Genomic DNA, 72,089 nt, shown 5'->3' with positions numbered 1-72,089 from the left:
GTCTCAGAAACACACACACCTCTAATCTCACCCCCCCCTTTCTTCTCCACCTCAACTATAACACGCAGAAAAAATGACACCCTGCGCAAATATTAAACATCTTCCAAGGCCTCTTCCATTATGTGCTCTTCTCTGTAACACGGTTCTACCCCCCCTCCCGCTCCCTGCACTCTCTCTCCCTCTCCATATCTCTCTCCCATCTTGTCTTGTCCTTGTCTCCTCAGAAGCCCTGGCAGCCGGATCATCTCTGTCTCTTAGTGTCAATTAAAAGTGAAATATCTGCATTTGTCAACATATCATTTGTGCCGGGCCCGTGATGCACTGCTGATTTGTCGGCCCGTTCCTGACACCGGGGAGGGAACGCCAAGGCGGCAGTCTCCCTCATTAGACCTGGAGCTGGCACCATGATGGCTGACACCGCCGGGAGGCTTCGCTCCCCGCCGACATGATACTAACCCAGGAACAGGCCTCGTCTGTCAGTCCTGTCACTTGCCAGCCAGCCATCCAGGCAGGGAGAGCGAGGGGCAGATGGGTGGAGGAGGAGGTGCATGGTGGGGGGTAGGAGCTGCACCCTACTCAGAGGGCCAGGGAGAGAGTGACAATAATGAAGTTTATTTGTTAGCAAAATGTCAATATGTCAGACTATTGAGGGGATATGCATGACACACCTGGATGACATATTAGCATGCTGACAGCATATTAGTTTATCTAATTATTACTTAGTTTTAAACAATATTTGTAGCTTTTTTCCTCAAATTACAACAAAACATTTATGGTTATAAAAAGGCCAGTCTGGCTGCAGCAGAATTAAACTAAAATCCAGGCAAACAGAGAGTGTGCAATTCAAAAAGAAGAGGTAGAAATACAGGAACTGCATGTTAAGGCTTGGGCGGACTTAATGAATTCATCTCATTTGTTCAAGTAAAACAAACCATTATAATCTGCTTCTACATATCTGTAAGCCTTTATAGAGCTGTAGTTTCAACAGGCTTTCAACAGGCCTGATCACTGCCAGACCAGTTGAATCAGGAAATCCTTGAATTAGAAACCGTCTGAAAAAGTGAGGTAGGCTGAACATCATGGTTCCATCTAAAGAAATACAAATAAAAAATAAACAAATAGAGCAAAGTTACTGATAACTGTCAGCCTGGAACGGGTTACAAATCTGTTTGTAAGGCTTTGGGACTCCAGAAGACCATGGTGAGAGCCATCATCCACAAATGGAGAAAACTTGTAACAGTGGTGAATCTTCTTAGGAGTAGTCGGCCAAGTGGTCGCATTGACGACTCATCCAGGAGGTCACAAAAGAACCCAGAACAACATCTAAAGGCCTGCAGGCCTCACTGACTCAGTTAAGGTCAGAGTTCATGATTCAACCATAAGAAAGAAACTGGGCAAAAATGGCAGCATGGGAGACAAAAAAGAACAAAAAGGCTCGTCTCACATTTGACTAGAAACATCCTGGTGATCCCTAAGACTTAGAGTTATTTCTGACTGTATTGCAGGCTGCTTGTAGCTCTCTGTGCTTTCATGGAGACCAGGTCTAAGATATAAAGTCAGATGGATGAATTCTGAAGATATACTAACATTAGTAAAACAGTGGAAACGTCAACTTTAAAAAAATGAATGATAATCTGAATAAGAGTTCATATAGGTAACATTGTTTCAGCAGTGCAGTAGCACAGAACCCTTCTAACAGGATAACTCTGCAATGAACAACCCCAAAAAACCACAGACCTTTTCTGAGCTCCAAAGAGGTGAAGTATGACATTGTGTCTGGGTTATTTTCTTACTCGGTCTGGGGCACTCTCGATATCTCACTCCATTTATTTGTAGACATAAATCTTTAATGACAGAGTTCAGATATATAGCTTTATTTCCAAAAGTGCTCAGTGGGAGCCTTTAAGAGGAGACAGTACATTTGTTTATTTTCAGCAGAGGGTTCATGCATGTTTGCTGCTCGACTGAACATATGGGCCAGCAGAATGGTGGTCTTCATTTTGACTTCAAACAAACAAAAGTTTTTTTAAGCCCATAAGAACCCACTGTGACACGGGTGTCACGCAACATTTAATGTTTTGTAATTTTCTTTGTAACTCTTCATCTTTGATTTTTAACTCTAACTCTGTCCCTGTGTGAAACCTAATGAGCATCCTGGTGGGTCATGTGACAGGCCATGTGATTTTATGTTTCCAAGATGTCCGTGTGCCAGGTTGACACATTTGATAGAACTAGAACATTTTCAGAAGCTTCTTTATCGATGCTGAAGGCAAGATTCAAGATTCATTTAAAAGTTTTATCAAAACATAAGACATTCTTTCATACATTTAAGTTGTTGGAAACACATTTATCTAAAAACTGATACATAACAAATTAGATAAATACTGTGGTATCATATTAATGCCCAGCATGACATATATGTAACTTTTCAGATCTCTGACACTTGGGGTGGTATTTTGGAAAAAAAAATGCCAGAAATGTGTTCTCTGTGGCCCGTTTGGTCTGTTTCATGCCACATATTTTTCAAATTACACTGTTGCCACTTTACACCAAATTTACCAAATTTTAACCCCTTTTCCTCACTTTTTAACACCAATTTTTCCAATTGTAGCACATTTTTGCCACATAAAACCCATTTGTGTCAATTTTATACCCTTTTCCACCACCTTTTTCTGCCTGTTTGACACATTGTTGCCTCATTATTGCCACTATTAACCCCTTTTTGCCCATTTTTCCCAGTTAACCCATATTCATCAGTTTATATCAAGTTTTCATCCCACTCCAACTAATTTCCCCCAATTTTTTGCACTTTAAAGATTTTTAAGCCACTTTTTAATCCCCTTTAACCACTTGTTGTTCCCATTTTTGTTGTTGTTCCAATTTTTAGTAATTTTTTGCCACTTTTAACCCATTTATGTGCTTTAAAAAACAATTTTAAAACACCTTTCCACCATTTTTAGCCATTATTAACTAATATAAGCAATTTTGACCCATTTCAATTATGTTTTTAACAAAAGTTATTTTAATTTCAAGGCTATTTACTACACAAATGAAAAGAGAGATATTTGTTTCTTTGATTAGTGTGGTTATTATTTAAGTCAAATTTAAAATATGGTTATCACAGCTTAACTTCACAATGGACCATGGTTTTTCTGACCTCCATGGGCCTCATGTTTGGCTGGGTCGCAGAAACCTTCCCCTTTATCCCTCCTTATGGGCGGCACTGTCTGCACATGACTATTCTTGAATGTGGATGGTTGTGTTGAACCACCGTCAGGTACAGTGGGGGGGTCCCTGGTCTCTGGCACCTTTATTTTAGGGGTCTAAGGCTGGAAAGGTTGAGAACCACTGACCTAGAGGATATGATGCTAGAATCCTTAATATGAACTCAAAGGGATTTAGCTACAACCTCAACCCCGTCTATGGATGTTTATCTACTCAGAAAGCACATGGCCAATTCAGATAGATGGATTATTGTCATTGCATTGTAAAAGCACAATGAAATTACATTGGTCAGTCTCCTCTGTAGCTGCAAACAGTCGTCCAAGCGTTGGTTAGATATCTGCAGCCCCACGTCGTCCATCCCACCGGCGAGGGGGCAGGCACCAGTGACAGATGCTCAATATGGCAGGGTTTTGTGGGGCTGCTCTGCAGCCCTGCTTGTTTGCCCTGCTTCCACCTTCCCGCACAACCCCGTCTCTGCCTTCTCCCCAGGTGTCATGCTGCCTCTGCGTCCTCCTCCTTTCAGTCTCCAAATCCCCCCTTCCCCAGATAATCTCCTTCAGGAAAGATGCAAACTCTGCGAGCACACTTCCTTTGCAGTAGTCAAATAAGCAGTCTCTTGCAGAATGTCACTTCAGGTATGAGATTGCTTTGTTTTGCTGCTAGTGATGGAAATGCATCAGTACACGCCGCCGCCATACCACCTTAATAGGCAGCATTCAGTAGTCTCCTGTTAATCAGGCAGTGCTCTGTGGCAGCTATTGGTAGTTGTTGTTAGCTTTCAAGCTAGCCAGGAGTTGCAGTTGAGACTGGTCTTCTTTTTTCATCTTTTTTGTGTTTTTCTTGATGGAAATTTCCCGTTCTTTCTCTCAAAGGTGTCCTGGGCTATTCATCTTCTTTGATGTCATAGGTTTCAAAGTTGTCAACTTAATTGTGAAATAAAACTAAGATATAACTCAAGAGTGTATCTTTCTTGCTGCCAACTGCTAGCAGAAGAAAATGTGACAAAACAAAGAAAGTGATCAAAAGAAATATGTTCAAAGTGCTCCATAGAGTTAACACTATTTTGTTCCCAGGCACACACTTGCTACCAGCTGAAAACCTTTCCACTCGTGGGTCCCAACCCAACAGCTGAGGAACAGAGGATTTCAGAAGATATCATGCCTGACACTTTCAGACGAAGCCCGTCTTCAGAACACTTAAAGTGTTTTAATGTCAGAGTTTACATGCCAGTGTTTCCTCTGCCCACTCACTGTGGGATCAGGGAGGAAGAGGAGGAGGAGGATGCTTGTCCTGCTTGACTTGCCATCATCAGGGAGGAGATGCTCTGACCGAGCCAGCAGCCGGGCTGGGTGGGAGTCACTCAGAGTCACAGAGGAATGCAGCTTTAAAGGGAGGGAGGGGAGGCACAGAGAGGTCAGGAGGGGGGCGTGCATGTGTCATCTTCACATGTGAAAGTGAGAGCTCTCATACCAGTCTGGTTTTACTCAGGAGACATTTTTGCTTTTCTATCACTCTGTTCATTTATTTTTAATGCCCCTATTTTCTGTTTTTATTCATTTTTGGCTCATCCTCGTTTTTCACTGTTTTTTTTTACTTTTACGACCTAAGGTCAAAATCTATTTTCTGTTTCAGAAGCTAAAAGTTGTACTTTGTTTCCTCCTAAGAGTTTCATATGTTTATTCTCCCTTTCCCCCCAAAATAGTTTCTTTGATCCTTAAATCTCCTGTGAGATTTATCAAAGTGATGTTACTGTGTTCAATGAAATTTCAAAATAAAGGAAAACGACCTGATAAGGGCTGGTCGGATCGGTGCGGCGTCACTGCATCGGTCTGTCGTGGTGAAGAAAGAGCTGAGTCAAAAGGCGAAGCTCTCAGTTTACTGGTCGATCTACGTTCCTACCCTCACCTATGGTCATGAGCTGTGGGTTGTGACCGAAAGGAAAAGATCACGGATGGAGGTAGCTGAAATGAGTTTCCTCCACAGGGTGTCTGGGCTCTCCCTTAGAGATAGGGTGAGAAGCTCTGCCATCCGAGAGAGACTCGGAGTAGAGCCACTGCTCCTCCACATTGAGAGGAGCCAGATGAGGTGGCTCGGGCATTTGCCTCCTAGACGCCTCCCTGGTGAGGTGTTCCAGACATGTCCCACTGGGGGGAGGCCCTGGGGAAGACCTAGGACACGCCGGAGAGACTATGTCACTCGGCTGGCCTGGGAACGTCTCGGGATCCCCTGGGAAGAGCTGGACAAAGTGGCTGGAGCGAGGGAAGTCTGGGCTTTCCTGCTTAGGCTGCTGCCCCCACAACCCGACCTCAGATAAGCAGGAGAAGATGGATGGATGGATGGAGGAAAACAACCTCTGTTTATCGATGTAAATCAACACAGAAACAGTTATTCGTCAAATTTAGCACACAACGAGGAACTCGGCTGAAAGCTCACACTGCTCCCATCATTTAAAAATGGTTGTAATATTAAATAAATTTTAAATGGCCCGTGTCTGTTTGTCTATCTTGAGTTGCACACCACACCGTTGCAGCAATTTTCTTTAATACCTCTCAGAAGATTTCTTAGGTGTGCTGGTTTGGAACTGGTGCCGTAAAAAAATCATAGATATGTACAGATTTTCCTATGAAATTTATCTTTTCAGTCAAGAATGAAACTGACATTTTATTTAAGCTAGTCTAATCTAAAATAACCGGATTTACACTGCACAGCGAGTCCACACTGAGTTGAAATATGTGTATGTGACACCGACAAATTTGTTGTCACAACTGTAGAATTTATGTTTGTTTATGTGTAAAGGTCAAATTTTAGGTTATTTTTGTGATTAATGTGACTTTGATGTAGTTACCACTTTCCACCACCAGAGGGAGTACCACCAAAAATGAGCACTGGTCATGATAAAACTGCAAGGTGCTTCACTTCCTCATGCCCTTGTTTTTCCCATCCTTTAAACACAGTGGTTCTCAACCTGGGGGTTAGACCCCCTTGGGTCGCCAGATGCCTTCCAAATAATAAAGAATATTTTACAATTATTTAGTATATTTTACCCATTTTTTAAAAATGTATGCATAAAATTAGATAAATGTCAAATAAAAACACGGTCATTTGGTGAGATTTACGCTCTAATCAAAAAAACACCCGCCACCCTCAGGTATAGTGGAGGTTTCTGGCACCTTTTTTTTTTAGGGGTCATGGACTGAAAAGTTTGAGAACCCCTGCTTTAACAGGTTAGTATTGTGTTGAATTATCCTAAAGTATCTTCTTCTAAAGGACTTTCAAATCGTACTGATAAAGTTTATATAGATAAAAACCTATGTGTTTTGTTCATGGTGAAATTTAGAAGTTGTTGGCCAACTGCAGAGAAGTTGAGAAATGAGTGTAAATGAGGAAACAAAAATGACGGTTTTATGCTGGGACTTTTCTTTGTTTTGCTTTTGTTCCATCTTGATTTTGCTGATGTCCGAACAATCATCCATCCATTTTTCTATACCGCTTATCCAGTTAGGGGTCACGGGGGGCTGGAGCCTATCCCAGCTGTCACTGGGCAAGAGGTGGGGTACACCCTTGACTGGTCACCAGTCAATCGCAGGGCTGACATGTAGAGACAGACAACCAGGCACAGGGCAAAACTGATACATTTAACACCCCCCTGTTCCCATGATAACATGTAAGTTTTAGCCAAATTCTCAGGGATCTTGAGAAATTACTTCATTTACATGGTAAAAATTGCCCCTTTATTGTGAGAAAATTGAGATCAATGATTTGAAATATAGATAAAACATTGAAATTTAACCATTATCACAATCAAACAGAATAAAATCAATGGTGTGGTAGCATGTTCTTTATAGACTTTTGCCAGCATTTTTTTCCAGTCACACATTCAGGACCCACTGAAAACTGCTCCGTGACCCACATTTGGGTCCTGACCAACCAGTTGAGAACCACTCTTTTAACAGGACACACACTAACTAACATCAAACTGAAAAATGATGATCAGTGTGTGGAAATGACTGTCATCCCAGATTTCTGCTGTCCCCATACACCGCGTTCCACATTATTATGCACATGATATTTTTCTCTGATTTTCCTAAATATTAATGCAAATGACAAAACATCTTAACAGGACAAGTTCCATGTTAACATAGGAGCCCTCCTTTGATATCACCTTCACTATTCTTGCATCCATTGAACTTGTGAGTTTTTGGAGAGTTTCTGATTGAATTTTTTTTGCAGGTGTCAGAATAGCCTCCCAGAGCTTCTGTTTTGATCTGAACTGCCTCCCATCCTCATAGATCTTTAGCTTGAGGATGCTCCAAAGGTTCTCAGTAGGGTTGAGGTCAGGGGAGGATGGGGGCCACACCATGGGTTTCTCTCCTCTTATGCTCATAGCAGCCAATGACACAGAGGGATTCTTTGCAGCATGAGATGTTGCATTGTCATGCATGAAGATCATTTTGCTATCAAAGGCATGGTTCTTCTTTTTGTACCATGGAAGAAAGTGGTCAGTCAGAAAGTCTATACACTTTGCCGAGGTCATTTTCACACCTTCAGGGAACCTAAAGGGGCCTATCAGCTCTCTCCTCATGATTCCGGCCCAAACATGACTCCGCCCCCTCCTTGTTGACATCCCGGCCTCATTGGGACATGGTGGCCATCCACTACTCCTCCATCTGGACCATCCAGGGTTGTGTGGCACTCATCAGTCAACAAGACTGTTTGAAAATGAGTCTTCATGTATTTCTGGGCCCACTGCAACCATTTCTGCTTGTGAGCATTGGTTAGGGGTGGCTGAATAGTGGGTTTATACATGACTGCAAGCCTCTGGAGGATCCTACACCTTGAGGTTGGTGGGACTCCAGAGGCACCAGCAGCTTCAAATACCTGTTTGCTGCTCTGTAATGGCATTTTGGCATCTGCTCTCTTGATCTGATGTATTTGTCTGTCAGAAACCTTCCTCATTATGTCTTTATCTGCACAAACCCGTCTGTCCTCTGAATCAGCCACAAATTTCTTCACAGTACGATGATCATACTTAATTTTTCCTGAAATATTGAATGTTTTCATTCCTTGTCCAAGGCATTACACTATTTGACACTTTTCAGCAGCAGAGATCCTTTTTCTTTCCCATATTGCTGAAACCTGTGGCCTGCTTAATAATGTGGAACATGTGGAAAAGTGCATTTTGAGGTTTTTATTTTAAAAAAAAAAACAGTTATCATTATGTAGTTTGTTCAAAAACATTTGAATTATACTCTAACTGTTGATGACTTGAAAATATTATGACTGTCATTTGCATTGATATTTAGAAAATCAGAGAAAAACGTCGTTTGCATAATAATGTGGAACGCAGTGTAGAGTCCTTTTGAAGTCCCAGTAATAACTCACCCCTTGCTGGGTAAATCCTCCAAATCTTGATCAGTATGATGACTAAACCAAACATCACCTCTTCTGCTGTCCACTGCAGTGGTGTGTGCTGAAGGTCTTTAACAGGGGTCATTGAGTACCTTTGTACAAGGGCCAGATTTAGTCTTGACAGAAACTCTGGGGGCCGGCCTTTCAAATACACAAAAATTAAATAAATATTCTGGTCTGATTGAAATATTATTGTAGTATTTGTATCTTTTTTTTTTCAAAACGCAGGACATTTTTAGGCATTACCGGTGAGATATATCCCTATGATCTATCATGCAGAAGGCCACAGGGAGACAGGTCTGACAACAGAGTTGGCTCTGAAAATCACAGAGAATAGGCCCTCCCCTATTATGATTTAATACCAGTATTAAATCATTTTAACACCTTTTTGCTGCTTTAACCCAATTTTAGCCAGTCTTTAATCCATTTAAACCATGTTTCCTGCATGTTTTATACCCTTTGTGCCACTCTTATCCATTTTTGCCCCTTTTAATCCCTTTTCATTAATCTTTTTTCAACATTTTTTTGCAAGTTTAAAAGCAATTTTTGCCACTTGTAACCACTTTTCCCACGTTTTATCCCTTTAAGCCACTCTTTTATCCATTTTTGCCACTTTTTCACCCCATATTCGTTACTTTTTTGCACTTTTGTTGTCATTAGTAACCAACTTTTGATAATTTTTGCCCCTTTTTTCCTCTTTTACCAAATTTTGCCACATTTTAACCTCTTTTCACCACTTTATCTGGTCATTTTTGCAGCACATCTGCCAACCTCAACCCTATTTTTTGATTATGACAGTAAATTTCTGTAAAACAGATCAAATGTTAAGTCATTCTCAAACTATTTGAATATCAATTGCTTCTGGGGTGTATTTAACAGCTGCAGACATTCAAAGCCAAAGGATACTCTTAAAACCGTGGCATCTTCTTTTTCTCCTTTTCTGAATTTATTGATCTTTTTTGGGCCAGACAGGGATCTTTGGGGGGCCTGATATGGCCCCCAGGCCGCCAGTTGATGATCAGTGGTCTATAATATCTAACTTTTAAAAGTAAAAAAAAAAAAAACTTCTAGGTTTCGCACTTCCTTTTAGTTTATTTATCTTTACACAAGGACACGTTGAATACCAGTCACCTCTGAATTGAAATGAAGCACCTTTCCCCCTCTTATATACATAACAGTGGATCTATCCATGTGGATCACGAGTATACACAGCTCACTTCACAGACAGCTCATAAAATACATCCAAAACAGACAAGAATAAAAAGAACAAACGGAGAACAAAAACAGTCAATAAACAGTAAAAAGATGATGTGTAACACTTGAGTTCACTGAGTCCAGCTTTGGCTATGACCCACAAACTGCATCCAGTCTTTGAAACGGTCCAGTGAATGAATAAGTCCGCCTCCTGGTCTTCTGAGTCTTGTACATGGTACAACTTCAGTAAAAAAACATCTCCAGTGTAAATTCACTACAATCCAGTATAGCTGAGCCATGTATGCTTGGTAAAGTCTAAGCTCTGTGTAACACTGTGTCTGTACAACACTGTCATGTTTAAATACAGATTATATGGTGGTAGCTGAGATACACACTTCTGAAAGTGAGGTTTCTGTCATTCTCTATTATCATGGAGGCTTTAATTCATACAAACAAGTGAGAAAAACACAAACAGGGTTCTTATGGTGAATGGGTGCAGAGGAACATGAAGGCACATAGCATAATCTCATCATGTTCATACCTGGACAATCCCTGCAGTCAGTTTAAAGGAGCATTTCGCCATTCCTGAAGGAATGATACCATTCTTTATCCTGTTATAAGCAGAGAGATTGGGCCAAATGTTAAGTGTATCGATTCATTCATATACTTGATCACTCCAAATATGGCAGAGCCAATCAAGATGAAAAGATTTAGGAGCAGCTCTTCCATTAGTCGTGTGATGCTGGGCTGTGAATTCCAAACTAGTGTCTGTTTTACCGCCTCAGAAACATCCATTTCCTGTGTCGGTTTGGCTTGAATCACATCAACAGCCATCTGATCCTGACAGCACACCAAACCAGTAAGACTGAAGTCAAGAATACTAGAGTAAAGCCTGAATGGTCACGGGTTAAATCTGGTGTATACATGGGTGTAGCACGGGGGGGAAGGGTACTAATTATCTGAGCCCACAATAAGGAGGGGCTCTTAAGACTCCTGCAATGAAAAGTGTGTTTTTATTTATTTTTTCTAAGTAGTGTCATTATCCAATCAAAAGCAACTAAATTAATTGGCCAACTGACTGAAATTTCCCTCCCTTAAAAATATCCAAATAGTATAGTCCAGCACTGCAAAATAATGAAAGTAAAACTATAGTAGAATTATGATTCAAAAATACATTAAAATGCAGAAATATTTGTAAAAAATTATGCAACATTTGTTGCATGGCTAGCTGGTTAAGTCCTTAAAGTTGGCTTTAACCTTGTTTTAATGCTGAGACATGCACTGTCATGACCATAAAAACAAGGTTGGTCCCACTCTGTAGCCACTTATCTCCTTCATTTTCAGAAAATAGGGAGTATAGCATTTAGTAAATTAACCTTATAAGGTGCTTGGTTGATGCAGGAGTATCCTCAGTTAGGGTGCTTTCACAATAAAGACTGTGGCCCAGAACTGAGTATACTTGAGTCCAAAGTCCGGTTCCATTTGGTCCGTGAATGCAAGCGTATCATACAAGTTTGCTTGGAGATTTTGTCTCATGTACAATTAATGTGGGCTGAGACAGTACATGCAACCCAGCCTGAGCACTAGGTACTCATCAGAGAGTAAAGGCAAATCTAAATGTCTTCTGTCTTTGCGAAAGAAAGTCATATTCACATGAAAGACAGAAAAGGGGAATTATTAGAATCTTAATAATAAAAACATCCAAAGTTGCAGGATGGACTCCAGCATCCGCACGGAGCGGAAACAAAAATTGTTTCCATGGTTGTCTTATCAGTCACTAGGCGAGACCAGAGACCACAGACATAAGGATAATTTCAAATCATTTTTCATCTTTAATCCTCTGAACACACAAACACCAGTGGTTCTCAACTAGTGGGACAGGACCCAGAAGTGGGTCGAGAAGCCTATTTTAGTGGGTCGTGGATATGTGCCTGAAAAAAAATATGTGGCTCTTATTTTGAAGGATATGTCTCCATCCTCTTTATCCATTATATCTTTTGGTCCATTTCAAGTCAAACGGCCACATTTCTCATTACAAACACTTGGTTAAAGTTGTTGTAAGTGATTTATTTTTAGTGTCGTATGCCCACAAAAACAACACAACCCGTGAGGGTCTTGTTATCGAAGTCATCTGACAGAATAACACACTTCTGCAATGCCTCCTCGCGCTGCACTCTCACTTGAGGAAAACAAGCAAGGGACGATGCTCCAGCCAATGAGGAGGCTAGTACTCAGAGCTAATCAAGGCTCAGGTCAGAGGGAGCGCTCCTATTGGCTGCTGTAGTAGGTGCGCTTCCACCTCCCAGCTTAGTGAGAAGTTGATGCAATGGCGGAGTCACCGGCCGTGTTTGGTCCTAGAATGTAAAATTTATTCATGCTGAGATGAAGTGTTTTCTTGCCTGTGATTCGGCAACTGATTTCAGAGGAAAGTGGAGCAAAATCACGCCACGAGAGCTTTGCCACCGATCAGTGAACATGCACATTTGCGAGGAGGTATGTGAGAAGGGGGGCGGAGCTACGGAGCTCAAACAGGGAGAATTACAGGAAGAGAAGGGGAGTAGAGTTGATTCTACACGCCTCTCATCGAATGTTACATAGTCAAGCTTGAAAGTGAGAAACTTGGGTCACAATTTGTTGTTAGGGAGATACTGATGGGTCCTGACGTTAGACCAGTTGAGAACCACTGTACTAGAAGACTCAGTCAGACCATCAGACCACTGACCCTGCCAACAACTTTGCATGACCACGTAGTGTGGCTGGCCTGTGGAACAATATAGCAGGGGGTCAATCATACCTGGGCATGGCGTGAAACAACTGTGCCCAATGTTGAAACGCCCTTGAAGACCAGCTGCATACAGAGGTGGGAAGCATAACTCCCGGTGTGTCTTATCTTGCAATAATCACCACAGCATGAGAGCTGATCTAGTCCACCATAGATAGTAGATACAAAAACCATGAATGAAATAGAAGTGGTGACACAGAAGGACAATTTAAACCATTTTCCTCTTTTAGAGACTCCAAACAATGCACTCTGGCTTACATACTGTGGTACAAATTTTGTGGTAGTTCATCCCAGTGTCCAATATTTGAAGCTTGTACAGAAATAAAGCCAAGCTTATTGTTAAAACATGTAAATTGTCATTCCACAGTGTTACAATCACACTAAAACTCCACAGGTTTAGATCACAATCCTTCATATGAACCCTCTAAAAAGACCAGTGTCTTACTACTTCCCTTTCACAAATTGTTTGGACTGGACAGAAATTTAAACAGAATTCATCTTAGTGATTTCACATCAGCACCTTCAGTTTCTCATTAGAAAATCCTGTTTAAGTGATTTCAAGACCAGGCAGGTCTTAGATGGAGTTCTGGATATAAGATGATTACTTTACATTTGTTTTACTCACATGTAGCATGACCAATACTTGTGAAAGACCATCCTTCAAATGGGGTTAATGTTTGTCTGGAGCAGCTTCACTGTATCACAGTTTTAACAATGCACACTTTAGACTGATAAAAGTTAAAGAACTTGTTTGTTTGTAGTTGCTTTCTTTCATGCAGGGATCCACCAAAATCAGGAGGTTTTCATGCAAGAGAGAAGGTTATCTGTGTCAATACTCAGCAGGTTTCTGGGAAACAATAAACAATGAATACCAAATCAAACATTACCTTCATTCTGACAAGACTAACAAGTAACCAGAGATGCAAAAGCAGAGCTCAGGTTGAAGACATCAACCAGAAAAGTGTAACTTGCACTCATCGGCCAACACTTGTTATGGAGCAAAATAGAAAACTAATTTGTGAACAGTTATTTGATGGCTTCAGCTGGCTATGTAGACGATTTTTCAACTGATTCTGGGCCTATTTTCCCCCCTCAAGGTCTGAGACGGCTGTTTTACAAAGCCCACCCCATTAGGAATCTCAAATATCAAAAACGATGCTTTATATCTTGCAAAGAAAGAAAATGAATGTTGCATTAGTGCTTTAAACAAGTTGAAATACTTTAAGCCATCTTTGTTTTTCTTTCCGACACTCAAAGATGTTTTTTTTTAAACTCATAAATACAGTTTTTACCACCTCAGCTCATAACACTCTTGCATTTAAATACTGTTCACATTGAAAATATCACGATAAAAAAAGAAGCATACAGTGACTTGACCCAGAAAATCATACAAAAAAACACAGAGAGAAAAGTAAACACTGACAAAGAACAGGAAGAGGGTCGGCTTCTTGAGCCGTACAGTGCACACAGACAATATAATACAGCAGTTATTTACACTACAGCTTTGACAGAGTTGTCACGCTGAGGTCATACATGATTGAGATTATAATTCCCCCTCAGACAGTATGAGTAAAGTCATACTGCTACCACAGGTATGCTGATGAAGAAAAAGTGGAGCTAAATCCATGCCAAAAGTTTAGTTAATAGGAAAAAAATAATAAGAATAATTGAAACAAAAAAAAATTGAAACTGACAGTTTATGGTTTGATCCTGAATTGAAAAAAAAAAAAAAAATACAAATGCTAAACTGAAAGTTTGTTCAGTTTAAATATTCTTTTGATTCAGCTCTGTAACTATTTTAATAAAATAATTTGTTTTCATTTTTTACTCTTAAATATTTTTTCACATTTGAGATGTATTTTTTTTAAGTGGCAGGTTTAATGTTTTTGGATAAAAATCATTTTGTTTCACACTCAAATTTTTTATTTTTTGGTTTCAGACTTTTTTCACTTTTAGATCGTATTGTTTCAGGTTCAAACTTCTGGCCCTGTTCTTGGCGTTGGGGGTGTGGCCTCGACTGAGAAGGGTGTGGAATTGTTAGTGACAGCAAAGCAAAGAAGGCTCAGAGCCTTCCCCAATTATGTGGCCTTCAGGAAACGTAGGTACTTCGAGAGATATGACTCAACTCTTTCTACACACTATATTTATCTAACTAGCTGTAAAAAGGGATGCTGAGGACAAAGTTAGCTTTAACAAGCTGTGGTAGACAATTATTTATCTATTTAAACATCAACGTTTATCACCCATACTTAAAGAAATGTTTCCCACTTCCATATTGGACTGCGAATGCAGCGCAGCATCACAGATTAGAATGGCGTCTACAAATTAACAAAACTTTTGGCATGGATTTAGCTCCATAGAAACGTTCCCTTGTTGAAGTTCATTTAAATTTGCAAATGAGCCTTTGCTGGCCCCCTCTCAATACAACTGTTCCTGGGATACTTCCAGTTAAACTTTAGTTTGGGCCAGGTCTTTTCACTGTGTAACAAGGTCTTTTTTTGGAGAAACTCAGTGTTCATTACAGCCACCACTAACCGACATCACTAACATCTGTCAGTGGTAATAATTTCAACTAAACTTAGCACAAAAAGTAAGGAGATTTGTGTTTGGTAGACTATTTTCAATGCTTCTTACATCTTATATTGTTGGAAAGCCTGTTTATTTCCCTTTTAAATGATGTCACATCTGTAAGGAACATGCCATTGTGGGATGAGCAGCAGAGCTGAGTATGGTGGTTGTACCCATGAAAATGTTCCAAATCTTCTCTGTTAATGCCATGCAGCTTATTCTGCTGTTGACTCTTGTTTTGAGCTTCTGGTACCCCCAGGGGCCTGATTGTCATCACTGGAGTTAATCTCAATGCAGAGAGAGTTTGGATGAGATTCTGCAACCACTGGCAATCCCATACCACCACAGTCTGGGACTGGACTCTATCCTCCAAGATGACAACGTTCACCCCCTCAGAGGGGGGTTTATCAGAGACTACCTCCAGAATCTGGGAGTGGAGAGGATGGAATGGCCTGCCAGCAGTCCTGACCTCATGAACACTTGTGGGATCAGCTTGAGCGTGCTGTTGGTGACCAACACAACCACACTGGCTGGCTTGTGACAAATGCTGGTTGAAGAATGGGATGCCATCCCACAGCAGTGTGTGACCAGCATGAGGAGGAAGTGCCAGGTTGTTTCTTCAGACTTCAATCACCTAATCCACCAAATAACACCAAACAAGAGTCAGTGGCAGCATAAGCTGTTTAGCATTGGCAGGGAAGATTTGGGGCAATCCACATTCTCAGCTCTGCTGCTCATCCCACAAATGCATGTTTTTTACAAATGTGGCACCATTTTAAAGGAAAAAAAACAGGCTTTCAAATGGTATAAGATTTATTGCCAAGAGGCATTGTTACAACAAAGAAATTATCTACCAAAGACAAATGTCCTTACTTTAAGCTAAATTTAGTTTTAAAATACTTGGAGTAATCCACAAACACCCAAGTTTTAAAGAATCAAATCAATTATTAAGGTTTGTCAAATCTGACGAACATTTTATGTACGTTGAAGTCAACAAGCCCTACAACAAGACATTTTGTGCAACCCAGTAACAGTGACTAAAGAGGGAGGGTCCTGACAAAAGGACAAATTTGACAGAATTTCTTCAGTGTATTCCTCCTCTTCCATACATTCCTCCTTTTTTCTTTGCTAAACCATACATGATGAAATACTGCCACTTACATGGCCGCATGGAGGGCGAAAATTTCAGGAATTTTCTGCCCATGTGAAGACATTACTTCACACTTGAGGGATTTTCCTCAGTCGTGTCTTTTTACATGTGGTACACCTCAAGATTAGAGCTTGAAATATTCCTCCATACTCCACTTTTTAGGGGAGCAACAAAGGTCAGAGCATTCTTTGACCACAGCATGAGTAAACCCATGGATGTCTCTCTCAGCCTCTCATCTTCACTGTCCATCTCCCAGGCCTCAATGTCAGTAGTTTTCCCTGGTGGACATTTAGTCATTTAGAAGTCCTCCATCACTTCCTTGTAAGGCAGCAAAGGGTCAGCAGTTTGACCCTGCAGAGCATGTGTTCTCTCCACCCTGTACAGAGCATGTGCTCTCCTCACCCGTCCATGTTTGCAGAGCTGCAGGCCTCAGATCAGCCTCTCCTCTGGCGGCACTTTGAGGACGCTGCCCATCTCCAGCCTGGCCCCGGCTACCTCCTGCGCGCTCGGGCTGTACGTGCCTTCTGACTGTCGCTTCTTCCGTGCTGTCATGATTAGGAAAAACACGACGAGGATAGCCAGCAACACACACAGCGTGGTCAGTGGGATGGTCACCGCCAGCCAGGGGACTCGCTCCCTCTGCTGCCCTTTCTGCAAGAAGACAGGAGAGCATGATAATTAGCAGGAAATGTGGTAAAAATTAAGATTACAATGGTTTAGAATTAGAAAAACAATAACCTGATTGATCAACAGCTGATCTCAATTCAGAGATATTTATCAAAATACAAGATCTAATGTGTTGGAAATGATACAGGAAGTCAGAACCAGATTACATTCTTTTGCCTAAGGTTGAAATCCCTGTTTAAACCAACAGTTTAACATCCGCCAACTTCCAGCATGATTGTGCTTCATTTATCTTGCAGTGTACAGAGGGATTCATAACGGAGTCTACCTAGGGCCTCACTTTGGCCAGGGGCGGCCCTGTTGACGGCCCTTCCCTCCAAGAAAGGAAATAAACAAGCAGAAAATTGGCCTACCTGTGGACCTCCAACAAAGTGTTTGTTATCATTTAGCTGCTAGTTGTGTTTGCTGGTAATACTGTTTATGTGTAGGAAGAGATTGAAATGGCAGTTTTATTGCTGTTTGTTTTTCATATGAAGCATGCAAATGAGTCAGTATGACTCCAACTTTTGTGTGTAAAACTCCTCAAAGGATTCTCCACTGACATTTGGTACAGCCTGTCCTGTCTTCACGGGTACAGTTAAGCCTGATTTATGCTTCTGCATCACGTCATTGACCATTCAAAGTTCTGCGTCGAGGGAACACGTCGCTCTGCAATTCACCGCCATGCAGCTAGGGGGTGTGGCTGTGTGTGTGTGTGTGTGTGTGGTTTCAGAGGGGTCACATCTGAATCCTTGTTTTCTTCCGGTCACAGTAAACAATGGCGACTGAGGTGGAGCGGGAGCTGGAGCTCATCGATGTCGACCAACAAATTCTTTTGTTGCAAATGTTGAAGCTCTGGCGACAGGAAAGACGTCTGCGGAGGTGGTCTGTATGACCACTAAACAAGTCGAGGCTGAGAATGGGTGAAAAGACCAAAAAAAGCAACTGCCGGGAATGACGTTTTGAGCAGACCAATCACAGCCCTTTTGGTCCACGTCGCCACGATCCGTAGTTAGGATTTTTTTGGTGGTGCGTGTCAGGCTACTGCGTAGGGGTCTGCGTCGACGTCGACGCAACGCCGAAGCATAAATCAGGCTTTGGAGTGCTCAGGTCATGCACGACTGTCAGTCCATTTAGTGTGAGCACATGCATGATGGTCGTGTGTTGTAAATGCTCACAGTGTGAGCTGACATTCAGACACAATGGGTATAGATTTGGCTCGAAAATGCACAGTGTAGAACCAGCTCTAGCTGGACTAATATACCGACCTTTAATGGCCCAGTAATGAATATTAGGTAAAGGTATTGTCAAATGATGTGTTCAAAGGTAACTTTAAGGAGAGCAAGTGTGGGTTGTGGTGCAAAACTCCAATAAATAGTTTTTTAGAGGTGTAATGTGTTTTATATGTAATAAAATAATTGCATTAGCTGTGAAGCAGCTGGGTTAGATGCATAACTGTGTAGAGAGAAGGACATGACTGATGCTAAGTTCTGCTCCAGACTTTTCTGGTCTGAGTGATTTATAGTGTCCCTGTGCTGTTAAAAGGGACATATTATGCAAAATCCCTTTCCAGACTTTTCTAACAAAAATATGTGCTTTAGCCTGTCCACAATCCCCTCAAGTACCAGAAAGATCCATTCCCTCCCCCCCTCTCTTTCTCAACCTTTCAGAATATGTGTGCTGGAACAAGCTGTTCTCACATCTTCCCCTCATGATGTCACGTGGGTAGTAAGCCCCGCCCCCAGGTTTGGTTGCCCTTCCCCTCTTGGAAGAAGGTTCCCCCCTCCTCTCCTGATCCTCCTCGAAGCTGGCAGCTGAGAGGAGGATCAGGTGAGCCACATCCATTTCTTGAGAGGGGCGGAGTCAGACAGCTCAGTAACATTTAAAGTCACAGACAGAGAGACAGCTCGTTCTGAGCAGGGCTGAAACAGAGGGGTTTTTAGACATACAAAATCCAGTAAGCAACAAACTTCACAGGCATCACAGGACCTCTGAGACCAATATACACTTGTCTTAAAAGGGTAAAATATTTCCCCTTTAAGGGTAACAAAACTCACAATTTTATTGAGATCTCAGTTTTTCTGGTGCTGTCTGGAGATGGAAACATGTTTGTTGTTTTAAAGAAGAGGAGAATAAAATGTGCTCTCCTGCAGCACCGCAGTGTTTAATGTCCATCTATAGCAGCTCCAGGAAACCAGAATCCAGGTTGTGGATTACATAGCTATAATCCAGATTGAGGTTTAAATGAAGCACTGTGAGAGTGAACAAACTCAGGGTGAAAATAGAACCTCTTCCACTTACGTTTCTCTCACACAGTTTTCCGCTGTAGCCCGGCACACACACACACTGGAAGTGGTTGAGTCTGTCCAGACAGGTGGCTCCGTTCAGACAGGGGCTGGACTCACACTCGTCTATTTCTGTCTCACACCTGAAACACATCAGTGAGGTTTTAACGCAACGCTGACTGACAGAGCCGCACGCACACACTCTCCTGACCTTTCTTCCTGGATGGAGTTCAAACACACTTTCTCCTCAGCAGGTGCTCCTGAAATGCTCTCACCTGTCACCGGTGTATCCTGGCTTACAGGTGCAGTTTCCCCCAGAGTCTCCGCCAATACAAACTCCTCCGTTCAGACATTCTCTGTTAGCATCACAGGCCACTGGAGGATATCTCCACCTATTAATCACACATAAAAACTCATCAGCATCCAATCAATCATAGTCTGATAGACGCTTTATTCCTCTAGGAACAGACATAAAAATTGTCTTTAGCTCCTGTAAAGACAAGGGTTAGTGTTTAAGGACTTTCCTTCCTCTATAAAGTTTCAGTCGACAATGTAAGGTCTTTTCTGTTATCACCACATAGCGCTGCTCATCTGATCAGTCTTGGTTCCACAGAAGCCAGGTTTCGATAGTTTGGGATTTTTCAGTAGTCTTTTTTTTAACTTTGTCTTTGCTTTCAATTTCAGTTTAGTTTGAAATCCTTTCTAAGTTTGTTAGTTTTTGTGTTTTTGCAAGTTATGTTGTCAGTGGTGGCCCATAATGACCAGAAAAAGCAAAATACAGACAATTTTACAGGAAATACTCAATTTCTGTTTGATTTAACTTTATTTAGGGTGTTCATATTTGATATCTGAATGAATTTGAGGACCTGCAGAACCACTGTGTGAAGTGTTGATGATAAAATCAGTCCATTTTACATTCCTTGGGCTTGAATGGCCGGGAAAAGATGTGCTTGTAGTGTTATTTACTGGATCTGTGCAGAGTTCTGCCCAGTTCTTCAGATTAGCCCAGAGTGGCTAATCTGAAGAACTGGGAGAATTCCCAGGGGGCCGGGCTGCTTACAGGGCCAGTAGGGCTGCCATACAGCAGCGTTAAACAGGCTGCACTCACTAGGACAGACACAGGCAGAAGCGCAAATTGTTCAAGCTGCATTTCCCCTCACAAAACACTCTCTCTCTCTGTCTGCACTTGGTCGAGTTGAGGGGACCATCTGGGTATGTCTGACTGGAAACACTACTACTGTTACATTGGGTCAGTGTGTACCTTGTATCTAAGACAGTCAATGTGATAATAATAGGAGAAAGATGGATAATAACTACAGCAAAGTTGGCAAAAAAAAAAGTTAGAATAAAAAGCAGAAAGCTTTAGAAACTCAAGGCAGTCAATATGCAAATTTATTTTATTATTGCAGCTTGATGTAAACGCTCCAGGATTTTTGTAAAGTATTCTAAAATGGGCACTTAAATGTATGCATAATGTGTAGAGCAAAACAATTCTGCAAAAAAATTGTATCAAACTGGTATTTTGATACATTTCAGGTTAAGAAAATATTGCACTGTCTGTGATTTGAAAATTGCAGCAGGCCATATTGCGATTTAATCTAATTTGTGATTAATTGCCCAGTCCTAATTATCATCACTGACAAACACAGCCATGGGAGAGAAGAGGTAGGATTCAGAAACAGACACTTTTGTGTCTGTAACAGTGCCAGTATTAAGCTCAGTGTGATTATCGCTATTATTACAGGATGTGATCAACCAAACCGGATATAATTAGTTCCAGAATATCTGAACCTGAACTCTAAAAGTAACCTTGAATGTTTTTTTGTTTTTTTTTATTGCTGAATGCAACTATAATTTACTTACTCCACAATTCAATAACTTCAGTACAAGTGAACTAAAGTGGGCTGGTCTGAGCCATGAAGCTCCTGGGCTGAAAATGAGTCCTGTAAAGGCTGAAACCGTGCAAAGCTGATGGACTGGCCAGACTCCATGTCTGCCGTCAGGCTGATCCATTTTGCTAAGCTTCAGTCTGAATCATTTGTCTGAGAATTAACAGACCAATCAGTGGCATTTGAGGAGAATAAGGCAGCAGCTATGGGCGATGTTCGGTGTGTCTGCAAGCTGGTAAACAATGGCCACCAGTGTAGCGATTAGTATTGATGCAGCTATAGTGGTAGTTTAACCAGGACAACATCTCTTAAGGTTTTCCTGTGATGACTGAAATTTAGTCACTTTCTCAAAATGTCAACTTCCTTATTTCCTCTGCCCTGGATAAGGAAGCTGGTTCACAAAAAAATAGGTTTGCATGCAGGGAAAATTGAGAAAAATAGAATAGCCAGGGGAGTTATGTGAACTCGGGAAAAGTGTTAAATGTAACACCATGAGGGTTGAATTACCACTGAAAATTTTACTTGAGTAGTTTTAAAATTGTACACCTGAAGAAAAATAAGTTAACACTTTCCAACGTTGAAATCTTAACACTTTACAAAGTGTTGATTCAACACTATACAGTGCTGAATTTACACTTTATAGACTATTGTGCAGGGATTTTTTGAGTCAGTATCATGTGAGAGTAATTCTCCACTGCAGCAAGTGTATCTGCTCAAGGTGTGTTTGAACCAATGTGTTGCTATTCACAAATCCCTGGTAGTTGAACAAAGCTTGAATTTTGGCATGAGATTGCAGGGATAGTGCACAAAAAAATTAATTGCAGCAAGTCTGACTCTCAGTATGCCGTAAAAAAATTCCAGTGTCCTTGTAGGGAGCACAGCAAATGCTTATATTACTATATACAGGACAAATTAGTGAAAACAGATTTGTTAAAAGAGCGACTGTTTGGATCATTAATGCCAGGGGTTCTCAAACTTTTCGGGTCTAGGGACCCCTTACAGGGCTGAAAATTTTCCAGGGACCCCCATATAACCCTCACGCTGATTAAACATATTTTAAGTGCCTAGACGCTGTATTTTAAACTCTTACCTACAAGCTCTTGTTCAGTTGAGTGTGGCTTTTTAAGAAACCCTCTGTGCTTTCTCTGAGGTTAAGGTCAGGTTCACCATTCATGTTTTCCCTTTTGTCGGAAAAAAATATTTTGTTTTGTCCCTAAACTCTGCATTCTTTATTATCAATGGATGCTTTAGCTTGGCGGGCAGGCTTCAAGGCTTCACATTGGGACACACAACACATTTTGGTCTTTAGTCTCTGTTCCCAATAAAACCAAACTTGAGATAGCTGGCATCAAATTTTTTCAGTTTGGCTGGTTTGGGACCTACACACCATATGCATCCTAAGCAAAGTGACTGATGTGTGACAAGTGATAGATTTACGTGATACATTATATTGCCAAAGGTATTCACTCACCCATCCAAATAGTTGAAATCAGGTGTTCCAATCACTTCCATGGCCACAGGTGTATAAAATCAAGCACCTAGGCATGCAGACTGTTTCTACAAACATTTGTGAAAGAATGGGTCGCTCTCAGGAGCTCAGTGAATTCCAGCGTGGTACTGTGATAGGATGCCACCTGTGCAACAAGTCCAGTGGTGAAATTTCCTCGCTCTTAAATATTCCACAGTCAACTGTCAGTGGTATTATAACAAAGTGGAAGTGATTGGGAACGACAGCAACTCAGCCACAAAGTAGTAGGCCACGTAAAATGACAGAGCAGGGTCAGCGGATGCTGAGACGCATAGAGGTGGCAAACTTTCAGCAGAGTCAATCGCTACAGATCTCCAAACTTCATGTGGCCTTCAGATTAACTCAAGAACAGTGTGTGGAGAGCTTCATGGAATGGATTTCCATTCCATGAAGCTGCATCCAAGCCATACATCACCAATTGCAATGCAAAGCATTGGATGCAGTGGTGTAAAGCACGTCACCACTGGACTCTAGAGCAGCGGAGACGCAGTCTCTGGAGTGATAAATCGCGCTTCTCCATCTGGCAATCTGATGGATGAGTTTGGCGGTTGCCAGGAGAATGGTACTTGTCTGACTGCATTATGCCAAGTGTAAAGTTTGGTGGAGGGGGGATTATGGTGTTGGCTTGTTTTTCAAGAGCTGGGCTTGGCCCCTTAATTCCAGTGAAAGGAACTCTGAATGCTTCAGCATACCAAGAGATTTTAGACAATTCCATGCTCCCAACTTTGTGGGAACAGTTTGGGGATGGCCCCTTCCTGTTCCAACATGACTGTGCACCAGTGCACAAAGCAAGGTGCATAAAGACATGGATGAGAGATTTTGGTGTGGATGAACTTGACTGGCCTGCACAGAGTCCTGACCTTAACCCAATAGAACACCTTTGGGACGAAAAAGAGCTGAGACTGAGAGCCAGGCCTTCTCATACAACATCAGTGTGTGACCTCACAAATGCGCTTCTGGAAGAATGGTCAAAAATTCCCATAAACACACTCCTAAACCTTTTTTTGGAAAGCCTGAAAAACAGCTTTTCTCTCTAAACATGTGAAATTCCTCCATGAAAATTAAACATTGGTCTACATTTTAGTAACTACACCTTATGGAGTTCAGTTTTTAATAAAAAGACACCTCAATTCAAAACAGCAGTAGGCAGCAGAGGTGGGTGGAGCACGCTTTGTTGAACTTGGATGTGTTCAGGAGGCCGTGCCATAAGGGAAAATAAATACCATAATTCCTTTAAGGTTTTTGGCTACAGCACAGCTGTATGGCTCTGTGTGCAATCTGACACAGGAGCTATTATAGCAGATGAAATGATCATACCTCAGCATTTAATGTGCTGTAGAGAAGAAAGAAGTCTGTACTCACTGGCAGCGTTTGCCGATGTATCCTGGAGGACATGAACACGTATGAACACCCATCGTTTCCAGGCAGGTTCCTCCGTTCACACAGTTGAACTCCAGACAGTTATCAACCTCTTCCTGGCAGTTCTTGCCCGTGTATCCGGGCTCACACTCACAAAAGTAGTCTGCCAGAAGGTCTTTACATGAACCGTAGACACAGGGGATTGAAGCGCACTCGTTTATCTCTGCCTCACACAGCTTTCCTTCCCATCCTGCACTGCAGCTGCAGTTAAACTCATTGAACTGGTCCTGACACACACCTTGGTTGAGGCAAGGCTGGGAGTCACAGATGGGTTCACCTTTGCACCCAATGGTCGGCTCATGCCCACCTAGTCTGGAGAAACGGCTCATCTGAGGAGGGTTTCGTACTTTAATGAGTGGCAGGTAGACATCGCCCACTCGCACCTCCCCTAAACATCCAGTGTACTTCTCAGCCAGCCAGATCTTAGTTTCATTCAGGAAGTTCAGATTTCCGCTCTCACCGTAGGTGCCACCGACTCTCTGTCCGTCCACGGTGAGGCGCCAGCGGGATTCTAGCTGCGTGGCGTTCACCATGGTCAGCTGGATTCGATGCCACGCTCCATCTGCGATGGTCCTGTCACTCGTGAAGGCCTGCAGCTCTGAGTCCATCCCACTGTCCATTTTGACCAGCAGGGAGGAGTTGAGCAGACCCAAGCAGAAGACTTGAGCTCTGCTCTCAGCTCGTAGGATGATCCCATCCGTGTCACGGGTCCGCATTTCAAGAATGATGCTGGTTACAGGGCTCAGCAAGGAGCTGTTAGCAATATACTGGAGAGCATTGTCCTGAAAACTGGCCTCAGTTAAACCTGCAAGAGGAGGAAATAAAGCAAGTTAGAAAACATACAGAGACCACGGCACATATAACATCATAGGTACATGCTGACTGGTTTTCATTTTCTAAAGTATTCCCTGGTTTTATGTTTTTAATGCCAATACAGTCACCTTTAGGCACTAGCTGTGCCTCTTTAACAGCTTTTCTCCCTTGTTTTGTCACGAGCATGCTTTTAATGGAAACACCGATATACTATTAGGCAAATAAACCTTGTGGAGTAAGAGAGTAATGGTGTGTCATTCATGAACAAGCTGGTTTCACAAGTTTCCTTTCTTCCATTTCTTTTGTTATTAAATCCACACTTCAAAAGCCAACCGGTATCAAATGAAGAGCATTTGGGAGCAAAAAGACCAGCTCTTATTCTTGAGCTGAGCCAAACAATCTAAATAGATTGTTCATCCTGCGAGCGAGACTGGATGGACATCAGTTGTGGAAACACGGGCAAGATCCTGGATACTGTACCAAACCGTTAACCTTGCTAAGCAGATGGATTCGCCCATTTCCATGTTTCTCACTTGTGAATCCATCTTGCAACGCTCTCATCTGAACAGTTTGGTTAGAACCGGTTAGAAAATGTCAGGACTAATCAGCGTCAGGGGGCAGTACTTTTGGGCACGGTGGAGTCGTGACGTAAGCAAGCAGCGACAAGAGGCCGGAGCAATAATGGCGGAAGACATTAGTGTGGATGCTGCTAAAGCACCAGTTTTATCAGAACTTGACGATATTTCTTTATAAATAATAAATAAAAGAAAGAATAAAAGAACAACAAAGAACAGCAGTGAGTTGTTTTCTTTTCAAAAAAGACAAAAGTCTACAGTCGCCATGGTTCACGTTATGCAGACCTCTATGGAGTTTACTCCTCGTTAGGGGCTACGTCACGCATTTTGTTGCTCTGATTGGCTTGTAAAGATGTAAAAGACAGAACGTTTATCCAATCACCCTTCGAGTATTTATTCAAAGACTCTGCCCTTTCCCAAACACTCTCTATGGAAGGTTTACCAGATGGACGTGTGAAACACATCCATCTGGCGTGTCAGGTTACCAAACCATACCAAATTGTGCAGAACCAAACTGGATTGCTTGATGGAAACAGAACATGTATGCGCATTATCTGATGCTGCTCCTTCAGACTTTAGATGGATGAATGCGTCACTACTTTTTTGGACTAAAAAAAAAGCCCAGATTTTTTGTCAATTTGACCATCTAGTTCAGTGGTAAATGGCAAACAACTTTGGCACTGTGATAGCGTTTCTTTATGCAGAAATTAACTCCTGCCCCCCACCTCGGGTCTTTGATTTGACATAATACCACCTGCAGACGACTTGAAGTCATTGTACTGAGCCCTAAAACATACTGTATTATTAGAAATACAAGTATAAGGCTTTAACATTTTCACTTTGAGTGCAGGAGCACGGTGGCTGACCCCATTAGCAGCAGGCTAGGTAACAGGTGTTTTGAATGCTGAAAGCTGAAGGTGCTGTGTTTTGGTTTGATTTTAATCGCAATGCTGATGTTCTTAATCCTTATTGGCTGGCAGCTGAGTGAGCCAATATAATTACACTACAGCACACACACAGTACTTCTCTCAGCCATGGACTGAGTGGATTAGTGAGGAAAAGCTTTCATTCTGATCTACAGGTCATGTATTTTCAATGAAAATGGACTGAAAATGTTTGGTTGTTTGGTGAAACGTATACGCTAGCAGGAGATCTTATATTAAGAATGCATCCAACAAAAAACATTTAAAACGTCTTGACTGCTGCAACTCTTCACCACCCACTTTGGTTTTTATAAGTTGGTAAATTTCCCATCTTCTGTCTGCAAAGTTTACTTTACTTGGTATCAGCTGTCAGGGCTGGCATTCTTAGTCAGTGATAAAAAATGTCAGCAGGATATTCATGATAAACCACATCTGGACTGCCACACCTCAAGAAGCAGCAACACATAAGGGTTTTATTCTCCTCATCTTCTGACTTTGGCAGTACAAGTAAAGAAACTGAGGCAACCACTCATCTTTCTTTTGGCTTCACTGATTACATTATAATAATAAAGTAAATCTAAACAAGAAAGAAAGCATACCAACTAATCCCAAAATCTCTGTATAAACCTGTAAAGCAGACCTTCATTATACCAGCTTCACTTTTGTTGCATTCAAACAAACAACTGTGGATAATTTCAGCCAAAATGACTGTTAATTCATACCAGCATTCCTAAAGAAAGAGGTGATAGTAGGGGCCTTTCACAGTGGAAATCTTCTGCCATTCAGATGTAGTTTATCATGAATCAGCCTACCACAGTCTGCCAGGGAATGCTTTGCAGCAAGTGTCACCCAAAGGTGTGGCTCAGAGCAAGCCAGATGTGTGAAGATGTCTAACCCAAAATCAGAACAGTAGGGCGAAGGATCAGCTCTCCAATCATGATTAATCACTTTTTGAAATTCTTTTTTTTTTTTTTTTTGTATTTTTAAATATAAACTTTGAAGCAGGCATTGCCAATGTGAGGAGATTCCTACAGTCTCTTTATTTGTGAATCAAAAGAAGTTAGTGTGCTACCATGCTAAAAAAACAGATGAAACAGAATACAGAGCAGTAAGCAGAGGAAATGTGTGCAGAAATCTCTCATTATCAACCACTGAGTGCTAACTGTCAAATACACAGGAGTGCATGTACAGAATGACTCTGAAATCAATGATCCCAGGTTAATGACATAATTAACACAGTTCAGGAGTTCACATTAAGTTGCTTCTCTTAAAAATGTAAAGCAGTTAAGGTCAACTATTCGGACATTTGTTCTCAAAATTCCATTTGTGCCAAAATTTCCAAATACACTGTAGACAATACTGAAAACTAAATCAATATATAATAATGGTTCAGATCTAAAAAAACACCTGCACTTAAAACACACTTAAGGTAGGGATGCACTGATACCAGCATGGGTTATCTGTGCCAGTACCAGGCCTAAGTACTCGTTCTTCTAAAACATCTAGATTCTGTTTTGTAGATTCTGCATCATGCTGATCTTACATCAGCATGATGTTAGCCTCTTATCAGTTGCGTAGGTAAGCAAAGTTGGAGCCATGTCCGACTGTGGGTTGCCATTTACAGCTGATATAGATAATATTTATAGCTCATATATGGCATATATGCCAATATATTGACATCCAATAAAGGCAAATATAGGCTGATAGTGACAGCTCATGTAGAACAATATTAACAGCTGATATAGGTTGATATTAACAGCCAATATAAGTGATTTTTACAGCGGATATATGGCATATATGCCAATATATTCACGGCCCATATAGGAAAATATTTAGAGCTGATTTGGATTGACATTAAAAGACAATAAAGGTGGGTATTTACAGCTGATATATAGTAAATATGCCTGGTTATTGACAGCCAATAAAGCCAAATGTTTACAGCTCATACAGGCTGACACTGACAGCCAATATAGGTGATATTCACAACTGATTTATGGAATAAATGCCAATGTATTCACAGTCAATATAGGCAAATGTTTACAGCAAATATATTGGTAGAAATTTCCATATTTGCTAACTCAACTTTAATGCCAATATCCGCTGGTAGTGATATCATGCCATTAATATCATACATTCCTACTTCTCTTTGCTATTCTTTACTTTGGAATTCATCTATTCTCATGATAAGGGTACTTTTCATCCTTTCCTGATAAAATCCTCCTGTAATATTGAAAGAAAATAAGAAACCACTGGCAGAACAATAAAGACAGCTCAACCAAAGCAAAACAGAGCATGCTGCCAGTAGAAAAGTAAATCAAAATGGCTCAAGGAAAGGGTGAATGATGAAATGTTTGATATCATTGGGGGTGGATTCTCTTGGCTTGTCATTTGAGCTGTCTGTAAGTTTTAGAGGGTAATGAGACATTTAACGGGGCATTAGTGAAGTTATTCTTGAGTTAACAGTATCCAGCTGCTTCCCCGCTACAGTGGCTTATCTACAGTGCATGTGTAAGGACAAAGAAGCTGATAAATGCAATTTAAAAAAAACATGTAATCCCTTAATTTTGGACCTCAATGGCAGTACAATTAGCAGGTTAGTTTTTACAGCAACTAGCCTTAATTTTTATCTTATAAGATATAAGAATAAGATATATTTAATCAATATCAGGGCAGATATCCCCTTGCATCTATGTACAGGGAGAGCCTGAAAGTCACAGGGAATTACATTTCTAACATGTGCAGTGTCAACAGTGAGCGTTTTTTGCGTTATGACATCTGATGGCTTTATGCTGTTAGGACATGGTGTTAGATGTAGCGTATAAATTTGACCAGTTGTCCTCTCAATCTAATGTTAAATGGTTCTTGAGAAACTTTCCAAGTCTTCAAGTATTATAAAGAACTGAAGAACTTGTCTTTGACTGGCTCGACTTCCAGCGTCTCTATAAAAAGAGTGGCGATTACAGCCATGGATTACTTACACTCGTAACCGTCCTGCAGGTCCACACAGTCCACTCCATCAAAACAAGGCTTGTCGACGCACCACAACCGTGTCTCACACAGCCGGCCTGAGTACTTCATGGAGCAGGTGCACTTGAAGTCATTCCAGGTGACCTGACACTGGCCGCCATTGAAGCAGGGCTCATCCTGCACAGACAAACACAGATGGTAGGATTATGGCAGTTTGTAAAACCTCTCACCCGATACGACCGCAGGTGTACAAGCTGTGGAGTAGATTGAGATCTAACGGACAGATCAGGACTTACAACCAGATCAATGTTAACACTGAAGCATTACTGTAGAGACCACTGCAGGGGGCTAACACAATTAGCACAGGTGTTAGAGCCACACAATGGCAAAACACAGTATCATCATGGCTTTATGTCACTAGAGCACAGTAGTCCATCATTAGGATTAAACTGAGACTGTGATGGAGCCTAATAAATATGCACATCCCCAATCAGAAGAGCTAAAGTACTGAATTTGAAGTGAGAAACGATATCACACCTAAGCTTCTAAGGATAATGTTGGTTTGACTCTTGTTTAGTGAATATCTGTTTAATTGCGACATGGTTTGACAACTTTTATCTTCCATAATTGCTCCCATCTTTTTTCCACTGTGGCCTTAAAATAAAGTTATATTACGCATAAAACCCAGTCCGTTTCTGTTGTGACAGTACTGTTTTCAAATGATGCTTTTATCCTGAAACTCTGAAATTTTATTACTAAGGAAAGAGTAAATTTAACACCAATCTAGGGTGGGACCATACACTCAGATACAGTGTTAAATTTAACTCTATAAGTTTTACTTTAAATCTGCAAAATTTACCGTGTAGGTATTGTTTATCAGTAGCTGCGTTTCCACTACGCTTAGAAATGCGCAAAATATAAATACTGCTAAAAGCTAAAAAGTTTTTATTCTCTGATGAGGAGGTTCTTCAGGAGTTTCGATATAGAAATATATCGCAAAAACTCAATGGAAACACTTGTCGCATTTACGCGTCACAAGACGAGACGTATGGTGTCACATGACCAGTTCACTCTGAGACAACATGGCGCTGTACGTGTGGACAGAAGAGGAGACGAGACTTTTCTTAACATCATATTTATAATTTTTAGTGCTACTCCTCATTTAAAAAAAATAATCAAGTTAATCATATCACTACGCTGCATTTTAAAAAAAATTTTAAATATATTTTTAGATTTTTACAAGTCGTTATTGTCAAGTGTTTTATTTTTACTTTTTAAATTCTATGTACAGCACATTAAAGTGCTGATCTGAGTCCTTATCAATACTACTATCAATACTTTCTATAGTTTGGTGGAAAGACAAAATAAGGGCAAATATTTAAACCTTAAGTGGTTCAGTCTGTCACATCTATTGTATATCCCTCAAATATAAACACATATTCACACTGTATTTATTGAAATTTCTCAAAAAACAAAATTTTCCCATTTTTTGTGACATTTGAACACATTATAGCATAGAATACAGTCGTCTAATTCCCTAAGGTTACCTGAACGCATCATAATTACCATCTTCAGCCTGTAAAGTTTGCAAATTAACGTCAATTTTGCCAATTTCATCACGGATTTCTACACTGGGTAAATATTGTTAACAAACAAGACTTGCTACAAGTTCTGGAGCACTTTTCAGCATTTATCTGAGCAGCTGAAGGAGAAAACTGCCCTGAAGCAGCTGAGAAGAGCGGTATGACCATGGCTTGATCCCGTGTTGTTGTTAGCGTCTTTGCTAACATTAGCAAAGATGTGCTTTGCCTGAAGGTGGAACTTCAGACTCGTTGTGCTTTGGTGTAAAGACAGTTTATCACTGCAGCATGTACCCACTATTTTGGTTTTATCTTAACTAATATTCTCCAGCTTTTTTTTAAAAAGAAAATTGCCGTCAAGCAGACCTGGGTCTGTCTCCTCACTCATCACTGCTGGCTGTGTCTGACCCTCTCACCTCTCCACCCCCAGGAACGTAAACATTCACCCTGGAGGACTACGGAGCAAGTTGTGGTCAAACTTAGTCATATGATTAAATTGCATTATCATTTTTTTACGCGTCACGCAACAGGTTTCTGGCGTCCAGCTTCCTTGCAGCAGAGTCTCACGAGATGAGATTTAACCCTTTACCTACTGAGATTAAAATGGCACTTTGGACATATTTTGTTATTATGGCTGTAAGTCTGAGCACTTTGGTCCCTTTTCTCAGGAGTAATTGAACTTGACTTTTCAACATCTGGTTCATGATTATTGCACATTATATGGAACTGTCAGCAGTTTAAAAGAAGAACAACACAAAACTGGTGTTTTGCTATTGTGTTTTGCTATGAATACCCAAGTCATGTGGTTGTGAGTACCATAACGAGCCATATATGTGTGCATGCCCACAATTCTCAGCTTTCCAACGCTGTTGGAATTTTTGTGATCGGACAAACTTTGACGGAGTTACGGTCATAATACTCTGGACATATAAAACACAGCGCCGGCGCTGGGTCAGTAGGTAAAGGGTTAAAAGAATAGTGGGGCTCATGCCCAAAACTTCCTTCAACAGAAATACATTCAAAGTGTACTTAGTTGAAATTTAACAATTATTGCTTTTATTTTGCGAAAAACTGTAAAGGAAACGCAGCTATTGATGATAAAAATTAATTTTTACTTTTTTACTCTTGTAGTAGGTCACATACCAGAGCCTGTAATTTTTTACATATGTAAAGGAGCATGTACTTCCAATTCTACTCTACAACAGAATGCTTTTGCCACCTCTATTTATTACCAAACTGACAGGAGAAAAAGCACAATTTAAATCGTATGTAATTGGAATCGTATTTGTATTAAAATTTGGAAGAAAGTGTTCGAAACTCTTTTGGTTAAAAATCATTTGGAGCCCTTATTTCTTTGGATTTTAGCAGTTAAACTGTTCAAATGACTGATTTTTGACAGCAATGATTCACTTTTTTCCACATTGGTCTGGGGGGTGGGGAGTGGGGGGGTGGCTCCAGGGTAAAAGGTTGGGAGGACACACCAGAAGCTCAGGCCCAGAAAACTACCTGATGTGTTGGAAGTAGACTACAAACATGGAGATACTTGTGGTTATTCAATGTTTGTTCTGAGATCAGAGCTAACTTCATTTCTCCAGCATGTCCTCCGTGCATAGGTGTAATGCTCCATGTGTATTGGTTTAATTGGTGACAATGCTAAGTGGAGACTTTCAACTGATTGTGTTCATAAATCTGATTATTACAGCAGCTGATAAAAACAGAAACAGTCCTAACCAAGAAAACTTTTTAAGTATCCCCATCAGATATGTATTTAACGTACAGCTAAAGTAATGAGAGCAGCAACAGATGCACTCGACTGAAACCCACCACTTTGCACAGTCACATTTTGAACCATTACACCATTGATATTTTAATGGTTTTACAGTTTTAAATGTTGACTTGAGTCAAATTTTTAAGTAATTCTCTTCCCAACAAACACACTGAATTTTATTCATTTATTTATTCATTTGTTTTCATTTTTTAAATTCATTTTTTATTATTTTTATTTATATTATTTTTTATTTATATTATCTTATTTTTTTATCTCATTAATCAGATTAATTGCATTATACATTGATTATTTGTGGAATTTTTAATATGTAAATTTATATTATGAGTAAATGTTGCATTTTTATTTTTTACATTGCTTTGGCAGTAACTGATCTGTTCATGGACTTGTCTGCCCCCACTGGTTACACAGATATTTTTGTCATGAAACACAGCAGACAGTTCTGGACTTGTGTTTTTTTAGTTTGTATTAAATCTTCATGCTGTTTTTGTCTGTAGTGTTGTGTTTCATGCCACACTTCCTCCGCCTCCACACTAACTCTATCAGTCGTGCATACTCTGTCAAGCATTCCATTGCATTCATTTTCGGGGGCATGCACAGCTGTCTCTGGGGTTGTGCAGCAGCCATGATGCACAGGCGTTGTTAAAAGCCAGTGTCTCTCCAGCCTCAAGCATATCTATCATGCCACTAGCTATGATTAACTCACATCTTTCTTAAAGCTTAATTGGACATTATTAAAAAAAAAATCACCCAGTTTATTGGCTTCAGAGGATGCTGCTTGATCCGAAAATGTTAATTTATCTGTTTGAAACGTGCAGAAACCCTGTTTTTCTGGGTTGTGTCTAGCTAATCCGATGATCACAAAGTAGATCACTGGATTAGCTAACATATTTCTCTTTTACCTTGCATGTGTCATCACTCAGGCATCCTGACAGCACATTCTCCTTGTTGCTCTCTTGGTACACTTCTGCATCTCCTGGATGGTCCCCAACAGTTAGGTGTTTGTGGTCCAGCCGTATGTCCTGCAGGCAGCCCTTAAAGTTTCCACCCCAGGCGTTCATGTTCATGCCTGCAGGGAGCCCTCCAACATATGCCACATCCCCTGCTTCTATGCTCACGTTCCCTAAGGCACGATGATTCCCCGCTTTAGGAAACACCACATTGCCGTACCGCACCTTAACAGTAACCAAATTATCCATGCCATCGGTGACAAACTGGGCCTCAGACAGCAGTGTGGTGTGAGGGCTGTAAATAGCCACAGTGCCTTCCTTCAGGTAGATGGTCAGGTAAGGCTTCCCCTCTCGATGGAGCTGCAGGAGCAGCCCGTTGTGCTTGAGGGAGCGCATTAGGAAGGAGATGGTGAAGTTGTCACCGTGGGTTTCTGTGATGTTGAAGGCAGCATAGCTGATGGTGTCCTCATGACCAAAGGTCCAAGGGGGATACTCTGAGGAGGCAGTGGGAGGTACAGATTTGTTAGTCTCTTTCATTTGACCCACTGGCAAAATCCTCCGCTGTATGAGCAGCACTTCATTTTCTATGGGGTCTCTCAAAACTGACAAAAACAGCTTCTAAAGCCCAGTTAAGACTAAAAATTCAAAGAAATACATGCAATGGAGCACTCTGCAGCAGAGAACAATATTTTCCCCCATTACATATTTAGCCACTACAGCCTTGAATTATTTATGTTTTCGGTTATATAGCGTAGTGATGGAGGAGACAGGAGAGTTTATCAGGCTGGAGTTTGAAAGTTTAAACAACAATGATGTTACTAAACATGACTTCTCATGTCAAACTAAGCCACTTGTAAAATTAAAAAATCAGATGTTGGTGACTTGGAAAAGCAAAACTGAAATCGAACACAGAAAGTGAAAATAAATAACAATAGAAACTAATGAAAAATCCCAAACTATTAAAACCTTGATCTGAACCATTTGGGCCCAGTTAGATAGTGTCAGGACCAATCAGCGACGAGGGGTAGTACTTTTGGGCACGGCGGAGTCGTGACGTAAGCAAGCAGCGACAAGAAGCCGGTGCAATCATGATGGAATAGATTACCGTGGATGCTGCTAAAGCGCCGGTTTTATCAGAACTTGACGACATTTCTTTGTTTAAAAAAGAAAAAAGAACAGCAGTGAGCTTTTTCTTCTCAAAAACGACAAAAGTCGTGTACTGACATGTTTATAGTCGCCATGGTTTGCGTTATGCAGTTCTGTATGGACTTTACTCCTTCGGTTGCAGCACACGCGCACCTCAGTTTGGGGCAACGAAGTCACGTGTTTTGTTGCCCTGACTGGCTTATAAAGATGTGACAGAACATTAATCCAAACACCCTCTGTGTGTTTTTTTTAAAAGGCTCTGCCCTTTCCAAAACACTCTATAAGAGGTTTTCTTAGATGTGTGAAACAAATCCATCTGGCTTGTCAGGTTACAGGTTACCTAAAGTAAGAGGTAGATGTTTAACTATCTACAATACAGAGAATCAACTGATCTAAAGCTTTGTATTCACAAAACTTCAGCATTAATTTAGTTTCACATCCATAGACCAGGCTGATGTCAGCCTTCAGGCTCTGCTTTTGTGTTCTTAAAATCAGGTCCAGGTAAATGTCATAAAACCTCATTTAGAATAGAATTAACCTTTATTGTCATTGCAGAATACAAGTACTGTGCAACGAAATTTTGTGTGAACAGAGCACTATGCCACTGCGTCTGACTGCACCGCCATCTTGAGCCAATTGTGGCCAGAGATCAATATCTACAGACTAAGAAACAGTCTGGATCTCTGGTGAGTCCAAATATCCCAGATTTAAGCAGATATCAGTCAGGTTTTCTCCCGTTTTTGCTGCTCCTCACAGAGCAGACTTCCGGGTTTTACAGCCCGGAGCCGAGCGATCGTGTCGCTCGCTGATGTGACATCAATGCAAACCCCTATTGTTGTGTGTGTAGCTCCACCTGTTTGGGTTGGATTGGTAAGAGTGGTACTGCTACACAAAGGAGCCAAAAAGTGGGACTACGGGTCCGTTTTTTGGGACCCTTTCCAACGTTTGCTCTATGGAAACACAAAGAAATGTGTGGAAACGAGGCTGTAGAGACGGCTCTACTCTGGCAAACATGCACTCACTGTAATGTAAGCAGATCCTATCTAGCAGGCTATCTTCACTACTCGAGTATGGGCAACAAGGAGGCCTACTGCAACCAGGTTCTAAAAGGGTTAAGTATTTATTTTATTTGATGAAATGTTTCCCTGAAGAGTTGCTGCCTTTCCCCTGGGTTATTAAAGCCAGAATCAAAAGTGCAGAAGTTAGACCTCTGTAAATGGTTGTAACTTGTCTTGTTTCCTTCAAAATATGTCTGACTGAGTACATTCAGTTAGACGAGCCTAGAAAGTTCAGTTTCACACATGATGCTAAATTTGTTGAAATAGTGAAGCCTTAACAGCATATTAAGAGTTCATGTTTTCAACTAACAAAACAAATGAAGATAGCCACATCAAGTATTTGATGAAGTTAAATTAAAACTGAGCATATCGCGTTCAGGAGGCCACAGAGTCAAGTGCTTCCATAACTGAGATCCGCTGATTTCACGCAAGCCCTCATCATAGTGATGTTTAGGGTAATTACTCAGTATGTACAGTAGTAATGATTTACTTTTAAAGGAATGCTGTCCAACACTGCTACAGAATAATACTAGCACATACACAAGAATAAAAGTGTCTCATCCTACTTTTTTATTCATGGCTACTTTTCTCATATGCTCTTCAAACCTCAAAGTCCTTTTAGCATTTCATAAAGAAAGAAAAGCAGAAAATCTGGAGAAACCTCCTGCAAGTGCTCTTACCTTCCTCACAGCTCTCTCCGTAGAAAGGCCGATGGCAGTCACAGCTGGCACGGACCCACATGTCCACACACCGTCCACGCAGCATACATGGGTCCTCCTCACACCACTCCTTTTTGCTGCATCCCAGTTCCAAACCCTGGTTCTCCTCTCTGATGAGGTCCTGGGGCAGAAGTGGTTTGTGGTCTACTCTGAGGTCCTCCATGCAGCCAATGAACCCCCGTCCACTAGATGTTTGGGCTAAATATTCCTGTGGAGCTCCTCCGATGTACAGCTGCTGAAATGAGCTTGGCTGGAGGAAGATCAGATGGTTGTAGCCCTCGTTCTTCACCTGACACTCCTTCTCACAGCCTGGCCCTTTGACAGCCAGAACCAGCCTCTCGTCCATGGTCACAGTGACCTGGTGCCATTCTCCGTTATTGACCGGTCCAGGGTAAACGGCCTGCAGGACCTTCCCTGACTTCACCTTGGCCTGAAGGGAGCCTTTGACAAGCTCCAGGGAGACAAAGCGCTCCATGGTTCCCCGGTAGTACAGCACCATGTCAGGCAAAGTGCTCTTAAAGCGGAGCTGCATGTGGAGTCCGTGATTGTAGTCACTGGTGGACCGTTTGGCCTTCTTTTCAGACACTGGCAGCTGAATGAAGACGTAACCTTCAGAGCTGAAGGAGAAGGTTGTGGAAGTGTTGCAGCGTTCTCCCGTCCAGCCTGGCGGACACAAACACGTGTAATCGTGCTCTCCGTCATCCGTCAGCACAGGTACACAGTCTGCTCCGTTTTGACAGCGGTGCTGTTGGCACCCGACCAGTCGCACGTCACAGTCTGGCCCACCCCAGGGATCATGGCCAGGTTCTGGCGCTGGGCAGTGACACCTGTAGTGGTTGGCAGCATCTTCACACGTGGCGCCATTCTTGCAGGGATTGCTGTCACACTCGTTGATGTCCACCTCGCAGTGTACGCCTGAATGGAGAGACATTCATGTTTAGCACAACTTCAAAAGACAATCACAGCAGAAGTCATGTCTGTTTAATCAATCAGAGTGGAGAGGCCTGCACTAGAACACAAGGCTAAGCCGGCACACACACAGATGAACAAGAAGGCCGTGAATTTTCCATCAGTGTCATTTGCATCTGAGGAAATGGCTGCAGGAAATTAGAAGTTAATCAGTCATGAATTAAAGGTTAATTGGCTTCGAACAGATCTCCTTAACACGATTACAACCAGATTATGTCTTTCTGATTGTATAAACTAGACATTAAAATATTGCTTGTCAGACAAACAGAATGACAGTTTGCCTGCCACAGTTCTGTCGTCAGTAAGCCCTGGCAGCAGCAATCAACCTGCATTAACAAAGTCGCTTAAAATACTCTACATCCAAGGAACCACGGAGCTGTCCTTCCTTTCCGTGCCAAGATTCAGGCTTCGAATGCAAGCAAGCAACTTTTACTAAATGTAGCATTAAAGTGCTGAAACATACTGTACCTGCCAGCCAAAAGGGCCCACAGCAGCAACAGCACAGCAGCATCAATATGTTCCCCCTCATGATCCACAGAGTGAACAGCCAATTCACTCCACACACCACCAGATGACACAACTAGGTCCTCTCTCTTTCTCTCTCTCTCTTTCTCTCACCCAGGCGTACCTCCACTCCTCCGCCCTGTACCAGGCAGACAGGCAGGAGTGATTACAAATCAGCCCTGCCCACCTTTTCTCTTCCTCCCTCCTGCATCCCTCCCAGAATCCCTCCCTCTTCCCTCACACCCCTCTGCTCCTCTCGTGTCTGCAGCCCAGCCCTCACAGAGCGGTAAGCCTCCAGCCTCCAGCTGGCTCCTGTCACTGTTTGACAAGAGGAATGCAGTGCTGCATTCCCCTCCCTGCTCTCCGTGCTGGCCTGTGGATGCCCACTAGTGGCAGGAGGAGCTGCAGGGAACCTGCAGGAGGTGCTGCAGGTCCAGGTCTGAGTGCGGCCCCTCTGATCTATGGAGCCACGTGGATCATGATGTAAAGTTTGTGCATCTGCGTTTCAGTCTGTTTTAGATTACAGTTCATTAGATTTATTGCCTTTGAAAATATGAAACAGTCTGCTTTGGTATGAGAAGTAAATAAAAAGAGGGTTTGTGAACTCTTATTTGGACTGTTTTTGACCCAAATGATGCCCTACAGTTGAAAGAAGTACGTTTTTACTGCAGCTGTGCCATGAGAGGTCATTAACAATCAACAAAAGGTATAAAACATTATATTCCTCCCCTCTGCTCCAGCTTAGAACGTGAAATTAAAATGTCTGGGGAAAGCAAAACTTAAGCTTAAAACAATCAATGGGATATGCAAATAATATTCAAATCAGTACTGTCAGGCAAGATTCTTCAAACATTATAAAGACTCTGCAGTAGACAGTCTGATGCTGCATGCACCCTCATGAGGAAGAGGAGGAGGAGGAGAGGCAGGAAGTGAGTGAGTGAGCTCTAGAATAAGCTAATAAGCATCATTGGACTGTTGGTCTCCTTTTAAAAAGAGAATTACAGTTTGAGATGAAAACGGTAGCTCTTATGTGGTCCGAAGTAGGGCTGGGCGATATGGCCAAAAGTTGATATCCCGATATATTTTTGCTATATCCCAATACACAATATATATCGTGATATTTCGAAATGGCCTCTCAGCAGCCGTATTTAATTCAGCCCCAAATGACACTAGTTTGGTCATAACAATAGACTGTTCTATTGGATTTTTAATAAAGTTGTTTGCAGATAGTAAAAATCAATATAAAGTCAAACTTAGCAGCTTTATTTTGAAAAGGACTTCACTCAATCTTTTACTAATAAATCAAAAATACATAAATCATGAAATACTCTGTCTTTTACAGTGTATGCAAAGTCCTGAAGTGTTTTCTGTGTTATTTTTACAATTGCTGACTATAAAATGATTATTTTTCTCATTAAGGGTGAAACAAACCTACACAAAACTCACCAATCATGCTTGCAGTAAATGGCCAAAATTGTGCAGTCTAGTCCACTATTCAGTCTCACAGCTGTGATTATATTAGTCCGCTATCTGTGCTGATGAATGCTGGACCAGTTTCCGACAAGTTCATAACATGAGAGCGTTTTTAGACTTTATTCATGTTTGATAATATCTTTGATATTATTGTAAGTCTTAAGTCTGGTCGTATGCAAATTGTTTTTCTCAGTGATGCAATCGTCGTCCACGACCAATGGGAGCTGGTGCACAGCGTAGATCAATCTAGAGCCGTTGAATGTCCGCTCAAAACTCAAGAGATTGAAAAACTTTTCTGCTTAGAGCTCTGCACCTGTGTGTTTGTGGGCCTTGTCTGTCAATTCATCCAAGCTGACATGACAAGTACGGTCCTGGGATTTTCAAAGGAAAAGTCCAATCAGTTGTTTATGTGATGAGAAGACTCACATTTTCGTACGGTACTTTTACCCCGAAGTGTTTCTAGGATAGTTCTGTGCCTCTCCACTCGTCCTCCAGACTCTGGGACCTTGAAGAGTGGAGAGGCACAGAATCCACGTTGCTTGAAGTCCAGTGTGAAGTTTCCACAGTCAGTGATGATTTGGGCTGCCATGGCATCTGCTGGTGTTGGTCCACTGTGTTTTCTGAAGTCCACATTCAACGCAGCCACGTACCAGGACATTTTAGAGACCTTCATGCTTCCTTCTGCTGACAAGCTTTATAAAGATGCTGATTTCATTTTTCCAACAGGACTTGGCACCTGCCCATACTGCCAAAGGTCCCAAAAGCTGGTTCAATGACCATGGTGTTACTGTGCTTGATTAGAGAATCTATGGGATATTGTCAAGAGAAAGATGAGAGACACCAGACCCAACAATGCAGATGATCTGAAGGCCGCTATCAAAGCAACCTGGGCTTCAGTTACACCTGAGCAGTGCCACAGGCTGATCGCCTCCATGCCATGCTGCATTGATGCAGTAATTCATGCAAAATGAGGCCCAACCAAGTATTGAAGGCCTAGAAATGAAGATACTTTTCAGAAGCCTGACATTTCCACTTAAAATATCCTTTTTTTAATTGATCATATGTAATATTCTAATTTTTTTTTTTTTTTTTTTTGCCATAATCATCAACAATTCAAGAAATAAAGGCTTGAAATATTTCACTCTATGTGTAACAAGTCTATATAATATATGGGTTTCACTTTCACAAAACAGTGCCAAAAAATATTGAACTTTTTCATGATATTCTAATTTTTTGAGATGCACCTGTACATGCTCAGTGGGTAAATTTAATGGATTTTAAATGTACAGCACAAACATTTTAGTCTTGTTAAGTGTCCTTCACAAAAACTAGACTCAGTTTTTATTATCAAACCTTGTTATCGTCCTTTCCTCTTAAAGGGTGTTGTCATATTTTAGTTGACGATATTGAAGCTCCTAATTAGCTCGAACAATTTTAATCCAAAAATGTTCTACATCAGCCTTTAGAAACCCAGTCAAACTGTTTTTGTAACTCCATATGCACAGCCTGATTAAGTGCAACAAGGAGGGGTTCATCCGTAGTGGATCAACCCCTAGTTAGACCAACGACCACCTCTCCTCCTGCACGTGCAAAGCCAGCCTTGTTCACACGTGCCACATGAAGATAATAGGATCATATTTAGAGACCACCATCGTCTTTTTGTTCTGTCTCACCAGTATGATTCATTTACATCCAAACAAAACAAAAACAATAAAGGGCTGAAAATTTGGGGAAATCCTTTGTTTTACTCACAGTGTTTTATATCCTGTCTTTTTTTTTCATCAGGCTTTAATTAGGCCCCTAAGAAGCTTTGCTGTAATCTCCCCTCCCCCTGATAAATTTCTGAGGAGACCCCCGTTTAATGCCCACAGTGGACGCCTGACATATGGCACCTTTTATTGGCTTTGTTGTTTTCTATGCTCTTCCAAACCATATGCCCTCTCATCCCCTCCCATCCTCTGCTGCGTCTCCACATCTCGCGGCCGCAATAAGCCGGGCGTCAGCAAATTAGCCTCTTGCTCTGTCCATGAGAGCGTTTGGCTGAATTCCTCACGTCTAAGTCCAGATTGTGTGTTTCAAGGTCAGCTTTTGGTGCGTTTCCTCCTGTTTTGAGTGATGCAGTGACAAATCTCCTCTAATGAGGAATTAATACCTTGGCTGGCCATGAGGAATGATCAGCAGGATGAAGATTAACCCTTTATTGTTTGGCTGAGGTGATCCTGAGACCCCGTGTACAGGTTATCTCTCCTCACTGGCTTCTATTGAGGATGTTCAGTTTACTTCAGATCGTTAAACCTGGAAAGGAAATTCCTGTTTCAGTGTGGAAACCCAATGAAATAATGGATGTTAAATTTAGTTTGATGCATCAATATTTATTTAAAAAGAAACATGACGCAGCGTGCCGGTAGTCGAGTGGTTAAGGGATGCACCATGTACGCAGGCGGCCTTGGTTCGAATCCGGCCTGTGGCACCATTTCCTGCATGTCTCTCCCTGCTCTTTTCCCTGTTTCCAAGTCTATCCACTGTCCTCCTCTATCTAATAAGGCACGAAAAGGCCAAAAAATAAATCTTTAACAAAAAAAAAAAAGAAAGAGACATGACTGGATGTAAAAGGAGCACTTTAGAGAGGCAGAGTCCCTGAGAAGATGGGCAGTGATTCACCAATCTATGAAAAACAGGGTCAGAACACTGTGCAACAATATCAGAAAAATGTTTCTCAATGTAAAATTGCAAAGACTTGATATCCCTCTATCTAGAGTCCATAAAATCATCAACAGATTCAGAGAAGCTGGAGAAATCTCTGTGTACGGGACAAGGGATGCCAATATGGGATGCTGGTGATCTTTTGGCCCTCGGGTGGCACTGCATTCAAAACAGACATAAAGTGGCCTTGCCATCCACAAACACAAGTTAAAGCTCTATCATGCAAAGAAGAATCCATATCTGAACAGGTTCCAGAAATGCAGCAGTCTCCTCTGGTCCAGTGCTCATTTAAAATGGACTGAAGTGAAATGGTAAACTGTTCTGTGGTCAGATGATCTGAAATTTGTAATTCTGTTTTGTGAACTGAAGAGGACAGGGACCATCCAGCTTGTTATCCTGGCTCAGTTCTAAAGCCTGCATCTCTGATGGTATGGGGTTGCATTAGTGGCCACGGCATGGGCAGCTTACACATCTGGAGAGGAACTATCAATGCTGAAAAGTAGAGAGAGGTTTTAGAGCAACATATGCTCACATCTAGACAGCGTGTCTTTTAGGTAAGGCCTAGAGTCTTTCTGCAAGACATCCATCACAACAGCATGGCTTCACAGTAGAAGAGTCTGGGTCCTAAACTGACCTGCCTGCAGTCCAGACCCTTCACCAAAAGAACACATTTGGAGCATCATGAAATAAAAGAAATCAAACAAAAATGACCCAGGACTCACTTCCTATATGTTAACAAACTGTTGTTAAAAGAAGATGGGATGCTACACAGTGATACACGTTGCCCTGTCCATTCTTTTTTGAGATGCACTGCTACCATCAAATTCAAAATGAGCTAATATTTTTTCATGAAATTTTAAAATGTCACAGTTTCAACATCTGATATGTTGTTTTTGTTCTAGTGTGAATAAAATATGGGTTTATGAGATTTGACATTTGTTGCATTCCTTTTTCTTTGCATCTCACACAGCGCCCCAACTTTTTTGGAATTGTTGTATTTAAAAATGCTATCACAGAATTTTTAGCCATGTTGATTCTGTAATATCTGTATTGATCCCCATATTGGCATAAAGTGTCTGATTATATGTTGCCATATCAGTTGTTTGAGCTGGACTTGCTGTCTTGTACCTTGGACTCTTAGCCAGTGGCAGCTGGAATTAGCTCCAGCCCCTCCAGCCCCAGAAAGGATAAGTGGTGTAGATCAGGGGTTCTCAAACTTTTCAGCCCGCGACCCCCAAAATAACCTGTGCCAGAGACCGGGGACCCCCACTGTGCCTGAAGATGGTTGAACACAGCCATGCATATTCAGTAATAGTCACGCTCAAACAAGGCTGCCCATGGGGCGGGGGGGGGGGGAATCCGTCCGTTATGGACGGGGGGAAATCCGTCCGTTATGGATGGATTTTGCTGAAAAATTTCAGCAAAATCTGTCCATAACTTGTTGAGTTATGTTGCAAACAAACAAACAGACCCTCCCGATCACATCACCTCCTTGGTGGAGATAAAAATTGGTGGAAAGGGTTTAAAATGGACAAAAATGGGTTTTAATTTGCTTTAACGTGTTAAAATTGGTGGGAAAAAAAATGATAAAAAGGTGAAAAATTGGCAAAATTGAAGTCAAGTGGCAAATGTGTAATCCAAAAAAAAATTATGGGTTTGTTTTAAGGCATCTGGAGACCCCCGCTCAGTGTCTTGTGACCCCCAAAGGGGTCCTGACCCCAAGGCTGAGAATCCCTGGTGTAGATAATAAATGGACATTAGGACAGTCAAATAATGCTGCATCAGACTGTTTTTCAACTGTTCACAAAGCTGCAAGCTTATGAATATTTATTCCAGATCTGTCATATGAAGGTAAGGAAGTGGATGTCCCTCATCAGACTCCTTCAGACCGTGAGGATGAGCGACACCAGAGACAGGACAGCTGTGAGCTGTCTCTGGAGGAAAAGCAGCAGAGTTTAGTTTAATTAGTAGATAAGAGTAGATAAGAAGTTCCTCCTACCTGTGAAGCCGTCTCGACACACGCATTGATAAGAATTGATCAGATCCTGACAGCTGCCACCATGCTGACACGGAGCAGACTCACACTCGTCCACATTGACGGAGCAGTTATCTCCTGTAAGCACATGAAAAACAGATTTATATCCATGTTCTGTCACTTTATTTAGTACACCATCAAATGTAGAGTTTACAGTGTAGCAGACTAACCGCTGAATCCTGGCAGACAGTGGCAGATGAAGCCAGCCGCTGTTTCATAGCTGAAGTTGGCTATGCTGAGTTCAGGGAGCGTCTGGTAGTTAAAGATGTCAGAGCGCTGGAAACATTCGCCGTCATTCTCGCAGGGTTGCTGCTCACACTCGTCTATATCCACCTGGCAGTTCTCTCCTTCATAACCTGGACACACAAACATGAGCACAAACAGGGTCAACATTTACTCATTAACTGTCAACCTCAATATCACAAAATATAGGGGAAACAGCTTAGCACTGATAATAAATGGTTTTAAAAAAAAAAGTCAAAATGATAAGTTTAAAGGCAACAAATCTGAAAAAAAATTCAACTTTATTAGTCATAAAGGTTGAAACACAAAATTAAAAGTCAAAATAAGGTTTTTAAAAGGCAAATATATGAAATAGAGAGTTAAAATCATCAGTTTAAAGCTCAAAATATGACTCAAAATTTAAAATCGTGCCTCTAAAAGGTCAAAATATCAGATAAAATTCTAGATTTTGAGTTTCAAAGCCAAAACATTGGATTAAAAGTCAAAGTTAGGAGTGTAAAAAGGTCAAAATATGAGATAAAATTTCACATCATGAGCTTAAAAGGTCAAAATATGATTTGAAATTTAAAATTATGAACCTCAAAGGTCAAAGTTATGAATTTAACAGTTCAAATTTGAAATGAAAGTCAAAATCCTAAGTTTCAGTCATAATCTTGAGATGCAAAATGAACATATGAAATCAAAACACAAATTAATTTCTTTCCTTCACTCCTGTTTTTTTAATCTGCTTATTTTTACTCGCTCATTTTTCAGATTTTTACGACTTAAAAAGGATATTTTTAATCTTCACTCCTCTAGAAATTAAAACATCCTCCACCCTACCAACTTTTAAATCATGTCTTAACACTCATCTTTCTTTGGCTTTTAATTCAGCAGTAGAGTTGTGTGATTCTTTTATGTCTTTTTTAGTCCTAATCCCTGTAATTTTTATGGCTTTTATTTGTTTTATGTTTTTATGTTATTATTTCATTTTAAATGTTTTTATAGTTTTCTTGCCAGCTTTTCTGTCTTTCCTCTTTTACTTCTGCAGTGTTTGTGATCTCTATGATTTTACTGTGCAGCACTTTGGTAAACTTGAATGTTTTTAAAAATGTGCTATATAAATAAAGTGGATTGTATGGGATTGGAAGTTTACATTTTTATACTGGAGGAAATCTGCAGACCTCAGCACTCACAGGCCAGTTCTCATTAAAAGGTGATATGATCTTGGGGTCTGGGTAAAACTGTACCATGGGCCGGATTTGGCCCCCGGGCCTTGAGTTTGACACCCCTGCCTGCTTGATATATATTCTGTATAGTCATAAAGTCTGATATCTACCAGTGTTGATATTTAATTTTGGAGCTTTATCCACCAATGTCCTTATCATGCTGATAATATGATGCATTCCCAACAAAAATAAAAACAATTTTATGGCAAAATAGCCCTTTGATCAAATCAGAAAACAAACAATAGGCTCCTACCTCCATAAATGCCCCTGCAGAGATGCTATACACCTCCTCAAAGGGGCCAGTTTAATTTTAGATGATTAAAATAATTATAGTAGAAGATTCCAGAAGAATTTGAGGGAAATAAAGCAGACGCCTTGTGTGACAGTCCTTAAATGTTGGTGCAGGTGTTTGAAGGAAACATCATCTACATAGAAAACCTGTTCAATTCATATTGAACAAGTTTTCTTTTCACCTTTTAAAGCAACATATCAGCTTTAATGCTAAAGTGATTTACAGGTTATGTTTAAATTTAAGTCCAATTTAGTCAACAACATGATAATGTCATTTCTAAGGACGTATTTCACACTTGTAAGAATTCTAAAATGAGGTTGCAATGGTGGTCGGTTAACTCATTTAGAACAGTTGTCATGCACATGTGCACACATCTTTTTTGTTTTATTTTAATCTGCAGACATAAAGGATTGCAGAAAATTGAATTATACTCATTCTGTATAAAAAATGTGTCTAAGGAGGGGTCAAGAAGCCAACAGGCTTAACAAGATGACAGACTATGCATGCATGCATTCATATGTTCACACACACACACCCCCACACACACGCATACGTATACTAAAAAAAGTGCATTTAACAAACATTAAAGCCAGCCAACTGAATATGAAAGTAAGAAAGTTATCCTGTTGTAGAGTTATCATCTCAGCAGTAGAATGGAAGTAGTGCTCTCAAACATCCATCAAAAAAAAACTAAATATATCTTTAAGTTTTAAAACTTGTGTGAAATCTGCACAATGACATGCAGAAAAGTGACAAAAATGATTATGACAGCAGGAATCACTCACAGACTGCTGATGTCTGCAGCCCTCTGCTGCAATGTGCTCATGCATCACTCTTTATAATTCATTACAGCCCTGAAGGATTCAAGCAGAGCCACTCTGCTGTTTTTTTTTATTCTCTAAGATGAATTTTAACGGATGCAGAGCACAGCTAACCACCCTGATGACCCTCTTGTCCTCTAAAGCCAAGGGTCACATCATCCAGCTCCTTTGTTCAGTTTGAGTTGTGTGTGGGAAACCTTGAGTTTTTGTTGCTTTTATGACCTTTTTAAGTGACTTAGAGGAGTCTTTGGTGTCTGTAAGACCATGTTTACATTTAGCATTTACTTCCTTTTGGTCATTCAGATACCACGTTTACTATACTTTAGTGCAGTGGTTTCAAACTGTTTTCACCCAAGGCACACCTAAGATTAAGCCAAAATCTCAAGGCACACCATATTTAAATCAATACAAAATACACTTTTTAAATAATGTTACAGTCAAGCTGGCCTATAACGGGAGATAAAAGGGAGAGCTTTCTGGGGCCCAGCCAACTGGGGAATCATGGAGATGGCAAAAGTGGGTAAAAAGTGGCAAAACAAAGTCAGAAATGGGTGAAAATTGGTTACAAAAAAAAAAGTAGCCAAAAAATGAGTTGAAGTTGGCAAAATAGTGATAAAAATGGGTTAGAAGTGGCCTACAAGGATTAAATGTTGCAAACAAATGGTTAAAAAAAAGGTTAAAAGTAATAAAAAAGGGCAAAATTGGGTAAAAAAAACGGTCCAACTAAGGCAAAAGTGGGCAAAAATTGTCAAAAAGGTGTCAAAATAAATCACAAGGTGCAGAAAAGTGGCAAAAAAGGGTTGAAGTTGCTAAAATTTGATAAAAAGGTGTTAAAAGTAATGGGAAAATGGCAGAAATAGCCAAACAATAGCAAAATAGGGTCATGAGTGGTAAAAAGGTAGCAAAAATTTGTTAAATGTGGCAAAAAGTTCCAAAAAAAGTGGCAAAAATGGGTCAAATGGAGTAATAAGAAGTGGCGAAAAGCAGCAGCAAAATGGTTTAAGTCGTCAAAAGAAGTGGAAAAAAATGGTAGAAAATTGGTTAACTTAATTAAAAAATAGCATGAATTAATAATTTCAACCCCAATTTCAACCCAAAAATAGCTTGCCATGCTTTTCAGGTCTAAATGAGGTAACTGTTTGCCAGGATGCAAGCACCAAATGCACTGATCAGTAAATCCCAACTGGGGAGGTCCCATTATATGGGGTCTTTCAGGGGCCCTGCCAGATCTGTGGGCAGGCCTGGCTACAGTACTCGCCATAAAGTTGTAGTAATAATGTATGGTACAAATTCCCACGGCACACCTAGACTTGCCTTAAGGCACACTAGTGTGCCTTGCCACACCATTTGAGAACCACTGCTTTAGTGCATGTGTTCACATCAAGGCGACCCATATGAGGGGGAAATGTGATCTATTTTAAAGAGAAGCTATAGAACCATAATTTACTTCTAACCGAAACAAAATTAAATAATTTTAAAATAAATAATTTTAAATAGTTTTAAAGAATTTTGCAAGCTATAAAAGGGGTCCAAGAATCTTTATTATTAGCATTGTGGGTATTTGACTGAGTGAGTGAGTATGCAGGGCTTAAATAGGTTGTGCCCAGAGTTGTGAGGTACCTGGCCAACAGAGACATTTGTACTCATTGATCCCCTCCAAACACGTGGCTCCATGCTGGCAGGGGTCAGAGGCACATTCAGGGATATCCTCCTCACAGTGGTCGCCCAAGAAGCCCGTCCCATCACAGTCACACGAGTAGCTTAAAAAAAGGAACAAAATCAAGATCAGTGAAAACAATTATTGCACTTTAACACACCACAGGTAAAAGGAAACAGAATTACCACATTTGGTTTGTTTTTGGCAAATGTCTGGTGAGTCACAGAATATTTCCAGAATTTTATATTTTTAACCTTCATGTATGGATGACTGTTTTAAAATTCAAAAGGACATAAAAACAGCTCAGAGCACAGCTCACAGTGCTCCCTAGCCTCCATCATACACTTCTGGTAAAAGGATCAGTAAAAGTCTTTCATGCTTCATAAAAAAGAGAGAATGCCTTAAATTTAGCATGTAAAACCTGGATTAGTGTAATTTTGTGCAGCTTGTATTTTAAGGTGTGTAATCCTACCTGTTGACACCGTCTATACACCTGCCCTCGTTCAGACAGGGCATACTGGCACATTCATCGATGTTGACCTCGCAGTCTGTGCCCTGGAAGCCGGCCATGCACTCGCAGGTGTATGCTGCTACATGATCCAGACAGGTAGCGCCGTTCTGACAGGGCTGCACCTCACACTCGTCGATCTCCACCTCGCAGTTAATCCCTGCAGGAGACAGAGGAAGGATGGCCGGGGGCCAGGGCGTTAGATTGGCCACACAGCTAATTATCTTATCACACATGCGGATGTAACCTCCAACACTGCAGCTGCCAAGAGCTCAGCTATGAATGGACAACGGCAACTCAGACTGAAGCTCATTAAACACAGCCCCACAGCCTCTTTTTACAGTCCTAACAGAAGAAAAGAGCCACACATAGAGCAATATGCCATATGTACTGACCTCACAATCTAAATCTTCAATGTGAAAAACATTTTCACACAGCTAGTGATATCTGAGAGGTAGACTGAGGTTTAGATGAAGCCTGAGTAAAGAAGGTGTTTGGTTAGAACCAAATCAAAATCACTGCCTCAAAGTAACTGCAGATAAACCTGGTAACATGAAAAGAGGTGGAGCTGAGGGGTCTTAACCCTCTTTAGTAAAAAGACCCCCCCCTTCTGTGTGCACCTAAAGACATTAGCTATTCTCACATGAGATGCACCAACTGTGAAAAAAGGGTGATACTGATGATTTATTGATGATTGATGATTGATCTTAGTGCATTGGTTCCCAACCGGGGGTCTGGGCCCCCCTGGGGACTTTATATATATATATCAAGTCATAATCATGTTTTTAAGGCAAAAATATGAATTTTAAATGGTGCACCTAAAAGGTCAAAATATGAGATAAAGGTCAAAATTATAAATTGAAAAAGGTGAAAATATGGGAAAGTCAAATTAATCCTTTGAAAATGGTCAAAATATGAATAATTCAAAATACTGAGATTAAAAAGTCAAATATACTAGTACAAAAGGTCAAAACATGACCTTGTTAAAATAACACTTTAGAAAGGCAAATATTTAAATATAAAAAAAGTCACAATCATGTTTTAATTGCAAAAATATGAATTTAAAATGGTGCATCTGAAAGGTCAAAATAGGGGAAAGTCAAATTTATTAGTTCAAAAGATCAAAATATGACACAAAAAGTCAAAATTATAAATTGAAAAGCTGAAATTATTAGATAAGGTCAAAATGATAAGTTCAAAAGGTCAAAATATGAGAAAAAAGTCAAAGTAGTAAATGTTAAAGGTCAAAATATGAAATAAAAGTCAAAATAATAGATTGACTTAAGTATGACTTAAGGATTCTTGTATGACTTAAGGATATTTGATATAATCAAGAGTAAGCTGACATTAATTTGCTCGATGAAATCTGCAGAACTCATATTTCAGGGCCAGTTTTAATAAGAATATGATATGATCTTGCGGGCCAGGTGTAACTGTACCATGGGCCAGATTTGGCCCCCGGGCCATGAGTTTGACACCCCTGATCTAGCTAGACTCTCCAGCATCTTACCTTTGAATCCAGGAGCACAGTCACACCTGTAGTGATCCACCTCATCCAGACAGGTCCCGTTGTTCTGACACGGTCTTGAGGCACACTCGTTGATGTCCAGGTCACAGTGATAACCCTGGAATCCAGGCACACAGAAGCACTGGTAGCCGTTGACACCATCTTTGCAGATTGCTCCGTTCTGACACGGCTCTGACTGACACTCGTCAATGTCCTCGTCACAGGTCGTCCCATCATACCCCGCTGCACACAGGCACCTAAACCCAATGTCAGGGATGTCTATACACGTGCCCCCATTCTGACATGTGTCCTCCACACAGACGGTCACATTATCCTGGCAGTCATTCCCTCCTAACCCCAGGGGGCAGTGGCAGGAATACTCATTGACTCCATTCACACAGAGGGAGCGGATGCCTGTGCAGGGGTTGCTCTGACATTCGTCTACATCCTGGGTGCAGTTGGGTCCTGTGAAGCCGTCCGGGCAGAGGCAGGTGAACTGGTCGGTTCCTGGTGTGCTTGTACAGTTGTTGCAAGGTGCAAATAGACAGGCATCATACAGCTCATCACAGTTTTTTCCCATGTACCACACTGGTCCTTTGGGGCACACGCACACATAGTCACCCATGTATTCCAGACACGTGGCTCCGTGGCTGCAGGGAGACGATAAACACTTGTCTGCTGCTGCTGTGCACAGAAAGCCTGGAATAGAGACATAGTAACGGTTAAAGAAGTAAGGATCTGTTACAAAGTCTACATATTTATATACTTTTAAATAACATCTCCTCCATATAGTCTAGACCAGCCTATCCCAAACTAAAGTATGCTGCAGCAACCTAAAAATCCTCTGGGTCCCCAATACCTCTCATACAATCATAAGCTAAGGCTCAGAGTCTTTAACTCCAGATTTTAATATCATTAACAGAGGATTTAAAAGTGCACACTTAGTACAGGAAGGAATGTGTGTATTCACAAAGTAAAATGAAAGAGTCAGCATCATTTATTTGGTTTTGATCAGACATCTGCTCTGTCTCCTTTATTTTCTTTCCTAATAATAATATGCCTCAGAAGCCACTGATACCATCTCCTAATTGGGGAATAAACTGTTTTAGAGAGAATGTCTTAGCTGAGTGTCACCGGTTAATCCAACACCAGTTAAACTGTGACACTGGTTCTCTACATTAGACAAAATAAATGACAAAAAAGGTGACATTTAAAAAATATATAATCATCAAATCCAGTATTTTATGATAACTCAAATTCAACATTTAAACTAAATTCAGTTTGATTCAAAGGTTTTGATTTTTAAAATTAAGTTCATCTTTAAATTTGTTGTGGTTAATTGTACATGGCTTCCTGTGGCCCACCTGCAGTACATTCAGGGCAGTGTTAATTTCATCGATTAAAACTATGACTAAAAATGTTCGTCAACGGCCTTTTTCCATGACAAAAACCAGACTAAGACTAACCAAAATAACATCTGTGATGACTAAAACTGGACAAAAATGTCATTTTGTATTGGTAGGACATTCAAAACCCATGGTATTTATAACCTGACACACCTGGTGGATCTGCTTCACACATCCATCTGGGACACCTCTCATAGACAGTGTGAAAAACAAATCGGAGGGTGATTGGATGAACATTCTGTCTTTCACATCTTTACCGACCAATCAGAGCAACGAAACACGTGACGTCGTAGCCCTGTCATAGCATTTAGCCAAGTTATATTGTTTCTTGAGTTGTATGCAACTGCAAACTTAGGTTTAGCAGGAAGTAAGATAAGTTGCATTAAAACCACCTCTTCTTATGGAACCACATTGTCATCATTCAGCGTGCCTAACCACACTTCATTACATTATTCTGCAGTGTGAAGTTGGTCTATAGAATGCAGTCATATTACTTTAGACTAATCATTGCAAAAAAGTTATATTTTCATCTATTTGGCTGGGAAAGAATCCACCAAGGATAATCAATGATGTCAGTTTTGATCAGAGCTGAGATCAAATGCCAGGAGAGCCAAATGAGGATTGTAATAGTCTTCCATGCTAGTTTTTTCTTTTTGTCTTTGGAGGGTTATACTGTTGAAAATCTGTTAGAACTGTCAGTAGTCTCCTACATTTTTAAATCAGTTCAGATTTAGAAATTGTCTAGCCAGCCTTTCCCTTCCTCAAAAGTGGCGGCCAGCTCAAACGACTTTTTCTCATCCTTATCCACAGCAAAGTATCTGGTTGGCTTTTCAGGTCAGTAGATCACCTTGACCCGCATTGCCACACAAAGCTTGAGTTAATTTATCATCAACCTTGAACATCTGTCAGTGCACATCTGCAGCAGATTAAGTCTTTAACCAATCCAGTTCATATTTTGATACATAAAACAACTGATTTTAAAGAAGTAGATGAGCCCACAGAGTTATCTCAAAGTTTACCCATGTTTTTCATTGTATAGTGTATGCAGTAACACTGCTTAACTAAAAGCCTAAGAAGATGCCACATGACTGTAAACGAGCACCTTTTGTAGCTCTTGAGAATATCTGAAGGCTACCACAGTTCACTGTCTCTCCTCTTTAAGCCTTAGCTGTATTACCCTCGGGGTCGTACGGTGGGCTTCCTATAACTCTGACCTTTAGAGGTGCTTAGAAAGCAATCTGCAGATGAAGAGCCTCTGGACTTAAGGTCACAGCAGATGGTGTTAAAAGTAAACTTATTACACGGGCCAAGCCAGCAGCTGTCAGGGTTGTCAATGAAAGTGTCACTCACTATCAGTCTGAGGACGTGTAACTCAGCGGGACAGAATATTATCACGCTCTAACAAGGCAATTGAAAATAGGGGTGTTGGTAGGATGTTCAGATTTGACCAGGGTCATCCTGTGTGGATGTTAAATCCACATCCTAAGTCACAACAAATATCCAAAATACACTAAGATGTCCTGGGACAGTCTCTAACCAAACCAATGCACCATGACTGCAACACTGACTTGTCTGCCAGCATTAATGCATTAATCATCATGCATTTAATGTCCAAAAGTCACATGAACTGCATGTTTTATTTTCCCCTATAGTACGCTTAAGCCTCCGCAGCTTCTCCCTGCAGCCACAGTGGTGTGAACGGCTCTTTAATGTCTCATTAAGCGACTGTGGCTCAGTAGGTAGAGTTGGCAGGTTCGATCCCCAGCTCCTGCAGCCACATGTCGATGTGTCCATGTGCAAGACAGCTAACCCCAGTTTGCTCCCACTGCTCAATCTGTGGCGTTTAAATGTTTCTGGATGCATTTGGATAGGATGAGCCAATACTGATGGCCGATTCTCCAATTCCAATTCTTCCAACAGGAAGTTAGTTGCCCATAGTTTAAGGCAGTGGAATCTAAATTAGCTATTCCTTTGTTAGTACAGCGAGAGGCCAGAAAAAGACTGGCATCCAATCATAAATGATTTCAAAATACAAGACAGTTTGTGATAATTACTGCTATAACAACCCTGAATCTAATGAACGCCTATGATTAAATGCACACTATAACACATTCTAGGAGGGGTGTCCAAACTATGGCCCATGGCCCATTTTTGATTGGCCCTCAGCAATCTCTAACCATAATGTGAAATGTGGCCAGCATTTGAACATGAAGCTTGTGCTTGGCTGTATTGTAATTCTTTGTTCTGCACAAGACAGTGCTACCATGCTAATTTTGTAAACAAACATTTTGACAAGAAAAATGTATTGATTTGAGTTTTTTTTTTTTTTTGGTTACCTAACGAGACAACGCTGTAAATGGAAAACACACTGACAACCAAAATATTAGTTGTATTTTGTTTTGTAATGCCCTGATGGTTTATGGAGACTAATAGCAGCACCAGATCGTATTTTAGGGGCATAACCAGTAGTAGCCAGGGCTGACCAGGGCCCCCTGAAATCTGATTTGCCTCCCTAAAATCCTTTAAATGATTGGCTATTTGGCTTGTCAGCTATTGACTAGCCATTTAAACATACCCAATCACACCACCGCAAAGCCTGTTTATTTCTCTTTTAAATGGTGCCATATTTGTAAGGAACATGCATTTGTGGGATGAGCAGCAGAGCTGAGTTTGTGGGTTGCACTTGTGAAAAATTTGCCAAATCTTCTCTACCAATGCCAAACAGCTTATTCTACCATTGACTCTTGTTTGGTGGGTTGGATGACTGAAGTCTGAAGAAGCAAGACATATTGGCAATTTCACAATTTATTCATTTAACAAACAGTAGCCTCAGTAGTGCTGTAGAACCATACACAGCTACAACAGCCTGGCACCTCCCCCCCATGCTGGTCACCAGCCTGGTCACACACTGCTGCGGGATGGCATCCCATTCTTCAACAAGTATCTGTCGCAAGTCAGCCAACGTGGTTGTATTGGTCACTCTGGCACAAACAGCACATCCAAGCTGATCCCACAAGTGTTCAATGGGGTTAATGTCAGGACTGCTGGCAGGCCATTCCATCCTCTCCACTCCCAAATTGTGGAGGTAGCCTCTGATAAAACCCGATCTGTGGGAATGAGTGTCGTCATCTTGGAGGACAGAATCCAGTCCCAGACAAATATGGTTGCAGAATCTCATCTCGATATCTCTCTGCATTAAGATTACCTCCATTAATGACAACCAGGCTCTGATCAGCACCAGCCGATACCTACAGCAAAATAAGCTGCAGAGAAGATTTGGCAAATTTTTCATGGGCGCAACCCATACACTCAGCTCTGCTGCTCATCCCACAAATGTGGCACCATTTAAAAGGGAAAATAGACAGACTTTCCAGCAGTATAAGACTTATTCCCAAGAATCATTGTTGCAACAAAGAAATTATCTACCAGAGCCAGGGAAGACTGTTTGTCATGGCATAGAAATTCAGCTTCTCCATTGTAAGAGGAAGACTGTGCTGGGCTTCATACTCAAAAATGAATAAAAATGATAAATTTAACTCTTCTGCCATGAAATCAGTCATAACAACAGTAACAATGTTTATATCCTCCATGTTAACACCTCCATCCATCATCTCTCTGCATCCTCTTTAACACCTTCACTTCCTCTGACAGTCAGCTGCTGTTACCTCCTTCATCTTCTCTAACACTGAGCCCCCATCTCACTTCTCCTCCCACTGCCTCACTTTTTTTTACCTGAGAAAGCAAGGTGATGTTTTGTTTGTGGTTTCTCTGTTTTGATTTAAATACCGGTAACAAGTCTCACTACACCTGGTGATGTTTTCACTGTTAGAGTGAGCTGCAGGGAAGAGCTGACAGACCTGAGTCAGTGACTTTATAATGAGCAGAAACCACTGATGATTCTTGCCTATGAAAAATGTTCCTGTACTTCACACTGTGGATCAGCATTTCAGACAGTTACTCAAGCTTTCACTTTGTAAATTTAAAGCATGTTAAAGACCTTTACAGTGAATTTCAGCTGCAACCCATGCAAATCTGCTCGGATTAACTCTACTGCTCTTGGGACATCCACCCAGTTTAACCGAACTCTAACTTTTTAACTTGTTATGAGATTAAAACAGTAAGGTAAATGAGAGATAAAGTTGTTTTTTTTTTTTAACCTTTTTTAAGGCTATGACAAGAAAGAAAGAAAGAAAGAAAGAAAGAAAGAAAGAAAGAAAGAGAAAGAAATTTGGGTTTGGCAGTTAATGTAAGACTTTTAAAAGAGCTTCTACTAAGAAATAAATGACTAATTTTCAAAAACAGCCTTGGTAGAAGACAGGCTTCGGTAACACAAAGAATCCTACCATGTCAAGTGTACATAAAAAATGTCAAAGCTAAAGACTACACGCTAAGACTGGATGGTATACATTTTTAAGTCCGTTAAACCTTCCCATATTTTCCTGCAGGAAACAGTATTACATTTAAATAACCACATTATTCAGGAAACAGGTCAGATCAAACACCTGCTGGCATGCAAGTGCAAGTAGCTCACCTCTACAGGCGTTTCATTCAATCCTTTAACAGAAAAGTCAGTCTTGAAAATATGCACCATTATTGTTATCACGGAAGTTAAAAGTGATTATACTCTCATTGCCTTCTTTATTAGGTACACCTGTTCAATTGCTTGTTAAACAAATAGCGAATCAGCCAATCACTTAGCAGCAGCTCAGTCCATTTAGGCATGTAGACGTGGTCAAGACGACTTGCTGGAGTTCAAACCGCGCATCAGAATGGGGGAGAAAGGGGATTTAAGAGACTTTGAACATGGCTTTGTTTTTGGTGCCATCTCTAGGGTTTATAAAGAATGGTCTAAGAAAGGGAAAATATCCAATGAGCGGCAGTTGTTTCGACCAAAATGCCTTGTTGATGCCAGAGGTCAGAGGAGACTGTGCAGACTAGTTTGAGATGATAAAAAGGCAACAGTAACTCTAATAACCACTCAGTACAACCAAGCAGAGTTGGAGGTTAACTTTTTTGCCCACTTTCCACATTAGCTGGTGGATTCAAAAATCTACTAGACACTTACATTTTTACTAGCCACTTTATTTTAACAAGCAGCATAATGTTTATGCAAATCAAGAATTATAGTACTTAGCTTTAGTGCTATAGTATAGTTTAAAGATCTTGTTTTTCAATCATGATTGGTAAATTGAGTGGCAGTTCACTCTGCTCATTTTAAACCATGTTTCTGACTAGTCTGTCCCATAAGCATCCATGCAAATGTTCACTGTGTGAAATACAGGGTCACTATACATTCATGCATACTGCATTATGAGTGTTAGCCTTAAGAGAATTAAATACTCTTTGAACGATTCCTGCAATCCTTCAAAAGCTCTGACACAGGGAGGAGGAATTAGTGATTAGGTTTGCTTGGTTCTAGTATAAAATTGCAAACGATCGCGGCTTGATGTACATCGTTTAGGGTCACAAAATCATTCTGTCATGTTACCTGCCTCAGTGGCTGATAGGTTGAGCAGATGGGCTACAGCAGTGGAAGACCACATTCCTGTCAGTCAAGGACAGAAAACTGAGGCTACAATTCACACAGGATCAACAAAATTGGTCAAAAGAAAATTGGAATAGTGTTGCCTGGTCAGATGAGTCTGGATTTCAGCTGCACCATTCAGATGGTAGGGTCAGAGTCTGGCATAAACAACATGAAAGCATGGATCCATCCTGCCTTGTATCAACAGTCCAGGCTGCTGGTGCTGTAACAGTGTTGGAGATATGTTACTGGCACACTTTGCACCCCTTAGTACAAACTGAGAATCGTTTAAACATCACAGCCTACCTGAGTATTATTGCTGACTATGTCCATCCCTTCATGACCACAGTGAAACCATCTTCTGATGGTTACTTCCAGCAGGATAATGCACCATGTCACAAAGCTCAAATCATCTCATACTGGTTTCTAGAACATCACAATGAGTTCACACCACCACAGTCACCAGATCTCAATCCAGTAGAGCATTTTTAGGATGTGGTGCAACGGGAGATTTGCATCATGAACAAGAGCTGACAAATCTGCAGCAGCTGTGTGATGGACCAAAATCTCTTTGAAATGTTTTCAACATCTTGGTGAAACTATGTCACGAAGAATTACGGCAGATCTGAGTGGAAAAGAAGGTCCAACCTAGTATTAGCAAGGTGTACCTAATAAAGTGGCCGCTGAGTGTAGTTGCCACATTGTTTTTGTAAATTGAGTTAAATCAGGGCAGGCGATCAAATGCAGTTTGGTCTCTTTTTCTTCTCCCTCTGTGCACAATGGCACACGTGATCTCCTTTCCTTCCTGTTAAGAGGTTATTTAAGGAATGAAAATTGTGGGGTTTTTTATACTGTGACTACCATTCTAACCTGCTAGAAATGTCCTAAGACATTTCTCAAATCAAAAAATAGATAATAAAGTAAAATTTTAAAAACCAGTTCAAAGACCAGTTCAAGTTTTAGTATCTAGGCAGCCATAGTGGACTAAGACTCTTTCTTTGCTTTGTCTTAGAACCATGTAGAATCTTCTCTGACCAGTTTGCCAAATTCTGAAGAAAGTTGATTAACATAGGTTAAATGGTAAATGTTTTCCATGTTTCTCCCTCCTAATCTCTGCTGTGATTCCTCATTAGAGGAGTCATCTTTGTCTTGCGTCACATCTTTGCATCCCTCCCTCTTTTGGCAGCTCTCACATGAGCTGAGACCATCTTTACCTTTTCTCCTTTCCTTTAATGCCTCCTTAGTTAAGTAAATCTTACTCTAGACTACAAAATCAGAACATTTCATGTTAACCAGCACAAGTACAGTCTCCTGAATTCTGAAGAAGAGGAGGAACAGAGACAGCGGGGGTCTCTTCACTCCTCACCCCTCCATCTTAACCCAATCAACCCGTCACACATTCCAGCGAGCTGATAACGACCCCTCCCACTCACAGCACACCCCCCTACTCTTCACTGAGCACTTCATAGATCATTGTTATGGCCCGACAGAGCGGACACCCTGGCACTGCCTGGTACCAGCGATTAACACTGAGCAGAGCAGATCCGTGTTAGCAGGTAGAAAGATGTCACCGTCAAACCTGGACGATCTGCAGAGACTCCAGGGGGGTCCTCAGAAGGGGTTTAGTCTGAAGTTAACATTCACTGATCCCTCTGATAGGAAGCAGAGCTGTTGTTCTCTTTGATACTTGATTTTTATGATGTGTATCTACCAGTTTTCCCAACATCAAACCTGAAAATGAGTCTCACAGCCATTTCAAGTCCATGCAAAGTAAAATCCAAAGTCTGTGTCTAAACACACTATATATGTTGGGATACGCTTTTTAAAGAAATGTTACCACTGAGATCTACGTGTGACCGAATTTTGGAGTTGAACTGTTAGAAAGTTGTTCACCTCTTTCCTGGCTTGGTTTAATTCAGCCAGGGTAAATATAGGTATCCATTTTATCTCATCTCATCATCCTGCAACGAGAGCAAAGGGTCACCAAGAGGTCAGTGGGTCACAGAGCTACAATGGCGCCATTGATGAGGAAAAGTTCACCTTTGGGGATATTTAGCCAAAGAATTTTGCATAAAACCACAGATCCTTTAAGCAAACATTGACCTTTTAACTTCTGAATGTACTCACTCAATGAAGGAAGCAATAATATCATAGACTTATACTGGAAAGGATGATAAATTAACCCCAAAAGGTAAATTAGTCCGCTGTTGACATGCTATTCCTGCATGAACTCACAGTTCTCCCGTGATCTCTTCCTGCTGATCAGGGCTTGCACGCCACGGCGCAGCGCTCTAGACTCGCTTTCAGTGGGCGAGGTTGCTCGCCTTCTGGTCGGAGCGAACCCACGGCGCTTCGGTGCGCGGCAAGCACGCTGTATATGGAAATTCGGGGTTAGCCTGCATGCGCCAACAACAACAATACTTAGCTTATTATGACAGAGGAGGAACAGCCCTTTTACATCGAAACCTGTCAAATTCAACTTTGTCAGTCACAGTCAGGTTCACTGATGCCAAACCTGTTGGATGTTGTTCTCTATCTTTTTGACAGGCTGACGGGTTAGAAGTGAACAAAGAGAACTACATTCACTAAGGCTGTTAGTCAGAAACAGTGACCACTCTGTCTGAAAACTACAGTAGTTCCTAAAGGAGTTTAGTCAGGAAAGTCAAATATACTAACCTGACACGCCAGATGGATGTGTTTCACACATCCATCTGGAAAAACTCTCATACACAGCGTTTGGGGAAAGGGCAGAGCCTTTAAAAAAAATCTCAGAAGGTGATTGGATAAATGATCTGCCCGTCACATCTTTACAGGCCAATCAGAGCAACAAAACACGTGACGTCATAGTCCCAAACCAAGGTGCTCTGCCAACGAGAATAGACTCCATAGATAGCTGCATAATGCAAAACATGGCGACTGTAGTCATGTCAGTACATGACTTTTGTCATTTTTGAAGAGAAAACAACTTAATGCTGTTCTTTGTTCTTCTTCTAACAATGAAATGTCAAGTTCTGATAAAAACTTACGCTTTAGCAGCATCCACGCTCATGTCTTCAGCCATAACTGCACCGGCCTCTTGTTGCTGCTTGCTTACGTCACGACTCTGCAGCGCCTGAAGTACTGCCCCTCGAAGCTGATTGGTCGTGTCACTTTCTAACCTGGCCCAAACAGTTCAGAAGGGGGCTTTGTAAGATGGATTCACCAGTGAGAAACAAGAAAACAGGCGTATCCATCTGCTTTGCTACAAATATACCCCATCGGCAGGGTAAGGCACATTAGTTTGAGATAAAGTAATTGTGTAGTTTCACTTTAGAGATCCTTAACCCAACCTGCTTCAGAGGGTGATCTGGTCCTCACTAGAGTTCAGTGATCAGATTTCACACCAGTGTATATAAAGTCAACCAACTTGGCAAATGAACTGGAGTTTGTTACCACTGAACCAAACTGGTTAGGGTTGAGAGCCTCTTAGAAGATAGCACACTGAGAAAACTCTGTCTAAAACGCATCAGGATATTTTTCACTCTTGGCAGGTGAAAAGGCAGGGAGGAGAGTGAGACGAAGTGTTTACTCCAAGTCACGCAAACAGCCTCCCAGAGTCACCACAGAGACACGCTGCAGGGCAGAGGAAGCGGCAGCCGGGCTATGAATCACTGCAGAAAAGGGAAGCCCCTGGCTAACGCACAAGTTGAGCTCTAAGGAATTTTATTGAATCACCACGAGGGTCTGGCAGCTCTGCCTGGGCTCAGCTTTGTGCTCCGAGGGCTCCACAGCAGGTGCCTGCTCGGCTTTATACGAAAAAATGCACAAATCCCCCCTGAATCAGTCACAGTTACACACTGAGTCACAGACGCACATCCTTTTGTCTCTTCTGTGAGCTGCTGCACGGGTCGCATCACTTTCAGGAACAAGTGTTTGACTGGTTTAAGGGAGGGGAAGAAAAAACTCCCTTTATGGCAGCTCTGTGGGGCGAAATACAAGAGGGTTCATGATAATGAATCTCCTTTTGCTGTAAGAAAATGTCTAGCCAGGTTAAAGCCTGATTTATGTTGAAACTCTCTCTCACTCTGCTATCCTACCACTAATATCTGCTTGTTTGTGAACAGGAAGCCATGATGGCTGCAGTTCAGTGCATCATATTGAAGTTGGAGCTGATAAATTCTAAGCAGCAGTTGTTTTATTGCAAAGAAGGAAGACAGGAGACATGGGAAGACCCCAATTAAAGGCCCCTGAATACCTCTTGATGCATTTTGGCTGTTCTTCTACATGACAATGGCGCTTTCAGGGTGAGTAAGAGCCCCTTCCTCTCTGGTTCTCCACTGTGGAACCAGTGGAACAAAGTTGTACCAGGGGTACGGCCTCCGGCTGCTGTCTTCTGTATCCAGGGATCAGTGGGTAGAGTTGGTCATCTCTCAACTAAAAGGTCAAAGGTTTGATCCTCAGCTCCTGCAGTCACATGTCCTTTGGTAACACACTAATCTCAAAATGCTCCCTCTACAGCAACAGTGGGGTGTGGATGTGTATGGATGCATATGAAAGGGTTAATGCTGATGGCGACTCTACAAAGAAGCCTTTGACATCACTGTGTGAATGTAAGTGTGACCTGTGGAGACTAAAAAGTGCTGTACAAGCTCAAGTTCATTCACCACTGACCAGTCAATCCCAGGCTTTTACAGTCACATGTCAAAGTGTCATAAGGCAAGACACTAAATCCCAAATTGCTCCAACTATAATCCAGAGTGGTGTAAATGTGTATGGATCAAGGTAAAAATAGTTAACCAACAAAACGAAATTCCTAAAATTACTTTGTTTCAAAAAACTATAATGAAAAACAAAGCTTTACAAAAAATGAAGTCTAACTAAAACTGTATAACATCCTTCCAAAACTGACACAGAAATAAATTAAAGAAAAAATATCCTTTGTTTAAGACTCAGATTGTAACACACTGACTGACACGTCAGTACACAAAATGAAAGAAAAAAACGACTTGCAAGATTACAGGTGCATCTCAGAACACCACTCAACAGTCACAGATACTCTGATGTCCACTCAACAGTCACAGATACTCTGATGACCACTCAACAGTCACAGATACTCTGATGACCACTCAACAGTCACACAGATACTCTGATGACCACTCAACAGTCACAGATACTCTGATGTCCACTCAACAGTCACAGATACTCTGATGTCATTTACTCAGCATTGATCATTTTCACACTATCCTGTTTATATATATTTATTTCCATTTGAAGCCTCTGTCTTCATTTTACAACCATCCTTAGCTCTCAGTTTTTCCTCTACCTTTACAGCTTGTCTCATATATTGAAACGCCATCACTGTTGACATCTGAATCCTATATTCAAAATTCATAGTGTTCATTTTTTGTATATTGAAATATTTATACTGTATGTATAGTTGAAAGACGTATCTTCTCTTTCAACTTTTTTATTTGCAATTAAAAATTTTTGTTAGACTTCTCTTAGTGCCTTGAATGCCCTCCTTTGGGACAAAAAAAGATTTTATATTTGAATTTTCTTATCTTTAGATCTAATAAAAAATGAATATACAAAATGTGCTACAGAAAATCATTTCTCTTTAAGTCACTGATATTCTGGGCTATTGTACTGCTTTATAAAAAGTTGTAAAGAAGAACTTTCAAACACACATTTTAACAGTTTAATAGGTTTCAGTCCTTTTCTTTTACATGGATCTTTAACTGCCGACTACAACTTCTTGGGCTTTGTCAGTGAACACAGTAAAAGGAGGAGCAGCTTTTGTCAGCTTTATGCCTCTGAATGTAAATCTTCTCAGGCTCTACAGGCTACCTCTGATGAAGAGTTAGATGATGACTGACTGTACTTGGCTGATCCTCTGTGTTTACATCTTTGCAATCACATTCAATGCTGTCATATTTGCATGTTTTCTGTGTTGTTTTCAGGATAAACTCTGGTGGGCTGAGGTATCTTTACACTGATTCACTCGTCTCCTGAGTGTATCATCTGGAGATGGCAGCCCTTCACAGCCCAATAGAAGACGGTTTCTCTCCTCTGAAGCTGCTGTTGTTCCTGTTTCATTTGACTGAAGCTCAGTCTGCATTTTTGGGCCCCTTTCAAATTAAATTCCATGTCCTGCTCAAAATTTTAAGCTTTCCCTCGGAGCAAACTGAGAGTGAAATCCCAGTGGTTGTTCTGTCTTGTGCTTTTGTTTTAAATAAAGTTTTTGAAAGTGGTCACATTAGTCAAACGCTGTCACATTCATCTTCATTATCACATGCGCTGTGCTCTCAGTTTGTGTTTCGGTCTTTTTCTTTAAACCCTTGAGAGCTTGGCGTGCCAAGTCTCTTGCCATGCTCCTTCTTAATACCCATCACCCCCCTCGCCTTTCAAAGCCCAGACAAAAAAGCTGTGCAGCAGTGCAGCCGGACGCTCAGCTCGTTACCATGGAGATCCTCAACAATGCCGCCCTCAGCCAATCCCTGCCTCCGCTCAGTCTCCGTTTAAACGGGCTACAGACGCTCCACACAAACAGAGGTCGCGGGAAAAATGGGTCAACAGGGTTTTGTGAGGTGCAGGGGTCGAGCAAGAAGCACACCAGCCTGGATTGTTGGAGCACATGAGCGGGTTCCACCAGATACTTAGATCCTGGTAATTAGACCATTACCTGACAGGGACCGCAGAGGGGTTAATGTGGGGGAATGCCTGCACGACTTTGCATATAAAAACATAAAAAACTATTGAAATAATATGTTATTAATTCAACCTTACTTAAAGTTACTGAAACTCATGTTTGTGGTAACAACAACCATTTTATTTGCTGGTGGAGGTCATTTTCCAAACAAAACCAATGTAGTTCAACTTTTCTCAGCATCCTGACTGGAAAAACCCCTTCAGCATCAGCTGTTCAAAGGGTTAAGGTAAATCTCAGAGATGCTCATCTTTAACAGCAGTAGGTACTAAGATTATCATTGTAGTTGTTCATACATGAATGATCAGTCTATCAGTATACATGGTTGTTCCTGCTTCTACATGCTTCACAAGAATGTTATTATTATTATTATTATTGCTCTATTTGAATGTCTATCTGATCCTTCATTCTGCATCTCCATCCAGGTGTACCAACAGATCTCACCTGGCAATCCCAGTGAATGGGCCCCCAGCTGTGATTTATTGATGACATCAGTGTATGTGTGCCAGATTTTCATCACATCAGTGTTTTGCACACTTTTTCCTGCCCATTTTTACCATTTGTAAAAACATTTTGGTCACTTTTACTCCTATTTCACCACTTTTTTTTTTTTTACCCATTTTCCCCACTTTGGAATACATTTAGCCATTTTCTCCTATTTTTCTTAAGCACGATGCAACTCTGTAATCCTATTTCACCAGATTTTCTGCCCATTATGACCATTTTAAATCTATTTCTGCCACTTAAATCCAATTCCACATTCTTTTCTGTCCATTTTTTCCACTTTGAATCAATTTTTCTGTCACTAGAAATCACTTTTCACCTCTTTTCTCTGCACATTTTCACCATTTTGAATCCATTTAGCCATTTTCACCTATTTTTTGTCTCTGTTAACCCAGTTTTGCAACTTTAAACATGCTGCAACTCTGTAATCCGATTTCACTAGATTTTCTGCCCATTTTTAACAATTTAAATCTACTTCTGCTACTTTAATCCAATTTCACCAACTTCTATGTCCATTTTTCCACTTTAAAACAATTTTTATGTCACTAAAAACTGCTTTTCACCACTTTTTCTGCACATTTTTGCCACTTTGAGGTTTTTTTCCTACCTATTTTTTGCCCCTGTCAACCCAAATTTGAAACTTTAAACATGTGTTGCAACTTCAAGCACATTTTGCTTCTCACTAATACTATTTCACCAGCTTTTGGAGCTGGTGAGCATGAGACATATTTCCTTCAGGTGTTCGAAGAATTCAGTTCAGGCAGTGATGTTCTTCCTGTTGGACATCATAAAAAGAATAATTGGAGGTTTGAGTAGGTTTGAGTGGCTCTTTTTGCCACTTTAAATCTGTTTCTGTCACTAGAAACCCCTTTTAACCCCATTTTCTGTCCATTCCTGCCATTTTAAATCTATTTCTGGTACTTTTAAATCCTGTTTCCCCAGATTTTCTTCACATTTTGGCCTCTTTGAATCATTTTTTTTTCCGTTACACCTATTTTATTTTGGCCTCTGTTAACCAATTATGGCAACTTTAAACACATTTTGCTTCTCACTATTTCACCACCTTTTATGACAATTTTTGCCATTTTGAATCTATTTTTCTGAAATTTTTAACCTTATTTCACCACCTTTTATGACCATTTCTGCCACTTTTGATCCATTTTTGTCACTAATAAATCATTTTCTCCACAGTTTCTGCAAAATTTTTCCACTTCAAACCAATCATTTTGCCATTTTCTGCCTTTTTCAACCCATTTTGCTCCTTTAAACACATTTGTGCCACTTTTAACCTATTTTAATTGTCTTTTATGAAAAGGGGCTTACATTTTATAGAAGGCATTATACTCTGGTATAACTTATTAACCAAAAAATTGTGCTTTGCTAACAGTTGTCACTATACAGGTTAAAAGTATGGCTATCACATTTTATCTTTACAGTGGATTATGATTTTGCTGACCTCCACAGACCCCTGTTTTGGCTGGTCCACACAAAGCTCCCCCCTTATGGGCGGCCTTGCCTCCTTCTATCAAACTTGTATCACATTAGCAGCAGGTGGCTGTTTAAACATGAGTCTGGCTCTGCCTGTTAAAAGGAAGTTTAGCTCCTGGTATAAGTTGGTGCTTTAACATAAAGGTTGGCTGATTGACAGAAAAGCACTTTACACTTGTCTACTTTAAGTTAAAAAAATTGTGTGTCTTATTTCCAGGAGATTTTTTGTCAATCCCTTCTATAATTCACAAATAAATATCATAAATTTCTACAGTCCTTTATGGTCCTCTATGAATCTAAATAAATATCATCATGCTCACAGACTGTAAACAAACAGGATAGACAGAGGAACTTTCACTTTACATAGAAGCATCAACTGTAGATGCATTTGTGAGCATTTCTGTATAACCTCAGCCCATTTCTCATGAGCCCACATCTCTTTTTTAATCTCTAACTCCAAGACTAAAGGTGATGTGTTTCTGCTGGAGAAGTGAAGTGCACATGTTGAACTCTTACCCAGTTTGAACATCATCATGGTGAGCAGCAGCGTCCTCTGATGTCTGGACCAAACTCTTCCTAACTCCATGTTTAAAGCGTGTGCAGAAGTTTCCCGTCAGTGAAAATCAACGCTGTCAGTCCATCCAGCAGCACACAGCGCTCCATCCACGCCGCTCCAGCTCATCCACTCACTGGGAGCTTCGGCTCCTCCATGCCTGACCACTGGGACTGTGGGACTGAGTGAGCATGTGTTTTGGAGAGTGTGTAAAGTGTGTGTGAGCCTCTCTGGGGAGCAGGATGAGTAAAGCAGAGTAATCGCCCGGGCAGAGAGTGAGGGAGGGAAAACATGAGCTGGACTTCTGGATCGGATTCCTGCAGACTCACTGTTGCTATTTCTGCCTCTTTAATCCCCTCCTCACTGAGACGGATTCTATATTTGTGTTCTTTGACTGAAAACTTCAGGAAGTGTTGGAAAAGTTTGAATAACATCACATATTTGTTACTGAAGCTTTTTTTTTTGAAGCCAATCTGCAGCAGGCAATTATCTAACTATCACTCATAGTGACCTACAGTACCCCATAATGACAGAGTGAACTTATACATTTTTGCACATTTACGAAACATAAGAACTGATATTTCACATTGACATCAGTATTCAGACCCTTTGCAAAAACACACATTCCTCACATTTCTCTAAATTTTTATAAAGATGTTCCTACACCTCGATTGGAGTCCACCTGTGCTAAATCAAATGGACTGGACATAACTGAAGGCCTCACAGCTGACTGTGCATATCAGAGCAAAAACAAAGCCATGAGGTTAAAGAAGCTGCTGTCTTGCCCCCATGCTAAACTGGCCAACTGGGGGGAGAAGGGCCTTAGTTTGGCTTTTATGTGTTCTGCACTGAGGAGAGGTTTCTGTTTAGCCGCTCTGCCATGAAGCTGAGACCAGTGGAGGGCAGCAGTGACGGTTGTCCTTCTGTAACTTTGTCCCATCTCCACACAGGACCTCTGGAGCTCAGTCAGAGTGACCATCAGGATCTTGGTCACCTCTCACCCTCGGATCCTACTATTTTTTTTTTTTTTTGTGGACATTTATCATTTTTATAATCATTTTTTTTGAGTTGATAGTCACATTTTTATAGATTGAGGCATCAAATTTGGCCAAAGGTATTATTTTTCTTCATATCAAAAAAGAAAGATGTGTTGCCCACAGAACTCTACTGACGCCAAATAGCTCCATCCATCCTTGTTTGTCCAAAATTTGGACCATAGACTTCCATTAAAAACACATTTTTTTTTTTTTTTATGTATGTCTATCACACCAAACAACTTATAGCAACTGTTTCTATGCAGCCACTCGATCACCGGGGATCTAAATTTCACCATTCCACAGTGATCCAGCAGGTACTGCCAGCGCACCATTTTAACTCCTTCAGCAACACGCATGCAGGACTTCTTCCATGGACTCAGACCTTTGAAGTGCTATTTCACCCACCTCTGAGAGTGGGCTACATGTGTAAGGAAAAGTTTGTGTGCTCCTACTTGTGTGCTCGGGTGTGAATCTGTGTCTATGTTTCCAGCCGGACATGCCATAAGTGGAGCGTTTACAGTCGAAAATGCTACTTCCAAGTTCTGCAGTCTGGGACAAAGGGGAGAAAGGGGGACATTTGGACAATTTCAACGTTGCCCTCACTTCATAGCAAGTGGATGGACATGCATGAGGATGCACGGGTCCTTTTGATCAATAGGTAAGAGTATGTCATATCTCAAAGATGCAGTAAATTTATATATGCATGTAATGAGCGTAATCAGGGTCACATTTTGTTTAGAGGTGGAAATGTGCGTGTTCGTGATTCATATCCTACATATATCCTCTGATTTTTTATGCCTGTAGATAAAATAAACCTAACATGAACAAATGCATTCACTCGCATATGATTTGGTAGAGGAGGAGGCTCGAGAAAAGGAGGGTAAAACTGGCGTGTTTTTAGCTCCGATAGACTCATCTGTTTAGCGTGGACGCTATCTTACTGAATCCAAGTCACAGGCATAGTGTACAATAACTGGCATAAAAAGGGTGTAACATTAAATTTATTATTATTATTATTATTATTATTAGTGGTCAGGATTGAAGATTGTGAAGAGATTTGAGTCACTGAAAGTAAAAAAAAAATTGAAAAAAGACTGTTTTATTAACAGTTTTCTGTATGTCCAGCACATGGACAAACAAGGACAGATGGAGCTAAAATATGGCATTTGGCACTACAAAATAAATGTCAATGCTGCAAAATTTTGTTATTGTTGTTGTTCTAGTTTTTTTCTATATTTTGTTCCTGTTTTCTACTTAGCCTCTGGGTTTTTTTGTGTGTGTGTGTGTCTTGACGTCCTTTTTTCTGTCCTGATTGTTTTTGATTTTTTTGTTTTTCTTGTTTTTTTTTTTTTTTTTGTTGTTTGTTTGTTTTTTCTCTTTCTTTAGTTAGAAGTTTTACTGTTATATTGGGGAGCCCTCCTCTTCAAGCCCCTAGAGGGTTTTTTTGGGATTTCCCTGGCATGCCTTTTAAATTTAATTGCTTATTGGTAATGTCCATCCATTTTTGTTATTGTTGTTATGTTTTATTGTATTTTAAAATGTGCAAAATAAATCAAATCAACTCAAATCAAATCAATTTTACCACTCATCATTGACATGGCCAAGACTGTATTTATTTAAAAAAAATCTAGATCATTTTATATGGGAATTATTGTGTTTTTACCATAAAAAATAACATTGACATGGTGTAGAATAACTGGCATAAAAAAAGGTGTAACACTGTTTTTTTTGTTTTGTTTTGTTTTGTTTTGTTTTTTAGTGGTCAGGGTTGAAGTTGAAGAGATTTGAAGCAATGAAAGTTAAAAAAAAATGTTGAAACATGATTATTTTATTTACAGTTTTCTGTGTGTCCAGAATATGGACAAACAAGAACAGATAGAGCTAAAAATTACAAGGGAGCGAGGGTTAATAAACCCTTCTCTCCTGATTGCTCAGTTTTGAAAAGGTTCTTGGAAGAGTTTTGGTTGTTCCAAAATTCTTCCATTTGAGAATTATGGAGGTCACTGTGCTCTGGGAACTTTCAGTGTGGCGTAAATGTTTCGTAGCCTTCCCCAGATCTGTGTCTTGCAACAATCCCGTCTCTTAGGCTCCGTCCACATGGAGACGAATTCAGGAGTATACGCAAAAGTTTTTTGTCGTATCGGCATTTCATTCACGTGGAAACAGCACTTTGGGAGGCCGTAAATGCTACTTTTTGAAACCCGCTCCCAGAGTGAACGAATCTGTAAACGCTTACTGTTTCGTCTCCATGCAGATAGCCAACCACAACTTTCCTGAAATAATTACATCGTACATATATAGCCCACTTACGCCGTATGCACGTGTCAAACCAAAACAGCAATGGTGGACTATAGGGTTGTGTTCATGCTGCAGGAGCTATTGAGCTTATTATGGCTTTTACAGCAAAATAGGATGCTCCTTTACCACCACTGAGAACAGCAGACACCAGATGTTCGATGTTCGAAATACGATCCCGTATTTACAGAAAACTTTTTCAAAATGAAACACAGATTTATCAGTTTCGTCTCTGTGTGGACTAGGCCTTACTCTGCAGGCAGATCCTTTGACCTCACGGCTTGGTTTCTGCTCTGATATGCATTGTCAGCTGTGAGGCTGTCTGTAGTGTGTGTGCCTTTTCAAATCATGTCCAATTAATTTAACTTAACACATGGAGCAATGAGAGGAGCCTGAGCTAAATTTACAGTGTTGTTGCAAATGGTCTGAATACTAATGTCAATGTGATATTTTAGTTTTTCATAAGAGTACAAAAGTTTCTAAATTACTTATTCATTATGGGGTACTGAGTGTAGATTAATGAGAGAACAAAATAATTTGAATGGCTGTAGCATCAGGATGCCACAGAACAAATCTGTAAAACATGAAGGGAGTCTGAATACTTTCTGAACGTGCTGTAAAATCAGATTATATCACCACTTACTGTGTCACAGAATGATTTAATGGTTGTATGAAAGATTTAGCACAACTTAGTCTTTGCAAATCCAAAAGTCCATCAAATAAGTTGTGTTGACCTCCAACCTTTTGACAACCTGGCACACCAGATGGATTGTTTCACACATCCATCTGGAAAACCTCTCATAGACAGCATTTGGGAAAGGGCAGAGCCTTTGGATAAAAACTGGGTGATTGGATGAATGTTCTGTCTGTCACATCTTTATGGGCCAATCAGAGCAACAAAACACATGACGTAAGCCTCTAATGAGCTGCGCCCCTACTGAAGGAGTAAACTCCATAAAGAACTGCATAACGCCATGAACCATGGTGACTGTAGACATGTCAGTACATGACTTTTGTCGTTTTTGAAAAGAAAACAACTCACTGCTGTTCTTTGTTCTTCTTTTAACAAAGAAATGTCATCAAGTTCTGATAAAACTGGCGCTTTAGCAGCATCCACGCTAATGTCTTCTGCCATAGTTGCACTGGCCTCTTGTTGCTGTTTGCTTACGTCACAACTCCGCTGTGCCCAAAAGTACTGCCCCGCATCGCTGATTGGTCCTGTCACTATCTAACCATCCCCAAACGGTTCTGACGGGAACTTTGCAAAATGGATTCACCAATAAGAAACACGAAAATGGGCGAATCCATCTGTTTTGCAAGGTTAACCTTTTAAGCCATTATAAAATGCCTTATAGTATATATGATAATTATTGTTCAAAATATTTTATAATAAAGATTCACCTATAACAACATGCACTCACATTCTAAGTTTAGATTACTGCTTTTAAGCATTATGAATAACCAGTATTATAGGTGAATCATAATGCTTTAAAAATATGTATAATCTTCTATAATGCATCATAGAGGCAGGCTTTATTGGAAGTGTAATCAATACTGTAATAAAGAGAGATTCAAACTTACCATTGATCATTTAACATATGAAGACTTTTACAGCCTCCAAAGATGTGCAACTTTTCTGGATGGGTTAAATTAGTGGTTCTCAACTAGTGGGTCGTGAGGCTAGACCAGTTGAGAACCACTGGTTAAGATAATAAGCTTTATTTGCACTTTGGTAAACAAAGGCTTACAAGTTATTTCACATGCAGAAAAGATGGAGAGAGACGTGGGGGGTGGCACAAATTAAATTAGAGTACAGAGGGGCAGGTGTAAAAATACTAACAAATGAAAATAAAGAATAAATCCACACAGATTTATTAATACAAACAGACATCCACACAGCAAGCATGCATGTAAAAACCTTCGACCAGCATGCATTCACAGTCACAGACATGGACAAAGCTTATAAAAAATTACCTATAAAATAAGTTTCAAGTATCTCTTTATAAGAAACAACAGAATCAGCAGACCTGAAGTTCAGGAGCTGCTAC

General features: G+C 40.8%; 1 protein-coding gene across 1 annotated transcript; it reads right to left on the bottom strand.

The window, feature by feature from the left end:
• Nucleotides 1–16,426: 16,426 nt before the first annotated feature.
• On the bottom strand, nucleotides 16,427–66,846 carry LOC121510109 (protein crumbs homolog 1-like). Its single transcript, XM_041788019.1, has 13 exons — nucleotides 66,673–66,846; nucleotides 50,553–51,248; nucleotides 49,007–49,202; nucleotides 48,498–48,637; nucleotides 44,484–44,669; nucleotides 44,278–44,391; nucleotides 36,591–37,544; nucleotides 33,659–34,200; nucleotides 29,402–29,567; nucleotides 24,056–24,917; nucleotides 19,552–19,668; nucleotides 19,293–19,419; nucleotides 16,427–16,979 (listed from the first exon to the last, which is right to left on the bottom strand). Exons 1-13 carry the CDS (start codon nucleotides 66,740–66,742, stop codon nucleotides 16,758–16,760), a joined length of 4,392 nt encoding a protein of 1,463 aa, XP_041643953.1. The 5' UTR covers nucleotides 66,743–66,846; the 3' UTR covers nucleotides 16,427–16,757.
• Between the last annotated feature and the right edge of the window lie 5,243 nt (nucleotides 66,847–72,089).

This window comes from Cheilinus undulatus, linkage group 5 (genome assembly GCF_018320785.1).
Source record: "Cheilinus undulatus linkage group 5, ASM1832078v1, whole genome shotgun sequence".
NCBI classification, from domain to species: domain Eukaryota; kingdom Metazoa; phylum Chordata; class Actinopteri; order Labriformes; family Labridae; genus Cheilinus; species Cheilinus undulatus.
The sequence above is the reverse complement of the archived record's forward strand: the minus strand, read 5'-3'. Positions and strand labels throughout refer to the sequence as shown.

Excerpts from the sequence above, each read along its gene's own strand:
- LOC121510109 (XM_041788019.1), bottom strand. The coding sequence starts at position 66,742 with ATGGAGTTAGGAAGAGTTTGGTCCAGACATCAGAGGACGCTGCTGCTC. Across the intron at positions 49,203-50,552 it reads CTGTGCTCCTGGATTCAAAG|GGATTAACTGCGAGGTGGAG; the intron begins GTAAGATGCTGG and ends TGTCTCCTGCAG. Across the intron at positions 44,392-44,483 it reads CTGTCTGCCAGGATTCAGCG|GAGATAACTGCTCCGTCAAT; the intron begins GTTAGTCTGCTA and ends ATGTGCTTACAG.